The following is a 72,089-nucleotide window of genomic DNA, read 5'->3' on the forward strand; positions in this document are numbered from 1 at the left end:
CAATCAGTGATTTTCCTGCTTATGCTATGTTATATGGTTGGAGTATAAAAGGAAAGTTTGCTTGCCCTTGTTGTAACTATGGCACTAATTCTCGCTATCTTAAACATAGTCGGAAAATGTGTTATACGGATCATCGTGTTTTTCTACTGATGGATCATCCATGGAGATCAAACAAAAGATCATTCAATGGAAAAACTGAATTTAGGCCTCCTCCAGCTCCTTTAAAGGGAATTGATGTTCTTAATAGCTTATGTGATTTTGAAAATGTGTTTGGGAAGAAGAAAAAGAGATCAAATGATGACCCATGGAAAAAAAGGTCAATATTTTTTGAATTACCTTATTGGCAGTACAACTTGTTACGTCAAAACCTTGATGTAATGCACATAGAGAAAAACATAGTTGATAGCATACTTGGAACTCTTTTGGATATTTCAGGAAAATCAAAGGATCATGCAAAAGCACGCTATGATTTGAAAGATATGGGAATCAGGAAGAACCTTCATCCACAAGATACAGAAGATAGTAAGAGAACAAAGTTTACAAAGGCGTGCTTCTCAATGACAAATGGAGAGAAATCCATCTTATGTGGAGTTTTAAAGACAACTAAGATACCTGATGGTAGTGCCTCCAATATATCTAGGTGTGTGTACTTGGATGAAAGAAAGGTGTCTAATTATAAAACCCATGATGCTCATTTCATGTTACATTACTTGTTTCCAATACCAATTAAAAGCATTCTTCCTGATCATGTGGCTATTCCTTTGATTCGTCTAAGTTCCTTCTTCAATCGTTTGTGCCGAAAAGTAATCACATTGGAGGAACTGGATTGATTAGAAGTAGAGATCATAGAAACAATAAATCAGTTGGAGCAAATTTTTCCTCCTTTATTTTTTGATATCATGATTCATTTGCCTATTCATTTGGTGAATGAAGTGAGATTAGGCGGCTCAGTGCAAAATCGATGGATGTATTCCACTGAGAGAGAAATTGGTACATTCAAATCATACATTCGCAATAGACATTTTCCAGAAGGTTGCATAGCAGAGACACAAGTGGGAATAGATTGCATGAATTTATTCTCAAAATATCTGCATCGGGGTGTGCATACCAGATTTAATAGGAGAGCGCGAAACAATGATGAATGTGACCCAAGTGACGTAGAACCTGTGAGTTTGTTTTCTAACAAAGGAGTTCCTTTAGGAGCAAAGAAAATTGATCCAATCATTTTAGATGACAAGTCACTAAGTCAGGCACATGCATACTTATTGGGAAATTTTTACGATGTTCAAGAATATATTAGGAACCTTAATCCATTCCTTTTGTATAATTAATTTTTATCTTATTTAATTTATTATTTTAACAAATATAGTAAAAGTTTTGTAGAGAGCATGAGCAAGAGGTTAATAATCAGTCACAAAGATCTAAGTGGAGCAAAGCCAAGAATCATTGTCAAAACTTCTCTCAATGGTTTGAAACTCGTGCTTTGCGAGAGGATGTGCCTGATTTGATAAAACAATTGACTAGAGGACCGAATTTTGTTGCAAAAAGATATTCTGGGTATCTCATAAATGGATATAGATTCCATGTTAGGCAGCGTGATGCAAGGCGTAAAATACAAAATAGTGGTGTTACACTAATTGCCTCAACTACAACCTTTGCAAGCTCAAAGGATAAAAATCCGATTGCTGCAGATTTGACTTATTATGGTGGAATAGTTGATATTGTTAAAATAAACTATTACAGCCATTTTAAGGTTGTTTTATTTAAGTGTGATTGGTATGAGGTTGAAAAAGATGTTTATGGCCTTACTAATGTCTACTTTAACAAGAGATGCTCTCAGGAAGAGCCTTTTGTGCTTGCATCTCAAGTACACCACTGCTTCTATGTGCAAGATCCATATGATCAAGATAAACATTATGTTATGAAGACTGTTCCAAGAGACTTGTTTAACATGGGTGATGAAGTTGAATCTAATCTCCCACAAAGTTATGAAAATGAGCCATCTGAACATTTGAAGGGTCCATCGATACCAAAAGATAATGGTGATGTACTCTTAACAAAGACTGATTTACCAGAAACAACCATTGATGTGCTTGTGGAGGAATTTGTCAATCAACAACTTGAAGTCGAGTATTAAGAGGAGTTTGAAGATGAGTTCGAAGATGAGTCTGAAAATGAGTATGAAAATGAGTTTTCAGATGTGTTTGAAGACGAGTCTGAAACTGAGTATGACGATGAGTCTGATGATGAAGTCGAGTCTGAAGAAGAGTCTGAATAAGACACAGCATGAGTTTCATTATTGTTGTGAAGATCATATAGTGCTCACTCACTGTTTTTGTAATATAATAGTTTTTTTTGTAAAATACATTAATATATCTAATCTGTGGAATATAATATGTTGCCTTCTTATCTGATTATTATTTTATTGAGGAACCTATACTTCTAGCTTATATTTGCTTGATTTGGTTGTTTTTTATTTATATACTTTCTGGTTTGATTTTATTATCAGGCAGTTGGCATTAGAGGCATTCAACTTTGTAATTTGAAGTTGCTTCTAGTTTGGTCGTTGTTCTGAGTTTGTCGCTCCGATAGAGGTACAACTCTTTATCTTTTATTAATTTAAGTAATAAAAAGCTCTCCACTTTTTAAATGTTGATGCAGCCAACGGCCTCTTGTTTCATATGTTATCAATTTTTTCTGTTTGTTCATGTAGTTCTTCTAATTTGAATCCGTCCTGCTACTTCATTCACTTAAACAATCTTATTATTTTGTAGGTTTACTTACTATTGGGAAATAAATTGAAGAGATTTAAACAAAGAAAAAACAATGAATCAATCAACAATGCTAAAGAAAAAGCCTTTGAATCCAAACAAAGCTCAAAGTCCATTGAAGAATCTGGATATTGATATGCAATACCGATCAAGTGCTGAATTGGCCAACAAATTCAAGATTAAGAGAGAACAACTTGCAAATGAACGCAATGATAAAGCTAAGAAAGATCAGGCACCAATATCACATAAAAGAAATAATTTTGAGGATTTCATTCCACAACAAGGAAAGAGTAAATTGCTTGGGCACAAATCAGTCATTCAATCGTCTTCAAGGGAAGAGCTTAGAACCTCACGTATGATTGCAGGGAAAGGACAAACTAAACAGAGGTTATTTCTATTTGAAGAGTCCATTCAAGATAATGGAACTTAACTTCCTATGAATAATTCTAGTTTCCATACATCATTCAATAAAGATGTTACTGCTTCAGCACATGCGACTGGAACAACACTAGATAATGGAGAGGCACGACATGATATTCTTGATCTACCGAATTGCAAACAGGTAAAGAGGAAGTCGGTCATACCATCTAGTACTCTTGATCAGTTTCTAAAAGATCAAGGGATACACAAAGATGATGAAACAAAACGTGACAGCAACATAACAAGTGATGTCGAATTTATGCATACTTCTATTATTAATGAACATAACAAAGGATTGGATGATCGTGTGGAACAAGAAGAGGAAATTAACATTGATTGTAGTACAAAAGGTATGTTTTAAACCTTGTAAGATTTAGAACTCATTATAAAAGAAATATCTTGTTTCATGTATGTTACATCAATCTAGAAATGTCGAAGCCAAAAAAAGTTCGAGGACATACAACATGTAAGGATATTCATGCAAGAAATTTGGAAGAAAGAAAGGTGGTGACATTTGATAAAGGATAAGCGGTGGGACCAACTAATAAGATAGTGCTAAGAAACTTAATAGGAACAATTGCAAGGATTCATCAGCTTGATGTACGCATGTGTTGCCAAATGATACTAAAAAGCGCATGTGGGAATACGTCAATGTAAAAATTCTGGGGAAACAGCTGATGATGCATTTAGGGTAGTGTTTGGAAAGGAGCAGTCTGGTCGAGTTAGGTGCTATGGTAGATCAGTGACAACAAGTTCTTTGAAGAAAGATAAGGAAACTAACAATCTAAAAAAAAGCATGCCGATGAAATCACTTCTCTAAAGGAAGAATTGAGAGAAGAAATGCGACATTTATTTACTCAATTGCTGCAAAACAACCATGGATTAAATTTTCAAGATATACCAGGGTGTGTTGGATCTAACCTTGCTTCACCTATTGATGCAAGTAGTGCACAAGCTGTAAGAGGCACAAATCTTCCATTTTCTTCGGGGTCAGCTCAAGATTTGGTTCTTCAAAAGGTATTTTGTATTTCAAATTCTCTATTAATAGTGTCAATATTGTTTTTCTTCTAGTTTAGTTGGTGTTCTTGATAATGAAATTCAAAACTTATTTTTACTTGGCTAAGTTTAGTCCACCAATTTATAACTGTTAAGAATGTTTTTGTTTTTGGTTTAAGCATTCGAATCGTTAGTTGAATAACTGTTCTTTTAGTATTGTGCAATTGAGGAGTCTGTGGCTAACACATTAATGTGCTCTAGCCTGTGATTAAAATGTCTACATGCTAGACAATTGTAATATTTTTGTTATTAGTATAGAGTTTAATGGTTTGCAAACCTTTACCTTTGTAGGGTAGAGAAACCATCTAGAGCTTGACCATTAATAGAAGATCTTGTGGGTAGATTTATTACGTTTGATAGATCCTTAATGGTTACTTGTTCACTGTCTGTTAAATCTTTACCTTGTTCAAGATTTTGTTTATGTCTTTTTATAGCATTCCTTCTCTTCGTACTAAACATTTCTCTTGTCTGAATTTTTTGTTTGTGTCTTTTTTGTTCACTGTCTGATGATGAACCTTGCCCTAGAGATTATTTCTCTTGGAATATGGGTACTGGGATTACTTCTCTGAACTTCATGACGAACCTGCAGGACGGACCGTCATAGACTCGACGGACCGTCGTGAACTCCGTAACCCCACACTTAGACTTCCCCATCTTCCTTCAGTAGCTGCACTACGCTGCCACCTACGGACCGTCATAGACACGACGGTCCGTCGAGGGTCTCCGTTCCAAAACACTTTAATCTCTTGGAATATGGGTACTGGGATTACTTCTCTGAACTTCATGACGAACCTGCAAGATGGACCATCACAGTCACGACGGACCATCGTGGACTCCGTAACCCCACACTTAGTTAAACTCTTGGAATATGGATACTGGATTACTTCTCTGAACTTCATGACGAACCGGCAGGACGGACCGTCACAGTCACGATGGACCGTCGTGGTCTCCGTAACCCCACACTTAGTCAGACTTCCCCATCTTCCTTTAGCAGCTGCACTATGCTGCAGTTCTTTGAAAATATAATGTCATGTTGTTATGTATTGATTTTATTGGACACTTCTATACTATGTTATGAACCTTGTTTCCAGTGGTCATCACTGGTTTGTTTGAACTACTTATGTGTAATTTTTACATTGAAGTTTATAACAGAAGACTGCACAGATTAAACTTTTGAAGTTTAGTTTTTGAGAGCCAACAACAGAAGACTGCACAAATGTTGTAGTCCTTATAATGTGTAATTTTTACATTGAAATTGTATTTAGATTTGGATTGGTTGTCTTACAGTGAATTCTCTCTAATTTTGCACTTCCACAATTAATTCAGAAACTTATAATTTTATTTTAAATGTGCAGGAAAATGCAGGTAATTGAATTTTAATTTGGCCAGAAGTAAACTCGATCCATTGTGGCAAAAAATAAAGAAATTTTGGTATTGTTGTCATAGACGTTTGAATAATACTTTTGGGTTTTTGGAACTTGTTGATATTAGAGATCTTTAAGAAATCACTTTCTATGTTTTGGTTGTACATGAAATATTTCTCGAAGTTTATCTGAAATATTTAGCTTAAATTTAATGATAAATTAGTTCATTTCGTGTTTTAGGTCAATTGTATGTATGTAAATATATTATATATATTTGTGCTACATGTAGGCTTATAAATGTTGAAGTTACACTTTGTAAGTATTGCTTAAGATAGATGTAAAGTTACACTTTGTAAGTGTTGCTCTAGATGAGATATAAAATAAAGTAACAATTTTTAAGTGTTGCTATAGCTGACATATAAAGTAACACCTTATAAGTGTTGCAATAGATGAGATATAAAGTTACACTTTATAAATGTTGCAATAGATGACCAATAAAAGGCAACACTTTTAAGTGTGCCCAATAAACTTGAAAAGGCAACGCTTTTAAGTGTAGTCTAACAAAAAATAGGTGTTGCTAATGCACGTCTTCAAAGCGTGCCCTTATACCTATTTGGCTACGCTTTATAAGTGTTGCCAAAGATGGCAACATTTAAAAAGTGTTGCCTAATGTCAAAGGTTATGCTTCTTTTGCGCAGCCCCTAAAAAGTGTTGCTGAATGTCCAAAAGTGTAGCCTTTTCTCGAAGGCCACACTTTTTTCTAGTTTAGGCTACACTTACGTGGTGTTGCTGTAGGCCGAAAATGGTGTAGTGTGGTGTGGGTCCATTTCTAAATAATATATCGGGGATTTGCTAGTAGGGGGTTTTGTGATAGAATTGACGTGATTTCTAGGTTGACTCTTCTCCAACGTCTTTACTTTGTAAGAAATACAAAGAGAATTTGAGTTTCGGGGGTTTTCAAGGTTATCTAGGATTGGTGGGTATGATTTTGATGGAGAAGGAGACAAAAGGGAGGAATAGTATTTAGATGGTGGTGACTACTTATTTGAAGCTTATCGAAGAGTATGAAAATGGAGGTTGTTTGATTGGGGTTAAGGTGTTGTTTTGCCGATGGATTTGAATCTTGGTGGTGGTGATCGATGAGAGGGAAAAGAGGAAGAGAAACGTTTTAGGGTTTTGTAAATTTTTAACATTGTGCACCACAAACAAAATTTATTTTACAACTACAATCTTAGTGACTAAGCCAGATTTATATAGAAAATAAACTACTATTATACAATATAATGGGCTAAAACCATGGTCTTAAGACCATGACCCAAAATTATTGGTTCGTAAGGTACAATTGTATCAGTATAGATTAGTTTTTGGGAACATGTTTTGCATGTTTATCCTTGTTAATGAGTTGTATACTGTATCTTTATAAATTATGGAAAAAAATATACACAACAATTCTCTATCCATAGTTATTTTGTTATTTTTAAACTTCATCAAATGATTTTTTTAAACTTGTTATCATAATAACTTTTTTTCTTTAAAAGAATTTATTAAAAAGGCAAAGGTCAAACTTTGCGGAGGTTGGAAAAAAAAATATAAAGAGATTTAGATAAGTGATATTTTCAATAATTACTAGTTTTGATGAACGTGCGTAGCACATGAATATCAAATCAAATATTATAAAATTTAAATATTAGGTAAACAATTATAAAATGAATGAAAAATTATATATTCCTATGAATAGTGGATGTAAGGTCTCTTATGATTACCTCTTGAAGTTAGTTACTCTTAAAATCTGTCAGTTACATCTTTTAAATATGTGTTCTCCTCCATCTCTCAGAGTCACTTCTTAAATATTATTGTAGTTTTGGAATTCACACTTTTAATATATTATATAATATAAATATGTAATTTTACAGCGCTTCGCACTGTTATAAAAAAATTGCATTGACTTTGTAATTGATTTTTTTACTAATATCTACATATTAAAAAAATGGGAAAATAGGTTATTAAAAAATATTGAAAATATTTCAACATGAATTTGATTATTTTTCATTATCACATAACCTCTAATTAATTAATTATAAACGAAATAATAAATCATTGAATCTTTAATCAATATTAAAATGAAAATACTGAATAAAATAAGAATATATATATATATATATATATATATATATATATATATATATATATATATATATATATTACACATGCACACAAAGGCATTTACTAATATAAAAAAATATTTAAGTTGCATAGATTATACAATTATGATATATGTCTTAGGAGAAAAATCCAACAATTGTTAACATATTTAGAAAAAACGCTTCAATATGAGAGCAATTATAACTTTTGAACTTGCATAATGAATTGCTTCAATTGATAAGTGAGAAATTTCATATCTATATAAAATATAGACAATATGCAAGCTTATATATAGTATTTTTAAGTTACAAAATTTAATATAGAATATCAAAATATAAATTCTTTGAACTGAGTACAAGAATTGTTTTCTTTATATGAATATACATAGTATATGTGTATATAACCAGAGACAATAGATTTGCACAAACATAAAAACAAAATTCAAAACATGTAAGCAAAAATATCAATTAGTATCATAAACATAAATTAATGAGTGTAAAATAATATACCAAAATATATAAAAATACAATGAAATAGAAACGAAAATATCGAATAAACTAAATGTAATGTTCCTTTTAAAAAAAAACTATTCCCCTCCAATACCATAGGCTTAAAGAATTACATCCGCTCAGGATAGAACAATTCTATTCATTAACTTATTGATACAAGAACATTGTGTCACTAAGTCACTCAACAGGAGCATAGTACAAAAATATTTAATTTTGTGAAAGTAGAAGAAGAACAATGGACTTTTTTTGTTATTTTAATGTAAGAGGAATTCCATATATTTATAGAAAACAAAGGGTAATGTGAACAACTGTTTATTCTGACTTACCAGAAAGGTTACAACTATTTGGAAAAGTAGCAACTCTTCGGAAAGTTCACAACCCTTCATAAAAATCAACAACGTTTCATTCGATCGTAACTCCTCATTAAAGTCGCAACTTTTTATAGAGGTAAAAATCGTTCTTAGAATTCACAACTCCTCATTAAAGTCACAACTCTTCATTAAAGTCACAACTTTTCATAAAAGTCACAACTTTTCATAAAAGTCAAAACCCTCTATTAAAAGTCAAAACTTTCATAAAAGTCTAATCTTTTTATTAAAGAGGAAGGCTAGTTTTTGAAAAAATAAATTTAAAATAAAATTCTTGCTTGTGGTGGAGCCACGTTGGTGGGCCTAGGATTCTCTTTTATAGAAATATATGATATATGATATAAATAAACTAGGTAAATGATATATGTTTCATCCAAAAAAAAGGTTGTTTTGTTTTATACAAAAATTAAGAATTTGAACACAGTTTTCAGAAGTTCCCCAATTGAAAATACTATAATTCGAATTCACTTAAGGGGGCTTAACACTTTTGAAAGATTATCATCTGCTAGATAGGCTAGTATCCTACTTGTTTGTTTGTGCCAAGAAACTGAACATTATTTTGGACGTCTACTGCAACATAATTTTTTGTAATTTCTTTAGGAAGTTCCAAACAAATTGAATCATTTTCATTATTTTTTTATTTGTTTGAATGTAAAAAATGTTATTGCTATCTCAAAAACAATGTAGTAATGTGATAAAAATTAAGATATTATAAGTATATCTTTCACAACATAGGTATAAAGAAAATTAGGTTCATATTTTCCTATCGATCTGATTCCCATAGAAAGAAAAAATTGTAATCTTAAAGTTACCATTTTTGTGGAATCAGTTATTCCTTAGGATTTCCATCTAAATCCAATTTAGGCCAATTAAAAACCTGTACACCAATAAATTTTGAAAAGTTTTTGAAACCTGCTAACTTCACCTGTTCAAGGTGTTTACCACCATACCTTCTTTTATTTCGCCTCTTCCATAGCTCAAGATAACTACACAGGGCAGTATTTGAGATAAGGGCTTCAGAAGTGCATTTATAGGGTGTTTACACTACATTTGAAATGCCTATTGTTAGCTAACACCATGTGGAACACCCACCCAAGGAACAATACTCCCATACCTTAGAAAAAGATATTGCATGATTTCCACTGTTGGTCGATTACAACATCAAGACCTTGAGGGCTTTGTATATACAAGTGTTGTTAGAATCTCATCCAATGAAATGATGTTCGCAATGCCACAATCTCCCTGAGAAGAAACATATCTTGATTGGCAACCATAACACTCTAACACACGTCGTTATGTCACTTTGGAACACTGCTGATCGCGACCTCTTGCAAGCAACCATCAGTCACAAATGGGAATAATCATATGCTATCAAAGGTACTTCAAATTTCTTTGGAGATTCTCAATGCGACATGAGCTAAAATTTGCCTAGCTACTTACTTCTCTATTTAACTTAAAATAAAAAATGAGATAGTTGAATCAGTGATTCCTTTGGATTGTCAACTAAATAAGTTTGTACAAAACCGAAGTAGAAATATGTATAAGCAACAGACACACTCCATATATGTGTGGATAAAAGTTTGTAGACACGTAATTTTGACCGAATTTAAGTTTTATACCCTTTTTAGAGCTTAAATATTTTTTTAAATATAAAGTAGATATTTTATTTAATAAGTATATTTTAAAAGACGTTTATTTTAAAGGATTTGAAAACAACAAAATAGAGTTACCCTTTAAGATAAAGTTATTTTTATTTATTCAAAATTTAGCAAATAAATTATTGATTTTAATATTTCTTCATTATATTTATTTTATTTAGCTATTTTATATAAAAAAAATTTAATTCCAAAAAAAAACTAGTTATTATGATTATTATTATTATTATTATTATTATTATTATTATTATTATTTATTAACAATAAAAATTAATAATAATAACCTACCCATTATCCCACTAAACCCCTATCCACTACCACATTCCCACATACCATTTTACTACCCCCACCTCCCATGAAAAACTATCAAAAAACTAACTCACAACCCCCTATTATTATATCAAAATTACATAACAAAAAAAAGGGGCAGGGAACGAAAAAAAAAATCAGAAAAAGGGAGAAAGGAAAGAAAGGAAAAAAAATGAAAAGAAGAGGAACGAAAGAATAAGCAAACAACATAAATAAAAAACAAGGAAAAGAGGGGAAAAAGAAAATTAGCAAATAGGAAAAGAAAAAAAAAGAAAAGAAAAACAACAAAGAAGACATTTTTTTTTCTCTAAAGAACACCCGCACTAAAAAAATAGTGGAGTTCGTGGTTCCTAAATTCTTTCTCTTCGTGAAATAATTTCCACAAGAGGTAATACTTAATTTTATTTTGTATTAGTTTATGTCATGATAATGCAAAAGTGGGTTGCATTATATTAAAGTTGTTAAATTTCGCATGTGTTTAAACAATTAATATTTATTGATGTTATTGTATGAAGTATGTTCAAATGTTCATATCAACTTTATGTTTAGATAATTTGTATAGTTATATTTAGTGTGAAATTATTATAACAAATCATGATTTATTTTATATTTAAATAACCCATAGTTTATTTTATATTTAAGTAAAAGTATTGTCCAAATCATTTTAATTTTTAATATTTAGTTTATAATGACAACATGTGTAGCTATTATGTAAATATGTTAATTTTAGTTAGTGGAATTTCCGTTTAATGTTAGTGACGTAAAAAAAAATCGAATAAAAATTGAAGAAAAATATATATAATAATAATAATAATAATAAAAAGAAAAAAGGAAAAGTTAAAAAATAAAATGTGAGAAAGAATACAATTAAAAAGGGGGAAAAGAGAAAACAGAAAAAATAAATGATAAAAAAAGAACTACAAAAATGATATACAAAAAAAATATGCAATTGAAGAGGAAAGATTTTTTTTTTCTTTTTGAAACTTTCTTTGTCCAAACAGAAAAAAAATTAAGTTGAATAATTAAAAAAACAAATAAATCATTGAAAGTATAAAAATAAATAATAACAATAAAACAATAATAATAGCAAAAGATGAGAAGGTAAAAAGAAAAAAAAGAAACGTAAAAAATAGAATTAAATAATAATAATAATAACAAAAGAAAAAGTAAAAATAAAGAATATCTTATTTTATTTTGCTTTGTTTGATTTAATTTATATGCGTATATATATTTTTAATTAAAAGGCATATATTAATAAAATAAGGTAGTTTGTCATATATTTACACAAATTAATGAATGAGGGTAAATACATTTTTCTTAACAATAGGATATTCAAAAAATTAGTTTAAGTCATAAAAGTCTATAAAGTGACCGTGCTAGAACCACGGGACTCGAGGGATGTCTAATACCTTCCCCTCGGTCAATAAAATTTCTTACCCGAACTGGTTCGCAGACCAAATAAAGTGTCATTTCCTTTTGATTAATGATTAAACAAAAAGGTGACTTGGTACACTATAACTCAATTTCAAGTGGCGACTCTAAAAAAATTAAAATATTCCCCTAATTAATAACGTGACTTAAATTGAAAAAACCCTTACGCCGCTTCGCGAAAAAGGGGTGTGACTTCTTTGGCAACTCCGCTGGGGACTAGAATTCGAGCTTGTAAACATGGACTTCTACATGATTTTATTATGTATTTACGTATTTATCTATTTGTGGATATTGTGTTTAATGACATAATATGTTATTTGCTTTCTTATTTACCCTTTTGATAATATGTGACTTATAATATAACTATGTTTACTTGCGCATCCATGTGAGTCTTATGAGATACTTTATTCGAATATGTGATTACGCTCCCGAGCAATGAGATACCAGAGATGCGGCAACACTCCTTGGAAGAATTCTATAGTAACACATGTTTTAGGATGGGAAGGACTAATAGTGAGGCCAGAAAGCCCTGCTGTTGGTAAGTTGTCCCTTCTCGACTAGAGTAGTCCGCTCGTTTTACTGCCAGTCTAGACACCTTCCCTATTAGGTTGTTTGCCTAGTAAAACAAGCCTCAACTATGACTATCCATAAAAGAATTCGATTTATTTGTATCATGCATAATGTTGAATTAATGGGGAGCTCGACAAAGGGGTCGAGCCTGTCAAGGAGAAGTATCCCTAATTAAGACTATCATGTACATTTTTTGTTACTTGTTGCATTATTGGGAAGAGTATACATATGTTGATCGACTTTAGATGAATGAATTATAAGAAAAATTAATTATAACGAAAAATATAAAATTAAAGTTTTGATGTATTCCTTTCATTAAACACAATTTTCTCTATCAAAATTTATATTTCTTTTACAAATAGAAAAATCTATCATTGCCATCAAGTTTTTCTATATAAAACAAAAAAAGGGGTTGGAGATTTAATTAACAAAAACTAAAATACAATCGAATAAACTTATATTTTTTATTTTTTTTCTTTTTTGAAAATTTTGAGGGCTACTTATATATATTATTTTTTTTCTCTCATTCATCCTTTAATAACCATATTAAAAAAAATAAAAAATAATAAACATAAAAAAATAAAATAAAAAATTACTTTTTTGTGTGTGTATGATTTTTACGTTATTCTTATTAAAAAAGTATTTTATTAAGCCTAATTTGTCATTTCATAATATAGGAAAATATGAATCCATATGGGAAGGAAGATAAGAGACAAAGAGAGGATCAATCACCTCGATTCATGATATTGGATAAGGCCTCAACTCTCTTGAAAATATGGTATTAACATATGACAAACCATGGACGAGGAATGATGTTCAAACGCTAGGGATTTTTACAAAGCCTTTTGTATGTTGAGCCACGACGGGATTTGATAGAATTACTAGTGCATTTTTGGGACCCGTAAAGGAATGTATTCCGTTTTTATGATTGTGAACTCACCCCCACCTTTGAGGAGATAGGGGCATTCATTGGAAAGGGTAAACATCTTCACAAAGAAGATCCTATGATACCAAAACATATTAATGGCAGGAGGTTTCTAAAATTACTGCATATAAATGAGAATGATATAAATGGTTGTCTCGATGATGGAAGGGTTCCGTTAGAAATTTTGTACAAATGATATGGCAAAAGTGATGAATTTGAAGTGTATGGAAAGAAACTCCGTAATAATGGGTGTCTTTTGACCTGGGAAGCACACAGTTATGATTCCTTCATGGTGGATATTTTGGGGATCATGGAATTTCCAAAAAAGGGAGGAAAGATTAGCATGAACTTAGCTGCAGTCATTACAACTTTTGAGAAAAAAACCTAATGTCACCCTCATACCAATGATTCTGGCAGACATCTATCGTGCTTTAATTATTTGCAAGGATGGAAAAGACTACTTTGAGGGATGCAATATGTTATTACAACTATGGATGATTGAACACATTCTTCATCACCCTTATGCGGTGGACTTTAAAGAAGAATGAAATGATTATATTGGAGGCCACAAAGAAAAAATCAAAGATCATCGTTTTCCGAAGGGTATTGAAGCTTGGAAGCAACACCTCAATAATCTGACTGCTGACAAGATTGTGTGGAATTATCATTAATTTCCATCGACCGAGGTGATATAAATGTGTAATTTTTGATCATTCATTGTCCTAATGGGTCTTCGAGGTGTCCAACCTTACATGCCACTTAGAGTTATGCGACAACTTGGGCGACGCCAGTTTCTACCATCAAATGAAGATATGTGGGAATTCGTATATGAGTTTCATCTCGAGATACCTTTAAGGAAATCAAAGATATTTAAGATTTGGGGGGAAGCATACTCTGAAGTCCCCACGATATGGTGAAGGATTGCACAAGAGGCGAGGTGGACCAAGCATACTTAGACTGGGTTCATGATCCGCCCCTTCCTAAGGTTATGCCAGAAGGGTCATTAAAAGGACCTATAGATCAAGAAGCAGAAATTGAGGTTAAGATTAAGCAAGCTCGCCTCAAAGTCAAAAGAAGCTAGAAATCTACTCTAGATATCCTAAGTAATGACCTGAAAAATGCTGAAGAAGAGTTGGCCCAACGTGATGCGATATTTGAAGTTAGAGTTAGAAAACACCGCTCTACCATTCTAACCTTACAAGAAGACTTGGGCATTGCCACAGGCGCTATGGAGCAACAGGAAGAGGAGTATAAGAAAGAAAAGGCCAAGCTTATCTGCGCACAGTCTAGACTCCAAACTCAAGTAAAAGCCTCTACGGAACGGGAAAGAGAAATAACAAGGCGTGTCAGTGCTTATCAGGAAGACTGTGAGATTGAGAGAGGTCAAAGGATAGACGAGCGAGATGCACTCCACCTTCGAATTAAAGATCTCCAAGAACAAAGGGAAATGTTGACGCATGAAGTCAATACTGCTCACCACTGGCTACAGAATTGTTATGACAATATGAATGAAGCCAGAGAGCGAATACTACAACTCTGGGATAAACTCAACAATGTTTATGCTAGATATTTACACCAGAACGATGAGAGGTTGGGCCGATAGGCCCGTGCTTTTGCTCCATATCTATCAAAAGCATTGGCGAAGATTTATAAGGGTCTTGGAGATGATTGAGATTCGAGGATTCAGTTTCTTTTCGAGTCTATTTTCTTAGTAGTGATTATTTCATTTTATTTTATTATTATTTTTTGTTTTTCTCTTTCTTTTTCGTTTTTTGTATTTTATTTTATTTAGAGTCTATCTAAGTCCTAGGTACTTATGTTATTTTTTTTATAAAAATCATTGTATTAAAAATATTTGAAAATGAATGAAAAAGATTTGCTTTCGATTACCTTATGTGCATGCAAAAAAAACAAAAAAAATTATCTTTCTCGAACTACGCAAGATCTTATTCATGGGCCAAACATGATACGTAGGCAACCCAGGGGGTTCGATCCAAATTTATTTTTCTTCTTCTTTCTTCTCTCTCTGAAAAAAAAAATAAAAAAAAATAATGATAATGATAATAATAAAAAATAAATATGTAAATAAATAAATAATAATAATAAATAAATAAAAATCTAAGGAAGAGAAGAATGCCTAGGTAAGCCGGGATGAAACATAAGGTCCTCCTTATTAGAAGTATGTATGTGGATGCAATGTGCATAATTTTTTAACACTAATCAGTTTGTTACTCCATTCAGAGAGAGAGAGAGAGAGAGAGTTAGAGAGAGAAAGAGAGAGAAATAAAGAGAGACATACTAGCTTGAAGGTAGTTTGGTTTGTGGTTAAACTGGCATCACATCCTTACAACACATGATTGAAAGGGAAACAGAAAATGGCCCCCGAAGATGGAAATGAATCGGACAATGATGAGATCCAAAACTAGATGACTTCACAAGAAACAGGGACAACAGAAGAGATAAGGGCGTTAAGACAACAAATGACAGAGATGTACGAGGCTTGCATGAGTGGACAACCTCCATTGTCTTCAATCCGAGACTATTTTAATACAAATATGTCTCCCCCTATCCAGGTGTTCACAAGCGATCCGATATATCCCCCGGGATTTGGCCCATATGCTTACACATCTAATGTCGCTGAAACTTCTATGGTGCGCCATTTTAATACACCTATGATAAGTAATCCACTCTTTGTGTTAACTTACGCGACTAACAGCATCCCACACCCAACGATAGTGCCCAAATCCATTAGCGATCCTTCGCCCAAAGTTCGGTGTGATTAGAGTTACACTCTTGAAGAGGACATTTAAATTCCAAGCTCTCATCCCCACATTCATCAATATAGATCCCTGTCGAAATTGAGAAGATGGTCAAGAATGAGGAATATGAAGAAATGACTAAGAAAATGAAGAGTTTGGAACAGAGTATAAGAGATATGCAAGGACTAGGAGGCCACAAAGGCATCTCGTTCAGTGACTTGTGTATGTTTCCTCACGTTCATTTGCCTGTTGGTTTTAAAACTCCAAAGTTTGAGAAATACGATGGTCACGAGACCCCATAGATCATCTAAAGATATATTGAAACCAATTGAGGGGTGCAGAGGGCAAAGAAGAGTTACTTATGGCCTATTTTGGGGAAAGCTTAGTAGAGATTGCATATGAATGGTTCATAGATCCGGATATCACCAATTGGAACACATGGGATGATTTGGCTCGATGATTTGTACAACAATTCCAATATAATATTGACATTGTTCCAAATCGCTCCTCGTTAGCCAACACGAGAAAAAAGGCCACGGAAAATTTTCATGAATATGCCATCAGGTGGAGGGAATAAGCTGCTAGGGTTAAACCACCAATGAAGGAGTCAGAGATGATTGATGTTTTCCTCCAGGGGCAAGAACCTGATTACTTTCACTATCGGCTTTCTGCCGTCTGGAAGACATTCAATGAAGTTATTAAGGTAGGGGAAATGGTGGAAAATGGCATCAAGTCTTGAAATATTGTAAGTCATGCTGACTTAAAAGCCACAACACAAGTGCTTCAAAATGGTTCTGGAAATATAGGAGGGAAGAAGAGAAGGGAAGATGTGGTTACTATTGTATCAGTGCCTAGGACTCATGTCCAAGAGAATTCCCCACAACACTATTTTCCTTCCCAAGCTCCACAATATTCTGTTCCATACACTCCATATCATGTTTTTAATGCACAACCAATTGCACCCCCTTCTTATCCACAATGGCGTGCACCAACTCCAAAAAATCATCCACCATCCCCACAAATTCATCAAAATACTGCTAGAATTCCTTTCCATCCTAGACCACAATACAAGAAGGGAAATGGCGTTAAAAATAAGTTCACTCCTATTTGAGAGTTGTATGCTAGATTGTTCCAAAATTTAAGGACGTTGAATGTTTTGAGTCCTATTGAGAGAAAGATGTCGAATCCTTCCTTGTGAAATTTAGATTAATCTCAACATTACGCATACTGTTCTAATTCCCTAGGGTACAACATACAGAGATGTTGGTATTTGAAAAGGTCCATTTAGGATCTGATCAATTCTAATCGAATTATAGGTGAAAGTCCGAGTGGACCCAACATCAATCAAAATCCATTTCCGAGACATACTGAAACAAACATGCTAGAAAAGACGAAGGGTCATGAAGAGTTTGTGTCTCCGTATAAGCCAATCCTTAGGGTGGGAACTGCCATTGAGAAGTCGGTGAATGTTGTTGATTTAACAAAAATGATGCCTTTAGGGGCGGAAAGTATGCTAGAAAAGTTGAGTCCATCAAACACACCTATCTTAACTGTTAAAGGACTACTTGAAGATGTTTGGGCAAGTCCTAGTAAGGCAAAATCGTTTGTCGCAAAAGGGCCAAACAAGCCTATCTTGATCGTGCAAGGGGCCCATATTCCTCCTGTGATTATTAGGCCAGTATCCCTGCTCCCTATGACTAACCCCAAAGCTGTTACATGGAATTATGAGCCTACTTTCGTGACATCCAAGGGAAAAGAAATTGATGAAGAAATAGATGAAGTAGGAGGAATAAACCATTCAGGAAGATGTTATGTCCCGATGGAATTAAGGAAAACTAAAAATGACCATATACAAACAAAGAGTCCGGTCACTGAAGGAGAGGCAGACGAATTGCTAAGGAAGATGAAACTATCAGACTACTCCGTGGTGGAACAATTAAGAAAAACTCCAGCCCAAATCTCTTTGTTGTCTTTGCTAATACATTCTGATGAACATCATAAAGCTCTAATGAAAATTTTGAATGAATCACATGTTCCTAGTAAAGTAACAGTGAGTCAATTAGAGAAGATTGATGGGAGAATATTTGAGGTAAACCGCATTACCTTTTCCGATGATGAACTACCCAAAGAAGTTACAAGACATAACCAAGGCCTACATATCACTTTAAAGTGTGAGCCTTCATAGGTAACTCGAGTTCTAATTGATGGAGGATCTCGAGCTAATATTTGTCCTTTATCAACTCTACAGAAATTGAATGTTAGTGTTGAAAGGGTCCGACCCAACAATGTATGTGTTAGAGCTTTTGATGGGTCAAAAACAAATGTCATTGGTAAGATAGAGCTCCCACTAACCATAGGGCCTGTGGATTTCGCTGTGAATTTTCAAGTGTTGGATATCAACGCGTCCTACAATCTATTGTTGGGGAGGCCATGGGTGCATAGGGCTGGAGCAGTCCCCTCAACGTTGCATCAAATGATTAAGTTTGAATACGACCAACAAGAGGTGATTGTTCATGGTGAGGGGGATTTGTCAATCTACAAAGACTCTTCCTTCCCTTTTATCAAGGCGAATAATGAGAATGAGGCACTAGTTTATCAAGCTTTTGAGGTAGTGGTTATTGAGCATGTCCCCGAGGGGAGTGTCATTCCAAAACCAAATATGCCCATCGCGTCTGTAATGGTGGTGAATGAATTGCTGAAACATGGGTTTGAGCCCGGTAAAGGCTTAGGAATCTTCTTGCAAGGGAGAAATTATCCAGTGAGTCTACGAAAGAACATCAGTACTTTTGGTTTAGGCTACCAACCTAGAGTCGAGGAAAAAATGAAGGCAAAGAAGCAGAAGAGAGATGTATGTCACTTACCAAGCCTATACAACCAATCTACAAATCTATCATGAAAGCCCGCACAACAGAATCTTATCAATCATCTTTTCCAGAGCCAGTGATGAAAGTAAGCGAAGAAATGATCAACTATTTTCGAGATTTGTTTGTCGAGGTTGATATGGTGGAACTCGGAGAAGGCACTAGCGACAAAGATGTGCAATTCATTGGTCCTGATGTCAAGCTAAACAATTGGGAGGCTACCCCTCTCCCCGTTAAAGATGAGTCTTGCTAGTCCGTCTTGTATTTTCTTTTGTCATCCGATTCATTCAAAGATTATTATTCGGATTTTATCTTGTCGTTTTATTTCGAACTCTCTATCTCTCTTTTTAATAGGATGTATTTGCATCTTTATTTAAGTCTAATATATTTTTTCATTTTCTTTTATACAGTTCTTTCTATGCCGATTCTAGTGATATGACATGCTTGCAGAATTTTTCGCCAGATCTTAATATCCAATCTTATCTTCGACCTAATATTGAAATAATAAGTCAAAAAATCGAATGAAGACAAAGTATTTGAGGAAGTAAGGAGGGATTTCAATCATTTTGAGAATAAGTCAAATCCAAACATGAGTGAAACTGAGATGATAAATTTGGGGGATCATGAAATTATTAAGGAGACTAAGATAAGTGAACATGTTCGACATCCAAAGGACGATATAATCCAGGCCCTGTTTGATTACAATGATGTTTTTGTGTCATCTTATGATGACATGCCTGGATTACGCACTGACATGGTTGTTCAGAAGTTGCCAATTGATCCTAATTTTCCATCGATAAAGTAGAAGTTGAGAAAACTCAAAACAGACATGATTGTAATAATTAAAGAGGAGATCACAAAACAACTTGAGGCCAAAGTCATTCAAGTCCCTCAATATCCTTCTTGGTTAGCCAATATCGTACCCTTCCCGTAGAAAGATGGCAAAGTTCGAATGTGTGTTGATTATCCTGATTTTAATAAGGCAAGTCCAAAATATGATTTTTATTTTCCTAACATCCATATTTTATTGGATAATTGTGCTAAACATGAGGTTGCATCTTTTGTGGATTTTTATGCGGGTTACCATCAGATTATTATGGATGATGAAGATGCAGAGAAAACATCTTTTATCACCCCATGGGGTACATATTGTTATAGTGTTATGCCTTTTGGATTAGAAAATCCAGGGGAAACTTATATGAGAGCAATGACAATCATGTTTCACGATATGATGCATAGAGAAATCGAAGTTTATGTGGATGATGTTATCATTAAATCTAAAAAACAGTCAAATCATGTGAAAGACTTAAAGAGATTCTTCGAAAGGCTCTGCAGGTATAATCTCAAGCTTAATCCTGCAAAATATGTATTTGGAGTACCATCGGGGATGCTTTTGGGGTTTATAGTCACTCGAAGAGGTATCGATTTAGATCCTTCAAAAATAAACGCAATTCAAGAATTGCCACCTCCAAAGAACAAAACTGAGGTTATGAGCCTTCTAGGAAGGTTAAACTACACCAGCAGATTCATTGCTCAACTCACAAAAACTTGTGATCCTATCTTTAAGTTTTTGAAAAAGAATGCCATAGTTGAGTGGACCGAAGAATGTCGACAAGCTTTTGAAAGAATTAAGAACTACCTATTGAATCCCCCTGTGTTTGTCCTCCTTATCCGGGAAGACCTTTGATATTGTATATGTCAGTACTGGATAATTCTTTTGGTTGTGTACCAGTCAGCATGATGACACTGGAAGAAAGAGCGGGCCATTTATTACCTCAGCAAGAAGTTTACCGTTTACGAAGGGAAGTACACCCTTCTTGAAAGGATGTCTTGTGCCCTAACTTGGGAAGCACAGAAGTTGAAACATTATCTTTCATCGTACACTACTTATCTCATCTCTTGTATGGATCCGTTGAAATATATTTTTCAAAAGCCAATGCCCACAGGCAGGCTTGCGAAATGGCATATATTTCTCACAGAGTTTGACATTATCTATATAACGCGGACCGCAACGAAAGCTCAAGCATTGACAAATCATTTGGCAGAGAACCCTATTAATGAAGAATATGAACCACTTAAAACCTATTTTTCCAGATGAAAAGATATCTTGTATCTATGAAGTTATTCAAGATAACAATCACGTTTGGAAGTTATTCTTTGATGGTGCCTCTAACAGGAAAGGAGTGGGAATAGGAGCTGTTCTTATGTCTGAATTAGGGGATTATTACCCTATATCAGCCCAACTTAGATTCTATTGTACCAATAATATGTCTGAGTATGAAGCGTGCATTTTGGGTCTAAGGTTAGCTGTTGACATGTGTATCCATGAATTGTTAGTGTTAGGAGACTCAGACCTACTGGTTCATCAAATTCAAGGAGAATGGGAAACTCGAGACCCAAAGCTCATACCATATCAACATGCTTACAAGATTTTTGTCAACAATTCTTGTCGATAAAGTGTAGACACATTCCCAGAGTGCAGAATGAGATTGCATATGCATTGGCCACTTTATCTTAGATGCTCTAACACCCTAATGGAGCTCATATCGACCCTTTATACATACAAATTCGTGATCAACATACTTATTGCAACATGATTGAGGAGGAATTTGATGGTAAACCTTGGTTTCATGATATCAAAACATATCTTCAGTCTGGAGAATGTCCGTCGGATGTAACAGTAATAAAAAAGGACTATTCGACGACTAGCAAGGGGTTTTTTCTTAAGCGGAGGCATACTGTACAAGAAGACACCCGATTTAGGTCTCCTAAGGCGTGTAAATGCTCAAGAGGCTTCCACAATCATGATTGAAGTACACTCAGGAGTTTGTGGACCTCAGATTCATGGATATGATCTAGCCAAGAAGATACTTCGAGCTGGATATTATTGGCTCACCATGGAGCAGGATTCCATACGATTTGTTCGTAAATGTCATGAATATCAAATACATGGTGATTTGATAAATTGGCCCCCTTCTGAATTGCATGCAATGTATGCTTTATGGCCTTTTGTGGCATGGGGAATGGATGTGATTGGACCGATAGAACCAAAAGCATCAAACGGTCACAGGTTTATCTTGGTGGCTATTGATTATTTTACAAAGTGGGTTGAAGCAGTAACTTTCAAGTCAGTGACGAAGAAGGTCGTGGTGTATTTCATCAATTTGAACATCATCTGTCGGTTTGGTATTCCAAAGGTGATTATAAATAATACCGCCGCAAATCTCAACAGCCACTTAATGCAAGAGGTATGCTACAAATATAAGATTGAGCATCAAAATTCGACTCCGTATCGCCCAAAGGCAAACAGGGCTGTAGAAGCTGCTAACAAGAATATAAAAAAGATACTTCGTAAGATGGTGCAAAGTTCTCGACAATGGCATGAAAAGTTTCCTTTTGCTTTGTTGGGTTATCTCACTACAATTTGTACTCAGTGGGCGCTACCCTATATTCACTGGTATACGGGACTGAGGCAGTTATACTTGCAGAGATTGATATCCCATGTTTACGAATTGTTGTGGAGGCTGAAATTGATGATGATGAGTGGATCAAAACTCGGTTAGAGCAATTAAGTTTAATTGATGAGAAGCGTCTGACATTAGTATGCCATGGACAATTATATCAGAAAAGAATGGCACGGGTATACAACAAAAAGGTGCGTCCCAGACATTTTGAAGAGGGTCAATTAGTGTTGAGAAACATTTTGCCACATCATGCCGAAACCAAAGGCAAATTTTCTCCAAATTGGAGAAAACCATTCGTTGTTAAAAGGGTATTACCCAATGGTGCTCTTTATTTAACAGATATAGAAGGCAAAGTGACAGAAACGGTCGTCAATCCTGATGCTGTGAAAAGATATTAAATATGATTGAGTTTCGAATTAGAAACCCTTATGTTTGGGCTCGACATTTCAAGGGTTGTTTTAATGGGATCTCTTAGTTATGTTGTTTCCTTGACTTTTCAAAAAAAAATTACCTGAACTACGTTTGACCTGATTCTTATTTCGGCATGATACGTAGGCAGCCCTAATGTTGGGTTCGGTTCAACCAAATACAAATCCAAAAATTCATATTGTAGTATACTGGGGCAAAAGTCGTTTGTTTATTCATTTGGTGTCTCATCTCAAAGCTCAAAATGAACCCCATCATATAAAGTCAGTAAAAAAAAGTCTTTGCATCAACCCTTGATTGTCGAGAGTAAGTTGGTTAAGGGTAGGAAAAAATCCTGAATGGGCACCATAAAACAAATGTGAGTAAAAAGAAATAAAAATGAGAGTCTTATTGGTGAAAACCCTAAGTGGGCACTGTAAGGCGAAAAGGAGTTGAATATAAGAGAGTCTTATTGGTGAAAATTCTTACATGCACCATAAGGCAGACGTGAGCTTGAGCAATTACGATGATAGAGTTTTAGCGGCAAAGACCTTCATGAATATCACAAAGTGTATAAAGGTTCAAAATAATTTATGGGTTCATTATGTTTCGGATTCCACATCAAGATTTAATGATCAATAATGGTTGATGAATAGATTAAATAGCCATGTCTTGAAATCAATTCAAATTGCTTGGCATGATTAGTAAAATCGGTTCCTACACTCAGATATGTTTTTCTTTCTTCTCATTACTAAAAAAAAAGTATTCATCGAATCTTTTCTTTTATTCTCATATAGTTTGTAATTTTCTTATAATTTTTTGTCACTTTTTTTTTATGTATTTGAGTCGAGTCTTTGTCAAAAAACTAGGAAGGAATTTCAAGACTCGCTACCAACTCTCTAAACGGTACTAGGAAAAGCATCAGGCTACTGAGTTAATCTATATTCAAGAGTTGAATTCGAAAACTCTCTGATCCTATGAAGACTATACAATGAGTGTTGTGAGATAAATACATTGGATTTAGGTCCCAAAATAAGCAAATTTGGATGAAAGTACAATCAATCTATAAGAAGTATTGGCCGTTGGAAACAACTAAAGCATCATAAGTTTTTGAGACACCCTTGTCGAAAGATGGAACTACAAACCAACCACCACCTTTTCGAAGTCACGAATTTTCTTTGTTGAAGCAGGGACACAAGTTGTTTCAAGATTGAAGATTTTAGGAACCTAGATGTTCAACCTAGTCTACAGCGAGCGAATTGAAAACCCTCCAATAAAGACTTGTGGAATATTATATGAAAGTTAGATAATATATATCAAAATAGCAATTACCTGAATGTTGGAATATTTATTTTATTTATTATTATTATTTTGAGTATTATTATTATTTTTCTCCTTGAATGAACTTCCAAATAATGAAGATAGCATTCACAATGTTTCGTTGGTATTATTAGTTTGTTAAAAATTATATTAGCAGGACCCTCCTGGATAATGGGACTAGCATTACCCTCCTAGATAATGGGATTAGCAGGAACCTCCTGGATAATTGGACTAGTAGGACCCTCCTTGATAACGGGGTTTAGCAGGACCCTCCTGAATAATGGGATTAGCAAGACCCTCCTGGATAATGGGATTACCAGGACCTTCTTGGATAATGGGACTAGCAGGATCCTCCTGGATAATGGGACTAGCAGGACTCTCCTGGATAATGGGACTAGCAGGACCCTCCTGGATAATGGGACTAGCAGGACCCTCCTGGATAATGGGGCTAACAGGACACTCCTGGATACTGGGATTAGCAGGACCCTCCTGGATAATGGGACTAGCAGGACACTCCTGAATAATGGGATTAGATTACTCTCTCATAGGATAAACACTTTCTAGTCTAGAGTTTTAGTTTTATTTTCTCTTAAAATAAACACTTCCTAGTTGGAGTTTATGTTTAATATTTATATTTTTGCTAATAACTCACAAAATTTTTTCAGTGAAAACTTGGGCAAATTTTTTTTTTGTTGGTCGTTTTCAGGTTTCTTCAAGCGAGACATGGATTTGAAATTCAAGAATAAAGGTTAAATTTTTTTTAGAACAATCAATTACATGATGGTTAGAATTAGCTTCTTCAATGCATGTAGCAACCTGACTTCCTCACATCTTTTACTAGTCAACTTATGATCAAGAAAACACGCAACTATTTAAAAGCACTTTTCAAATTGTCATGTTGAAGAATGTCAAAAGTTCCGCCTAAGTGGCAAGTTCATTCTCCATTCCAACTCTAGGTTAAGATATTCATCCAAAAATCAAGAAGATATCTTAAAGTCAAAATACAAGTGAAGATTCAAGAAAAGCTGCATGATAGAAGTTTGTACATTTGTTTTTCTTTTCACTATTAGCTTTCAATTTTATATATTTTTAAAGAGTCGCGATCTAGAGCCTCGATGGAACCTCACTTAACTCAAACTCATCACCTCATCTCCTTGAACTACATGTGACCTGATTCCCCTATAACTTGGGATATGTAGGCTGTCCAAAACAAGGAATCGGTCGCATAAATTTTTGGTCTTTCAAATAAGAGTTCGGTCAAAACTTGTCACTTTGTCTACTTGTTTGTCTGAAAACTCTTTGTGTTTCCAATCAAACAGGGGCAAATTGTAGATACGTAATTTTGACCGAATTTATGTTTTATACCCTTTTAGAGCTTAATTTTTTTTAAAATATAAAGTAGATTTTTTATTTAATAAGTTTATTTTAAAGGAAGTTTATTTTAAAGGATTTAAAAACAACAAAATAGAGTTACCCTTTAAGTTACATTATTTTTTATTTATTCAAAATTTAGAAAATAAATTATTGATTTTAATATTTTCTTCATTATATTTTTTTATTTAGCTATTTTATATAAATTCTTTTAATGCCAAAATAACTAGTTATTATTATTATTATTATTATTTATTATCAATCAAAATTAATAATAATAACCTACCCATTATCCCACTTAACTACTATCCACAACCACATTCCCACATACCATTTTACTACCCCCACCTCCAATGAAAAACTATCAAAAAACTAACTCACTACCCCCTATTATTATATAAAAATTACATAAAAAAAAAGGGGGCACGGAACGGAAAAAAAAGAATCAGAAAAAAGGGAGAAAGGAGAGAAAGGAGGCAACAAAGGAAAAAAAAAGAAGAAAAGAAGAGGAACAAAAGAATCAACAAACAACATCAATAAAAAAAGGAAAAGAGGGGAAAAAGAAAAACAACAAAGGGGAAAAGAAAAAAAAACAACAAAGAAATTTTTTTTTCTGTGAAGAACACCCGCACTAAAAAAATAGTGGAGTTCAAGATTTCAAGTTCGTTGTTCCTAAACTCTTTCTCTTCGTGAAATAATTTCTACAAGAGGTAATACTTAATTTTATTTTGTATTAGTTTATGTCATGATAATTCGAAAGTGGATTGCAATATATTGAAGTTGTTAAATTTCGCATGTGTTTAAACCATTAATATTTATTGATGTTATTGTATTAAGTATGTTCAAATGTTCATATCAACTTTATTTTTAGATCATTTGTATTGTTATATTTAGTGTCAAATTATTATAACAAATCATGATTTATTTTATATTTGAATAACCAATAGTTTATTTTATATTTAAGTAAAAGTATTTTCCAAGTCATTTTAATTTTTAATATTTAGTTTATTATGATAACATGTGTTTCTATTATGTAAATATGTTAATTTTAGTTAGTGGAATTTTTGTTTAATGTTAGTGACATAAAAAAAATGAACAAAAATGGAAGAAAAATATATATAATAATAATAATAATAATAATAATAATAATAATAATAATAAAAAGAAAAAAGGAAAAGTTAAAAAATAAAATGTGAGAAAGAATATAATAAAAAAAGGGGAAAAGAGAAAATAGAAATAATAAATGATAGAAAAAGAAGTATAAAAATGATATACAAAAAAACATGCAATTGAAGAGGAAAGAATTTTTTTTTGAAAGTTTCTTTGTCCAAACAGAAACAAAATTAAGTTGAATAATAAAAAAAACAAATAAAACCTTGAAAGTATAAAAATAAATAATAACAATAAAATAATAAGAATAGAAAAAGATGAGAAGGTAAAAAGAAAAAAAACGTAAAAAATAGAACAAAAAAAATAATAATAACAAAAGAAAAAGTAAAAATGAAGAATATCTTATTTTATTCTGCTTTGGTTGATTTAATTTATATGCGTATATATATTTTTAATTAAAGGGCATTGAATAATAAAATAAGGTAGATTTTTAATATATTTAAATATATTTTTAATTAAAGTGATCGCGGTAGAACCACGGGACTCGAGGGATGCCTAATACCTTCCCCTCAGTCAATATAACTCCTTACCCAAACTGGTTCGCAGACCAAATAAAGAGTCATTTTCTTTTGATTAGGGATTAAACAAAATGGTGACTTGGAACACCGTAACTCAATTCCAAGTGGCTACTCTGAAAAAATCAAAATAATCCCCTAATTAATAACGTCACCTAAATTGGAAAAAACCTTACGCCGCTGCGCGAAAAAGGGGTGTGACAAAGTTCCCATTTTTGGGGTGTGAGCTGGAAAATATGTGTTGACATTATCATTGAGTCTTGCTTGTTGATAAGATTAGATATATTTTAAAGAGTTAGCATATACCTATCCTTCTTGATATTTCACACTATGGTGTCAAAAATTAAACTTGTTTTGTTTTAATAATTGAAAAAGCCTAAATTATCACTATTTACAATGAAATTCAAAGTAGTTATAACTTTCACTACCACTCCCTTGGAACGAATACTACCCTTGGTTGAGCTACTTTACTAGCTTCGATTCGTACACAATAAAACTGTAGGTTAGTGTCGTTGCTCATGAAATATAAAAGATACACATATTGAAGCATCAAAATGGCAACGTTGTTGGGTAGTGATGTCACGTGAAAATGTAGTTACTTATAGTTTATTGCTCTTTGTAGTGTAGTTCTCACTAATTTAGCATTTAGTTTTGTTTTATTAATTGCTAAAAATTCCCAGGAAGCATGAGTGTTAACGATAGTAATTGAAGTCAGGTAGGCCATCATGACAGCATTGGCAATCTAAACGATGCCTAGGATCCAAACATCAACGACCCACATCTCATGGAATGTGTTGGGGCCATTCTTTTACCTACAACGGAGGGAAACACAGTATTCCTCATAACTAGTACTATGTTGTAATTTTTTTAACTTAAGGTACTTTTTAGTGGATTTTCTCACGAGGAGCCACATGAGAACCAACTAAAATTTGTCGATTTTGTGGACCATTCTCGTTCAAAATATCTCTCAAGAATCAGTTCGACTAAGACTATTCCCTTTCTCACTGATGCGCGAAGCTTGCAAGTGGTTAGCTCAATTTCCATGCAACTCAATCACTTCATGGGAGGAACTGGCTACAACTTTCAATATAGATTCTTTCCCCTTCGAAGATGATGACCATTCGAGATAACATCCATGGCTTTAAGCGTTCGAATGGAGAACCACTATATGAACTTGGATCTAATTTAAAAGGGTTGTACTTCATTGCCCAACGCACGGACTTCCTCAAGACGTCCTCATCTAATACTTTTATCCAAGCCAAGTCTTATTTAACAAAAGGGTTGCTGACCAACTCTCATAGAGAGAACTAATGCACCAGCCGTATGCAGTGGCAGTCCAACTTCTGGATGTCATGACAAACATCAACAAGGTATATTACACCCGTGAGGACCCAGATTCTCCAGTAACATTTAAATTATTGAAAGAGCAGATCAAAAAAGACAATAAAGGGGACTAAAACATAGCCAAGACAAGGACAAAACTCTAGATTTTTCCCAAGAATGTCATGGAATAAAGCACCCCTAGCGTCAAAACTATGGGAGTTGGGAGTACAAATCCTGATGACATAAATTATGAAACTTTATACAGTGAAGAGATAAACGTCTTAGCAAACCAAGGTTGTGGTTATGTTCGGATTTTTGTTAATGCTGATATGGTTTGTATTACATGGGTGTATTATCCCACTTCATGGAATTATTATCCCACTAATGGGAAGGTAGTTAACTATCCATTATCCCAATAATGGGAATGTAGTTAATTACCCATTATTACGCTAATGGGATAATGGTTAACTACCCATTATCCAACTACATGGATCCACTATCCTACTACGCTAGTGGTTGGTAACTTCCCATAAACTCTTAACCATTCTTGATGGAAGAACAATTATAAATATATCATTTGGTTCAAAGATACTTAAGCACATTACTTCTAAAAACTACTTACCATCTAAGAGTGAGGTTTAGAGTGTTTAGAAGTTTTTTGAAGAAAAGAAGAATTGCAGAATCAGACTATATTTCTAACAATGGTTGGAAGTATGTTGATTACTCTATATTTCCGCTACGTTATTTCTCTAAAATGTCTAACATTTGGTATCAAATCCATTGAATTTCCTCTTCTTTGTTATTTGTCGGAATTCTTTAAAATCACTCAAAATAGTTCTTAAAAATTAAGATCTAGTTTGGAAATTTTTTGAAGCAGTTTTTAATAATAAAAACGAAAGAGATTGTTGTTTTGTTGCATAATGTTCAAAAAGATATCTTGTATATGTTGAGTTAATATTTCGTGATACATATAATTTTATTTGATTTAGATTTAGCCGCAACAATGTTAATAAAATGATATTATATATTATATTTTTGATCACTTAAAGAAATAAATGTCTAAATGATCTAGAGTTTATTTGATTAAAGTTTAGTCACAACAACTTTAATTGAATAAAATTTAAAGTAAAGGATTACATAAAGAAATTTTTAGACAATACAATTGTAATTAATTATGCATGATATGATAACTTAATTCATTAATTAAATTGCATAATTAATTAAGATGAAATATTAAATACATTTAATAATTACCCATAGTAATTATGAATGAGTGTTTAATAGTTTTGTGATACAGATAGAATATCATGCTATTAAATTGAAAATTTTATCATAAATATGAATCTAATTGAATAAAAAATTTATCCCAAAGGCAATCTTTATTTTAGCAGATTAAACTTTATATTATTTGCCTCATTTTATGTTAAGTATGTATGAATATTTTTTGTAGTTATGCAACTGCAAATTCTCTGATATTTGTGATATTCCCGAACTGAATGGTGATAACTATAAGATTTGGAAATAGAAAATTCTCCTTCACTTAGGATGTATGGATATTGATTATTATATCAGGAAAGACGAGCCACCTATTAATGAAATCAACACACAGAGTAAGATTTTTCTTTATGAACAATGGACACACTTTAAGCGTTTGAGTGTTATGTTCATTAAGACCAAAATCTCTACTAGTATTCATGGTTCTCTGGAACAGTATAACAATGTCAAGGTATTACTGAAGGCTATTGATGAACAATTTGAGACTTCAGAAACGGCACTTGAAAGCAGTTTAATTATGAAATTCTCATCAATGAGGCTCACTAGTGTGAGAAATGTGCGTGAGCACATTATGAAAATGCGAGAGTTAGGGGCTCAACTAAAAATTCTTGAAGTTGAAATATCTAAAACTTTTCCTATGCACTATATCTTTAATACTTACCTGAAAATATGGTCCCTTTAAGATCTCTTATAACACAAATAAAGATAAATGGTCTATTAATGAACTCGTGGCCATGTGTGTTGAAGATGAAGGTCGACTACTGATGAGAATAAGAGAAAGTGCATTCATGACTACTCAAGGAAATAAGTCCAATCAAGCAAACAATAGGTCAAAAGGAAAGGCACCACTTGAAACATACATAAAAAGGGAAGCCAAGTGTTGCTTCTGTAAAAAGAAGGGGCACATAAGGCAAGATTATGTCAAGTTTCAACAATGGCTTGTTAAGAACGGTACTTCTATCTCTCTTTTTTATTATGAAGCTAATATGATTGATTTTAATCATAACACGTGGTTGATTTATTTTTCTTCTACAATCCATGTTATGAATTCCTTGCAGGATTTAGAAACCTATGGAAGTTAGTGGAAGCTGAGCAAAACATCTATTCTCGAAATAAGATGCAGTCACATGTGGATGCTATTGGGACATGCAATTTAGTTCTTAGTAGTTGTTTTATTTTAGAGTTGGAAAAGACTCTTTATGTTCCTATTTTTTATGATATAACTAGAGTGCAAGTTTGAGTTTACGAAAGGGGAAAAGTTAATGTAAAACTTTTAGGTAAGACTTTTAGACATAGTGCATGTGACCATCTGTCTTCTACTCATTTGGCAATATTAAATAATCTCGATTAATGGGTCAAAGAAACGTCGAGTGTCTATTGTGTTTTAATATTTGACATGATTTTAGTCTTGTGCGAAAGTTGAATCGGCAGTGTTTTTTCGAGATCTTCCACTAGCTTAGTGAATCGTCGATAAAACTTATCAATCCAGCCAATTTTCAGACTCAACCTATTAGGTGCATAAATTCAAACAAAGGGAAATAAAGAGTTACGGAGAACTTGTTGGCGTTCCACTAAAAGGACATGTTCGATGTCGCTTTGCATCTTTCCAAGCACTTTTCCTTTCTGAACTTGTGAAATTTACACACTTATTTTATAAAGATATCAAACAAAAGCAAGTAAATGGTTTTGGGTTTTCTCCCAAAATCACCTTAGTTAACGTTGCGGCATGACATAAGTCAGTCTTCAGGTTTCACTATTGAGGCCATAGTGTAACTAGGCAAACCCTCTTCCTCTCTCAGGTTAAGATGATATGATATATGGCCCATATAGGTCTCTAAAATTGCTTGATTGAGACAGAATGGGAGGTGACATTCTAGCATAGGGTTGATACATATTCTTTTATACCTTATAGAATTTTGTCTAATCTTTAACTTTGTTGAGGATACGTCATAGCATATCCTCATATCATCCATCTTCAGAATCCTTTGGATTTTGTCACTCATGAGAGGCACATACCAATACTTCTCCCCATCTTTCCAAAATAAATTTCGATATCTCCATCCTCGGTCTCTATCCTTCCATCATTCCTCTTTAGCCCAACCTTGGTTACCACCCAACCTTGGGCAGTTTGATCAGTAATCTGTCAGGCATTTTAGAGCAATGACGCAGCGGAAATATTGAGTGATCGACATACCTACAGTCATTGTTAGTGATATAATTGGAGTCTGCAATTCTTTTTTTCTTTAAAGATCTTCTAAGAATTCAAAACCTCACTCTTAGATGGTATGGAGTTTTTAAGAGGTAATGTGCTTAGGAACCTTTGCACCAAATGACATATTTATGACCGTTCTTCCAACAAGAATGGTTAAGAGTTTATGGGATGTTACCAACCACTAGAGTAGTAGGATAGTTGATCCATGTAGTTGGATAATGGGTAGTTAACCATTATCCTATGAGTGGGATATTAGGTAATTAACTACTTTCCCATTAGTGGGATAATGGATAGTTAACTACCTTGTAATTAGTGGGATAATAAGTAGTTAAATAACTTGAACTTAGTGGGACAATGGGTACATGAATTAGGATAATGGATCCATGTAAAACAGACCATATCAACATAACAAAAATGCTAACATTCTCCCACTTGGTCCATATATTCTAATCCCATTAATGAAATAAAATACATGAATCAAGGTAATGGTTTCTGTTGCAGTGAGTAGTATCTTCCATGTATCACAATGCACAATATCCCTAAACTCTAGCCCATATAAATAATGAATAAACTCAATATTTTTTTCAACATCCATACTTTCGCGACATTTCTTAAATAAAACTCAATGTGCACACAGTTAAAGATAAATATGATATAAAATAGAATTTTGTGAACATTCATTATTACAACAAAATTTTATTTACTGGGATAATGTCCCATTGTGACTACATGATCTTTAAATTTTTGTGGTGGGATGCATTTAGTTAAAGGATCAGCTAGCATTACATCAGTGAAGTTATACTAAGGAATGTAGCGACAAATAAAGAATTCCCAAAGATCTAAATATGCCCTCATGGGCACGAGGGTTCATTAATGTCATACATAAATTCAGGGCAGGTCATTAGGTAGACAACACGATTGTAGCTAATATCGCTGCTGAGGCCAGGGCAACTTAAAATAGTGGTGAAATTCACTGTAATAGTATTGCAGGCGCAGTTGTTTTATACCAAGAAGACAGTTAAATTGCTCATACTCCGATAGATGAAAAATCTACATAAACATGCTCTCATTTTCACTTGTTCCTTTTTATTTATCTAGCCCAAAATTTTTGATATTTTCATTTGAGGACAAATAGTTTTAATTGTGGTAGGGTGAGGTTCACCTGGTTTTTGTTTTTTTGTTGTGAATATTCATGTGTTTTGATATATTTTTGAGTTTTCTGTTTAAATTCCATTTTCTAAAATTGCTTTCATAAATGTTTGAGATTATGCCTCTCTTTTGGGTCCTAATTTCATAATAATTGTGACACTTACAAAAAATTTCACTTTTGAAAATATCACCAGCTCTTGTGCGAAAAGTGGCTGTTCTTGTACAAATTTGAGTCTAAGTTTTAATCAATATCGATAACTTAAAAACTACTCTTAATCGAACAAAAATGAATGTCCTTCTACAACAAGAATGAATGAATTTACATAGGAAATATGTAAACTCTTTGGATCTCGTTGTGATTAGCAAATTATTCAATTGATTCTTTGGCTAGGACAATTGCAGACTATCGAAAGTGTATTGTCTTGTTTGATTTTGTTGTCAGTGCCTTGCGTGTTGAGCTCACCTTGAAGCTTGCATGAATAAACTTAGAATTCACCCGGATAGTCTAATTGATAAGAAAGGTACCCGCTTGACATGACCATAGGCAATTCTTAAGAGTATGACCCAACCTTGAGATATATCTCTTTTGTGGACTACCCATAAGTGTGTGGAACACTTTTGAACACCCTTTGAGCCTTACCTCTTCCTTGAAAAAACCTTGATGAAACCTAAACATTGCATTATCCACTACCTATAAACCTTTTTGAGATGTAATATAAGTAAATAGTCAACTTAGATCAAAATCCTGAGTTGGGGATGTGGTGAGAAGGGACATATGAAGTCAAGAAGTGAAAAAGAATTATCGCAAAGCCATGGTATTCTAGACAAATGAAAGTCCTCCATACAAAAAGAAAGATTAGAATAGAAGGAAAGAGAAAATAAAAAAAAATGTAAAAGAAAAGAAAAGTAGTGAAATAAAGTCTCTAAATGTAAAGAAATCATGTTTTAAAGAAATCAATGAAGGGAAATAAATGATTACCTAGAAGCACTTAACTAAGGATTAGAAAGGATGATAGGGGATAGCTTAAAGAAATCACATCTCATTACAGAAAAGTGACTATGCCGAAATGACAATACCTTTACACTCATCCCCATCATAAGCCTTAGAATAACCTTCTAGATCTTGAGTGAGCCGAAAAGAAGGTCAATTACAAAATATGGGCAAACATATGGCTGAAAACATGCATTGTCTCTCTCTTTGTGAATGTGAGCATTCCATGAGATTCCTGATCCTAATTTTATAAATCTACGTGTGTGAAAATTAAATCATTCTTTGTGTGAGGGTATGTTGATTCTTTTGTTGAGCCTTAACATGTATTAGTAGCAAGTATTGTGAGCTTAAGGATCTTTGGTCATGGTGTGTCACAACTTGAATCTTTGAGTATACAAATAACCTATGCATGAGTAATTTGAGTGTTGTTCTATACATTAATGATTGAGTCTTGTGTAGAACTATTTGAGACATCCTATTTGGATGGGTAAACTTAGGTTTTACCTGAGGAAAAGCAAAAGTTCATGTCAGGGGTGTTGATGAGTCTACAAATTTGACTCATCTAGGGCCTTATTTATAATACAAATAGCGTCCTCAATCGTGTAATTTATCTATAATTCTTATAAAAACTTCAAAGTTTAAGGTATTTGAGGATTTGGTAGGAGCATGAACACTTAGGCATAAAACAGAAGTAAAGTGCGCATCACCAAACACACTTGGCGATGCACCGTATAGTAGAATTCTGCATTCTGTTATAACAAATAAGATTTAGAGAAGGTTGATCAAAAGATGATTTAAAAATGTAGTCGGTGCTTCGCTCATTTATAACAGAATGAAAGGTTATTCCACCCAACATTACATCACGCATAGATATAAAGGCAAGGGACAAATGATGACAAATTAGAGAAAGGGCGGATCACCAAATCAGTCGGCGATTCACTACTAAAGACGTTGAATGGATCTACCAACACTATATCTGAAGTCTATAAATACTACTACTCTTTTATTATTTATGTAGAGATTTTTTAGAGAGAGAAATTTTAGAATGTGAAAAATTAGACACTTAATATATTTTTTTAAGAAACTTTATTCTTATGTTTTTTCTCATTTTTGGAGAGGGTTTTGAGGAAGCTTCAATAAAGTAGTTCTTCTTTTCATTTTTGATATGGGTCTACTTCATTTACCATCCTTTGGAATTTTTATGATTTAGTCTCTTATATGTCACGACCCAAATCGGGCCGCGACTGGCACCCACACTTACTCTCCCATGTGAGCGAACCAACCAATCTAAACCTTAACATTTCAATATAATATCAACAGAAAGTAATGCAGAAGTCTTAAACTCATTAATAAAAATCAATTCAATAACTTCTAAAAACTCAACAACTATTATTATCCCCAAAATCTGGAGGTCATTATCACAAGAACATCTACTTGAAATTACTAAATCTAAGAGTATCTAAGAAGCTAAAATACATAAACAGCTAGTCCATGCTGGAACTTCAAGGCATCAAGACATGAAGAGGAGGATCCAGTCCAAGCTAGAAGCATTAGCTCACCGTGATATCCAGAGTAATGAAAACTGGCTAGAGTTGCGGTTGAGTTGAAGACGACGGTACGTTTGCTGCACACCACAATTTACAAAGAAAACAAATACAAGTAGGGGTCAGTACAAACACAAGTACTGAGTAGGTATCATCGGCCAACTCAAAATAGAAAACAGTATATATCAGGTAACATCATAAAATCAACTAATATCCTTAGCATGCAGCATTTACAATTACCATAACCCTTGATTACAACACCAAGCACATCAATGAGGACTCACACCTCCTAATCATACTCATTTGGGAATTAGGTTCATTAGATTGGGTATATTAAAATCTTTCAAGATTCATTATCTTTATTCCTCTCGTGTCGGTACGTGACACTCCGCTCCTCATATACTATCCTGGTGTCGGAACGTGACACTCCGATCCTCATTCTATCCTGGTACCGGAACGTGCCACCCGATCCATATACTATCGTGGTGTCGGAACGTGACACTCCAATCCTCATATACTATCCTGGTACCGGAACGTGGCACCCGATCCATATTCTATCCTGGTGTCGAAACGTGACACTCTGATCCTCATATACTATCCTGGTACCGGAATGTGGCACGCCATCCATATTATATCCTGGTGTCAGAACGTGACACTTCGATCCTCATATACTATCCTAGTACCGGAACGTGTCACCCGATCCCCTAATCTCACTACTTTCGTTCATCAAGCCTTGTTTTATACTAAGGCATCATCATTAACAAAGTAGATTAGGGTTTCTTTTTCAATATTTAGGATTCAATAGCTTCATCATGCTTATTTTATCACAATTATATAATCACAACATGCAAAAACATAATTAATCATATAGAAGGGTTTAGAACACTATCCAATACATATCCTTCGCTATTAAAAGTTTACTACGAATAGTATAAAAACCATAACTTACCTCCACCGACGATTTGTGATCAAGCAAGCAATTTTCTCAAGGCTTTGTTTTCTCTTCGTTTCCCTCTTGTCTCGATCGATCCTCTCTCTCCCTTCTTGTTCTTTCTATTTTTCTTATTCAAACCCTCTTTCTTTTACCCTAATTAGCATATAATTAAGTATAAAAGATGGTGAATTAACTCATTAATTAATTCAAGGTTATCTCTTTTAACCCTCAAATGGTTAAATTATTACCATTAACCCACTAATTTTATAAGTATAGCAGGAATAGTCCAAAACGTCCCTTAAAACATTTAAAGAAATTCGACCCCGCCTGGGATTACGTAGCCTGTGACGGGCCGTCGTGCCTACGACGGTCCGTCCTGCTGCTCCGTCACAGAGTTCAGAGACTCCATTCCATTTAAGGGTCTTTGACGGTCTGTTGTACCCACGACGGTCCATCCTGCCATTCCGTTACGAAGTTTAGAGAGTCAAATTCAGTACCCAATTTTTAGAATTCTAAGTATTTTGGAACGAGACACCCTCGACGGTCCGTCGTGGGTTCCGTTGTCTCAGCCAGTTTTTCCAGAAATAAAATCTGCTGCTCAAAACGACTAAACAAGTCGCAATAGATACCAATTTACCCACTTTTCGTCCCCGAACGATCGTAAAAAGAAAAACAAGGGCGAAGAGGAGTACCTAAATCTGTAAACAGGTGTGGGTATTTTTCTTGCATATCTACTTCCTTCTCCCAAGTGGCTTCTTCGACTGGTCGATTCTTCCATTGAACTTTGATGAATGCAATCTCCCTTGACCTCAACTTGCAAACTTCTCTATCTAAAATAGCCACAGGCTCCTCCTTATAAGACAAATTTTCATCAAGCAGCACTGAATCCCAACTAATGATGTAGTTTCCATCCCCATGGTATCTTTTTAACATAGATACATGAAATACCGGATATACTCCGGACAGCCCTGGGGGCAAGGCTAATTCATAAGCCACATTCCCTACTCGCTTAAGTACTTCAAAGGGACCAATATACCTTGCGCTTAATTTTCCCCTTTTGCCAAAACGCATCACCCCTTTCATGGGTGAAACCTTCAGCAAGACTTGTTCACCCTCCATGAACTCCAAGTCTCTAACCTTTCGATCTGCATATTCCTTTTGCCTACATTGCGCCGCTAACAACTTTTCTTGAATAGATTTCACTTTATCTAATGATTCTCTAGAAGGTCAGTACCCCAAGGTCTAACCTCAAATGCATCAAACCACCCAATGGGAGACCTACATCTTCTCCCATATAGTGCCTCAAATGGGGCCATATACATGCTTGAGTGATAGCTATTGTTGTAGGAGAACTCTGCAAAGGGTAAGAAGCTATCCCAATGATCACCAAATTCTATCACACATGCACGAAGCATATACTCCAACACTTGAATCGTTCGCTCAGACTGACCATCGGTCTGAGGATGGAACGCATTACTAAGGTCCAACCTAGTACCCAATTCCGCATGCAATGTTTTCCAAAACATAGAAGTAAACTGCGTACCTCTATATGCATGATGGAGAGTGGAACCCCATGCAACCGAACAATTTCTGAGATATCGATTTTGGCTAAATTCTCTGCATTGTAAGTCACCTTGACCGGAATGAAATGAGCAGACTTAGTTAACCTACCAACAACCACCCAAATAGAGTCATACTTACCCATTGTCTTTGGAAGACCAACCACGAAGTCCATTGAAATTCTCTCCCACTTCCCTTCAGGAATGGGCATTCTTTGAAGCGTCCCTCCAGGACTCTGGTGTTCATACAGTACTTGCTGACAATTTGGATATTTGGCAACAAAATCAACAATGTCGCGCTTCATTCTACTCCACCAAAAGTGTTGCTTTAGGTCACGGTACATCTTGGTTGCACCCTGGAACTATGAGCCTCTATAAGAATAGTGTGGATCAAATCATCAACACGGGGCACACATACCCTTCCCTTAATTCTCAAAACACCTTCCTCATCCATTATTGCTTCTTTAGCCTCTTCTCGCAACACTTTATCTCGGATCCGGATTAATTTCTCATCATTAAACTGTTCTCCCTTAATCTTGTCAAGAAAAGAAGATCTTGCCTCCACACAAGCCAACAATCCTCCCTTCTCATTTACTTCTAACCTCATAAAGTCGGTAGCTAGAGTCTCAACCTCTCTAGCCAATGGACGTCTAGAAACTTGCAAGTGAGCTAGACTTCCCATGCTCCCTGCCTTTCTACTTAAGGCATCTGCCACAACATTAGCCTTTCCCGGATGATACAAGATAGTGATATCGTAGTCCTTCAGTAGTTCCATCCATCTCCTCTGTCTCAAATTCAAATCTTTTTGAGTAAAGACATACTGTAGGCTACGATGATCCGTGTATACTTCACACTTAACTCCATATAGATAGTGTCTCCATTGCTTTAATGGAAACACTACCGCATCAAACTCCAAATCATGGGTCGGATAATAACGTTCCCGCACCTTTAATTGCCTCGAAGCATAAGCAATTACATTCTTCTTTTGCATTAGTACTGCACCCAAACCCGAATAGGATGTATTACAGTAGACAATGCCATTCTTACCTTCCACTGGCAAGGTAAGGATTGGTGCAGTAGTCAACAAGGTCTTGAGCTTCTGAAAGGATTCTTCACATTCATCCGACTATACAAATGGAACATTCTGCTTAGTCAAGTTTGTCAATTGGGAAGCAATGGAAGAGAATCCCTTGACAAATCGACGGTAATAGCTAGCTAGACCAACAAAGCTCCTTATTTCTGACACATTAGTAGGTCTTATCCAATTCTTCACTGTCTTAATCTTAGAAGGATCCACCATCACCCCATCCTTAGAAACCACATGCCCCAAGAAGCACACTTCATCTAGCCAAAACTCACACTTGGAGAATTTGGCATAAAGCTTTTTCTCCCTCAACATTTCCAATACAATTCTCAAGTGCTCCTCATGTTCCTTCTTGCTCTTTGAGTATACCAATATATCATCAATAAATACGATCACAAAGAGATCCAGATATGGCTTAAAAATCCCATTCATCAAGCTCATGAAAGTAGCAGGGGCATTCATGAGCCCAAAAGACATTACTAAGAACTCATAATGCCCATACCTGGTTCAAAAAGCAGTCTTGGGCACATCTGCTGCCCGTATTTTCAACAGATGATAACTAGATCTCAAGTCGATTTTTGAGAAGGTACAAGCACCTTGTAACTGATCGAACAAATCATCAATGCGAGGAAGAGGATACTTGTTCTTAAACATTACCTTATTTAGTTGTTTGTAGTCTATGCACATTTGGAAGCTTCCATCCTTCTTCTTCACAAACAAAACAGGAGCACCCCAAGGAGATGCACTTGGTCTAATGAAGCCTTTGCTCAACAACTCTTGAAGTTGGGCCTTTAACTCTCTTAACTCCGCGGGAGCCATTCTATAAGGAGGTATAGAAATGGGGCGAGTACTCAGTTCAAGATCAATGCAGAAGTCGATATCCCTATCTGGTGTCATACCAGGAAAATCCGCAGGGAACACATCCAGAAACTCACGGACTACCGAAACCGACTCAATTGAAGGTACTTTGGTAGTGTCATCCCTGAGGTGTGCCAAGAAAGCTAAACACCCTTTACTAACCATTCTCTTAGAACGAAGAAAGGAGATGATGTGAACAGGATTGGAAGTGTAGTCACCCTCCCATACTAACGGATCTTTCCCAGGCTTGGCTAATGTAACAGTTTTAGCATTAAAATCCAAGATTGCAAAATTTGGGGAAAGCCAAGTCATACCCAGAATTACATCAAAGTCAACCATTTCTAAGATAACCAAGTCTACATAAGTATTGCTCTCCATAAAAGTCACAGGACAAGACCTATACACCTTCTCAACTATCACAGACTCACCCACCGGAGTAGAAACACGAATAAGCATGTCAAGCAATTCACAATTTAATTTAAGACCAGTAGCAAATGAGGACGATACATATGAAAATATGGATCCACGGTCAAATAATACAAAAGCCATGAAATCACAAACCAAAACATTACCTGTGATGACAGCATCTGAAGTCTCCGCTTCTGACTGCCCAGGGATAGCGTAACAATGGGCCTTATCACCTGTCTTCCCGTTGCCTCTACCAGGCTGCGCTGCAGTAGTTCCCATTTGTCTGTCACCCCAACTGTTTTGGTGAACACCATTACCTTGGCCACCACGCCCTCCAGAATGAGGGCCTCTTCCATGACCACCTCTACCTCTGACTATTTGAGGTCTGTAACTCTGTTTTGGATAATACCTCTTAACATGTCCAGTCTCCCCACATCCATAACACTCTCTGGATCAAGCATAGGTCTCTACGAAAATGACGAAGTCTGGGGATAACCTCCAGACTCAAAGAAGTGTTGACCAGTCTGTGGTGGACCCCCAACTACAGTCTGTAGAGAAAACTGAATTGGTCGGACTGAGTAACCTCCTGAACCCTGTCCTCTAGAGTAAGAACCATTAAACTCACCTCTCTTTCGAAACATTTTTGATGTTGATACCATGGTGAAGTCATCTGGCTTCACTACTTCCACCTCTATCATGAAGTCTACCACTTCTTCAAAGGATTTTGCCGTAGCCGCTACCTATAAGGCCGAAATCCGCAATTCTGACCTCAACCCCTTCACAAAATGACGAACTTGTGGACTGAAACACAGTTGGGTGGCATACCTGGAGAGTGCACGAAACTTAGCCTCATAGGCAGAAACTGACATCCTGCCTTTCTCTAGGCACAAAACTCATCTCTTTTCCTATCCCTCAAAGTCCGGGGGATATACTTCTCCTTAAACAAGCTAGAGAATTATGCCCAAGTCATAGGTGGTGCCTCTTTTGGTTGACACTCAACATGTGACCGCCACCACATTTTTGCATTCCCTTGAAACTGATAAGTCACAAACTCCACACCAAACCGTTCTACTATACTCATCTTGTGTAGTAGCTCATGACAGTCAACCAGAAAATCATAAGCATCCTCAGATTCAGCACCCTTGAAGACTGGAGGTTTAAATTTCAAGAACTTACTGAAAAGTTCATGCTGATCATTTGTCATTACAGGCCCTGTAGTCAGACGAGGAAATGTGCCTATTTCCAATAAGGCATCCATGCGGGGAGCCACAATAGCCGCATGTTGTACCTCCGGAACCTGAGGTGCTGGTGCAGAAAACACTGGAGGTGTCTGGCCCTGATCAGATAACCCGCTAAGGTAAGCAAGAACCTGATTGATCATCTCTGGGGTAGGTTGGGGTGGCAATCCCTCATTCTGTACTTGTTCATTTTCCCCATCCTCCCCTTCTCTTACTACTTCCTCTATCGGTGGAGGAGTCACCGCCCTAGTATCAGGAGGGCTAGGTGCTTGTCTTCTTCCTCTAGAGGACGTCCTCCCACGACCTCTTCCACGGCCTCCTGCCGCTACTCTTCCTCTAGCTACAGCCCCAGTGGCTGGCTTAGACGCACCCTGTCCCACTGGTGCTGGTGTTGGCGCGGTTGTTGCTCTAGTTCTAACCATCTGCGAAATAGAGTGAAAATGGTCAGATACCAATTTGTATCACCTAGATACCAATTGGACCCAAGTAATACCATGAAAGAAAGACAGAATGGAATTTTCCTAAAGTCTTATAGCCTCTCAAAGAAAAGTAAAGGCGCCCCCCTACGGTTCCTTAAGACTCTACTAGACTCGGTCTTGTGTGATGAGACCAACGAAACTAATGCTCTGATACCAAGTTTGTCACGACCCAAATCGGGCCGCGACTGGCACCCACACTTACTCTCCTATGTGAGCGAACCAACCAATCTAAACCTTAACATTTCAATATAATATCAACAGAAAGTAATGCGAAAGACTTAAACTCATTAATAAAAACCAATGCAATAACTTTAAAAAACTCAACAACTATTATTATCCCAAAAATCTGGAAGTCATCATCACAAGAACATCTACTTCAAATTACTAAATCTAAGAGTATCTAAGAAGCTAAATACATAAACAGCTAGTCCATGCCGGAACATCAAGGCATCAAGACATGAAGAAGAGGATCCAGTCCAAGGTAGAAGCATTAGCTCACCCTGATATCCGGAGTAATGAAGACTAGCTAGAGTTGCAGTTGAGTTGAAGACGACAGTACGTTTGCTGCACTCCACAATTTACAAAGAAAACAAATACAAGTAGGGGTCAGTACAAACACAAGTACTGAGTAGGTATCATCAGCTAACTCAAAATAGAAAACAGTATATATCAGGTAACATCATAAAATCTACTAATATCCTTAGCATGCAGCATTTACAATTACCATAACCCTTGATTACAACACCAAGCACATCAATGAGGACTCACACCTCCTCATCATACTCATTTGGAAATTAGGTTCATTAGATTGAGTATATTAACATCTTTCAAGATTCATTATCTTTATTCCTCTCGTGTCGGTATGTGACACTCCACTCCTCATATACTATCCTGGTGTCGAAACGTGACACTCCGATCCTCATTCTATCCTGGTACCAGAACGTTGCACCCGATCTATATACTATCGTAGTGTCGGAACGTGACACTCCGATCCTCATATACTGTCCTGGTACCGGAACGTGGCACCCGATCCATATTCTATCCTGGTGTCGGAACATGACACTCCGATTCTCATATACTATCCTGGTACCGGAATGTGGCACCCGATCCATATTCTATCCTTGTGTCGGAATGTAACACTCCGATCCTCATATACTTTCCTTGTACCGGAACATGGCACCCGATCCCCTAATCTCACTACTTTTGTTCATCAAGCCTTCTTTTATACTAAGACATCATCATTAACAAAGTAGATTAGGGTTTCTTTTTCAAGATTTCGGATTCAATATCTTCATCATGCTTATTTTATCATAATTATATAATCACAACATGCAAACACATAATTAAGCATATAGAAGGGTTTACAACACTACCCAATACATATCATTCGCTATTAAGAGTTTACTACGAATAGTATAAAAACCATAACATACCTCCACCGAAGATTTGTGATCAAGCAAGCAATTTTCTCAAGGCTTTGTTTTTTCTTCGTTTCCCTCTTGTCTCGATCGATCCTCTCTCTCCCTTCTTGTTCTTTCTATTTTTCTTATTCAAACCCTCTTTATTTTACCCTAATTAGCATATAATTAAGTATAAAAGATGGTGAATTAACCCATTAATTAATTCAAGGTTATCTCTTTTAACCCTCAAGTAGTTAAATTATTACCATTAACCCACTAAATTTATAAGTATAGCAGGAATAATCCAAAACGTCCCTTAAAACATTTAAAGAAATTCGATCCCGCCTGGGATTATGCAGCCTGTGACGGACCGTCGTGCCTGTGACGATCCATCCTGCAGCTCCGTCACAGAGTTCAGAGACTCCATTCCATTTAAGGGTCTTTGACGGTCCGTCATACCCACGACGGTCCGTCCTGCCATTCCGTTACGAAGTTTAGAGAGTCGAATTCAGTACCCAATTTTTAGAATTCTAAGTATTTTGGCACGAGACACCCTCGACGATCCGTCGTGGGTTCCGTCGTCTCAGCCAGTTTTTCCAGAAATAAAATCTGCTGCTCAAAATGACTGAATAGATCCTTACGTTATACCAATTTGATTTCTTTATCATTTTCAGTATATTTGATTATTGCTTGTTGTTTGGCTAAAAACCCAATTTTTGCGTGTGATTTAGAAAGTATATGTTGATATTACTGTTAGTTCTTGATTGTTGATAGGATTGGATCCATTTTAATGGTGATATTTCACATACTGCTTGTGATTAAATTTAATGAGTTTGTAGTTGCAAACAAAAAAACGACACATATTCTTTATGCTTGCTCAAGAGGTAAACCAAGATCACTAGACTGATGGCGTAAAGAGTGGGTCAGCATAAGGTTCATCCCGAGAGGGTGAGCCCTAGTCCCATATCTAAGAACCCTCAATCGAAAGTTTAGGTTGTGGTTAAGGTGTAGGATCGTTAGTTTAGACGAGTGGGTATCCGAGAGGAGCCCATTTGATATGGGGTAAGTTGGCTTATAAGGAACTTACTTTAACCTAAAGCTTAGCCTAGTCACCATTATCTTGTGCATTTCTTATCAAAAGAATGTTCTCAGTAGTTAGTGTCAGCATATATTGCGGTCATACCCCAAGAACTCTCTCCCATACTTATTTTCACTTTTATTTTTGCTACTTCACTACTCGTGACAAAACCTCTTCCTGATATTTGACACATTGGTGTCATAAATTGAATTTAAGTTTTATTTTAATACAAAAAATGTATTAAGCTATCACTATTTAGAATGGAATTTTAAGTAGCTCGTACTTTCATTTCCATTCCCTTTGGACACGACCCCAATCGTTGGTTTAGTTACTTTACTAGCTTCGATCCATAGTCACTAAAACTGTAGCTTAGTTTAATTGATCAAGAAATATAAAAGATACACATATTGAAGCTTCAAAGATACACCTACACCGGGGGAAATATACTTAAGGACACTGTCTTTAAACATGCCTCATGCTATGAGAAATTCCTAGAAGAGTTATTGTTGAAGTACATGGTTTGGTGAGTTCAGTATAGTGTTTTTCAAGAAGGTATTTTTCATATGACTTACAACAATGTTAAAGATAGTTCAGACTTCATTCTTACAGAAAATCAATTACAATAATTTAAGCATATTTTAAAAATATTTTACTGTAACAATAGATAAAGGTGTGTGTTCTGATTTTTAGATTGCTCATCACGGTGATTTACTTAATCTTCAGATAATTGACGAATCATTAAATGATAATTATTCAAATTGGTCCTTCTTTAAAGTAGTGTATTACTGTTAAATAATTTGAGGCAGATACTCTTGTCAGTTCAAAAAGAAAGAGAAAGAGATTATCCTAACATGTAGATTGGAACATATTTTTTGAGTTTTACAATATTGAGACTTTTTGATAAACAATTGGTGTTGGATTACTAGACATACTTTTCGAAGAGATAATTAGAAAGGACTAGAAAGTAATGTACAAAACTTGAGACTTGGTAGAATCTTATTTCATTGAATATATTTATTAGGTTCTTTTATTTAATTGGATGACTTTGCTTAACTTTTTGATTATCAATAATAATTTATAACATTCTGTGAGGAAAATTATAAAAGCTTATGAAGGTCTGTAATGATTCTATGTGTATACATGTGTAATGATTATTATTTGTGTGAGGTGAAATCAATCAACATGCTCATTATGCAAAGAATATTCGGAGAAATGATAATCCCGTTACGTAAATATAAATGTGACTAAGTGGATGATGCAAATTTTTATGGTCATTTCTCAAGTGAGTTTTATGGATAATATGTTGAGGTGAACGACTAGCTATTAGATAATTTTGGTGCTACTAAGAAATTTTGTGCTAGCTAACGTTATTTTGTGTTCTAGAGCAAAATTTGAGAAATGAAGAATTATTTTATATATCTTAGTGATTCTTGAATTAATTAAGTTCCAAGAATGACGAAGCTCTTCTTATTATACTCGTATTTGAATATATTGACGTGATTTGAAATGGTTAGATTTTAATATTTGTGCTAGATTTATGCTAATGAGTTTATGAGAAAAAAATTGATTAAAGATTTTATTTGAGTTTGATATTGTGTTTACAAATGTTTATAGGATAATGAGTATTTTATTGATTGAGATAATTCTTGATGATTAGACTTTAATTTAATCTCGTTATGTTGGTGTATAGATTTTTATGTTATATATTAATTTTAAAACATTATGGATATTCAGAAAATTAATCCTCTATTATGAAATATTTAAACGTGTAGTGGTATCTTGTTAAGGTTTTATTACATGATCCTATGAAAAAAAAATAAGATATAAATTTTTAATTGTATGTTAATCAATTTTGTGTACACATATTTGTCGTAATCAATTGTGATTCTATTCAATGCAATGTTTGAGATGGAAAAATAAAATTGATAATGTTTTCTGTCCAAAAATGATAATTACTTTTGTGTTATTGTTATTTGAAATAATATTGCTTCTTGAGGTATCATTTTTAAAAGAACTAACGGATGGCACATGAGAAGTACTACAAGATAAATTGAATAGTTTGTGGTACTAGAGTACAATATATGGTTTGAATTAAATTTTAAAATTCATGAGTGGTTGTGTTTTCCCTTGGTGGAGGTGTCATAACATGAAAATTAGTCTAGTTAGTATTTCAATTCCAACAAAATAAACATATTTTATGTTTATATATTGTGATTGCCCTGCTTAAATAGGTATAGTGAAAATTAATACTTTCGTTGGCAATTTGAGACATAATGTGATAAAACAGCTATTATGAGATTAAATTAATTACGTAATTAAATGTAACCTTTCACGACTAAAAAGAACTAGAAATATTAAATAAATTATGTATATAATATAACCTCTCACGACTAAAAAGAACTAGAAAGAAGTTACAAATCAGGAAATACTTATTTATGAAAGTATTATGAAATCTGAAAATTTAGGTAAGTTAAAAAATGAAGTTTGGTAAACATAACTCTTAGATCACGATGAGTTATGTGTAGTTCTAAATATGGTTGGAATGATCATGGTACTATTTTTCCAATTCGCCGAGTTTGTGTGATTCTGATTTCGTAGGAGTGAGCTATGCCCTGTGGAAATTGGGCAGTTGGATTAAAGAAATGTCCAATTCCATGATTATAAAGAGTATTTTAGTCTTTTCACTATCATATTAATTTAAAACATTTTAGGAGTTTAATATGGGTAAAATCAGAAATTAATCGGTTTTCGAAGCTGGGATTTTTCATGCTAGGGCTAAGGAGAAAGGAGAAGAGAAAAGAAGAAGAAAATGAGAAAGATTCACCAAGATCATCGAATTAATTTTTGGATTTCGTGAGGGATGTTACCTAAGAAGGTATGTTATTCTATCTAAACGTTGGGTTCGTTCACCCACATACCAAGCATGTTTGATTCAGCGTTATTTCATCCTAAAAAGATTGGATTTATGAATGTCCTTGAATGTGCTTCGTAAATTGCTTTCGTTATTGAACATGAGTTGAGATTTATGAATTCTTTTATAATTTAAGTGTAATTTTTGAATTCATTGGGTTAAATCCTTCTGTATATATGATGTGGGTACATGAAATCAAAGTGAATTTTAGAAAAGAAATCGAACTAGAATGATTTGAGATCACAGAACAAGTTGAGAAATTCGTTAGGCATCACCTTGGAAGGGCTATGGGCATCACGCCCCATCTGTGCCACAGATCATGGGGCAGCGTTCCAACAGGGCACCAGAATGTTGCCTTTGAATTTGAGGTCTAGCGCAGCGTGCCTTAGAGGCAACCGAATTGACATTTTTTACCCAGTATTCCTAATCTAGTCCGTTGAAGCCTATGAATAGTGTTCAACACATCCTAATGATTCGAACTACTCTAAATAACTTCTAAACATATATCCAAAAATGAGAATTTGAATCTTGATTCTTCAAATTCAATGATATTTAAGAGCAAAGTATAGAATGTTCTTCGAGTCGTTTTAAGTTTTTTTTTGCAAATATTTTTAACATTGTTTTAGACTTAAATATAAAGTTTAGTGAAGGGTAAAATATAAGAAGAAGAAGTTCATTTAATGTTTCGCAAGTCTTTTAGAAACGTTTTAACTTCATTTTAAGACTTAAGTTTAAGTTCTGTTTAGAGTAAAGTGAAGTATTTTATTTAAAGAGGTATATGGGGACAAAGTATTCCCAAAGAAGTATAAAAAATTATTTTCTTATTTAAACATGAAAGGAATGTGAGATTTTTAAAGGAGACATTGAGCTCGATTTTCAGTAAAGAGAAACTATGATTTCCAAGAGAGCTTTTTAGGCTAAGTTTTAGCAATTATCTCAAAACACAGAAGAAGATGTTTTAAAAAAACATATGAGCTAAGTATGTTTTGGGAGTAGTATTGAGCACTGATAAGGGGATGCGAGTTCATATTAACTCAAGCCCCCGTAAACCATGTATCAATCATGGGTAGAGAAAGGATCATACTCTTTATATTATTCCTTAGTGCTCTTTAGTATAATATAGTTCATTTAGTTAGTGAGATCAGGTTCTACACCGATGGCAAGGTATAAAATGATCCTTGACAACGTAAGATAAAACTTTATACCATTACTTAGTCTAATAGTGATAGTTTTTGGTTAAAGAATCTCCCATAGAAATTATTATATTTTCATATACATCACATATTGTATTGTATATACATTAAAGTTATGTTGTTGTAACACCCTAACAATCCAAGACGTGTCGTAAGTACTAACATAGGTGTCATAATGTCTAAGTACTGTTTCTAAGTAATTTTTAATGAATATAGGCCAGTTAGGAGGTGTAAGAACCAAAACGTCCAAGAATGTCCATGACGTTCGGGAAGTTGGTTCAAAGGGGGTTAGTGTGCCATAGGCTATTTGACTAACTTTTAGGAGTTGAAACTATACAAAAATTTGTGGGAAGGTAGCTAATAGGTATTTTAGTTGTTTCATGGCTGAAACTTCTAGGTATTACTCCCCAACGAACAACCAAGGGCCCTTGAGGAGGACCCTTGTAGGTTGATGCAACACTGCCTGGCAGTGTTCATCGACAGGACAAGAGACGGCCAGTGTGTGGATCTATAGCGAGTCGATGCCACCGTCATCCCACACTTAGGCAGGTTGAGAAGGTCCCTTCACATACACATCCTCTAAACTCATCGACGGACGGTAGAGGTGCATGCTACGGTCCGTGTGTGGATCAATGGGGCGTCGATGCCAATGTCTTCAAAAACATAGCCAATGCATGGAAGCCCCTTGCCGACACAGTCTCTGAAATCATCAACATAGTGCAGGATGAGAGGGGCGAGGGACCATCGACTCACAAATGGCCTTTCGATCGGGGTTTCGTTTGTGAGGGTCGAGTTTTCTACCTAATTTAAGTTAGTCTCATTTAATTATTTAGGGGGTTTGGTTTTTTAATTAAGGTTTAAGGGAGTATAATTAAGTTGATTCAAAACCCAATATAAATACTTCCAACCCTCATTAATCTAAAGACAACTCTCAAATAAACTATCTTCATTCTCTCTTATTTCTCTCTCTACTTGAACTCACCATTGAAGACTAGCAAGTATTAGGGTTTGGGGGATTTAAAGGGACGTATTCACCATCAAATCATTGCCAAACATTAAGGTATGGGTTCTATTCACCTTCTAGACTATTTCCTGATAGGGTTCCTTCATAATAGATTTCAAAAGTTGAGTTTCTTATGGGTTTCATCCAATTACGAAATTGAAGTTATGAATTGAGTTTTTAATCATTTCTTTAGTTATATTGAGTATATTAACATGTAACTAAACTTTTTATTGTAATTGTTGATGGTTTGGTCTAAATTAAAGACTATGATCCTCAATCCCTAACCCTAGGTAGTGAGCTTCACCTATATTGTTTTATGATCATTCAATTGAGTTGGTTGTTGATTAAGTTACTATCCTATGGTGTTAATACGATTAAATTAATATTAATTATAGGACTATCATGGAAGTTCTTGAGATGTGGTTTAGGTTATGAATTGTAATGAGAAATTAGCCTATGTATGTTGTCTCAAATTGTGATCTACAGTTCAATTGGGTTATAGAGATGCAATTGGGGTTGTTATTCTATTGGTTATCATTATGTTATCATGTTACTCCCCAGGTTGGTTTGAGTTATGGGTTTATGGTAAGACCTTGATGATAGACTATGATGAAGACTTGGTAAGTCTTAGAATCTCTATCTTTACTTCAAGTCGTGATAAATTGTTGTTAAGTCATGATATTACATTGGAGTATGCCTTATAGTAGAATTAAAGGGTGGTATGATGTTGAGTTGAAATGTCTTGACTATGTTGTGAGGTTGATTAAGGTTTATGTGATATAAGGATGGTGAAAACTATCAATGTGCCTTGATATGCTATGAAATGCTAATGTGTTAACCTCATTTATAGGAATTGTGATGAAATGAATTATACTCATACAACTCTTATTGAGCTATTGATGATGATTATTATACAAGGGAAGACCCTATGGCCTAAATTAAGCTATGATTGATAATTAAAGGCTTAAAGACATTTCAAAAAGTGACTCTAGCTTAGCACCAAGTGTAATAGATTAAAGACTATATTGCATGGCGTGTAAAGAGGGTCCTAACTATATCTCCTAGTCCTTGAATTATGTTTCCCCCATAGGAATACTTGCTAGTGGATCCACGTAGTTGTTATTTTTCATGTTTTGGTACTTCCTTGGCATGTAGTCTGCCTTCTTTTGGTGTAGGGTTCAATAACATCGGATTCCACACTAGCTCATGTTGTCTATGTCTGTTAGTGAAATATGTTTCAAAAAGGTAAAACAAATTAAAGGACTTGAACTCTAAGTTGGATAACCTAAGGGGTCTATCTTTGTCTAGGTACGGGTATGGGACTCTACCAAAACATTGCACTAGTTAACCTTGAGGGGAGGCTTAGGATGAAGTTCTTATATATGTTTATGTTATGATAATATATTATTTGTGCATGATGACATGGCATATTGTTGAAACTATATGTTGATCAGTTAATTTATGAATATGTCTTTGGTTGTAATGTTAATATATGATGAAATGTAAACCTAAATACCATGATATTTAAAGTTGAACATTGATCATATGTTCTTGTTGGGCTTAATTGAGTAAAGGTTATGGGGCTTTACTTGGTCATTGCCCTTGTTGAATTGATAAGGACTTCTGAGAAATTGTCTTGCTTATTATGATATGTTTGACTCTTATTCATGCTTGTGATATTATTCCTTGATGGTAGGGTTTTAGTAAACCATATTTTCAAGTATATTGGGATAAGTATTACTTGTAGAGATATTAATCATGTTTAGTTGGTTGATATGGCTTACTTGACTTTGCATTATATCCCTAAAGGGGCAATTTGACATGATTTGATAAAAAGTCCTTTTTAGCCTATTTTGCTCGTATATGTGCATAAGATCTCATACATAATAAATGTGGAGTACTAACCCTATTTTCTTCCCTTTCCCTAAACATTTTAGGTTCCATTCATTGAAGAGTTTGGAAGGCGACATTGATGAAGTCTTGGATTCCTCCTTTCATCTAAGTAGGGAAGGTCCTCATCTTTCGAGGGCAATACCATCATCTAGCTTATGGACTTACTATGAACTTAATAACTAATTCATTTCTTTCCTTTTCAATTGAGTATTATACTTTTGTATGACCTATATGTGGTCTTGTTAGATTGATGTAAGGGCTATGCCTATATTGTGATATTCGTTTAGATGGTATGAGATAAGTCAATCGATGAGACTGTTTCTATATTTTACGTATATGTATGTGCAATAAAATTAGAACGCTATGTAACCTTCCTATACAAAGGGTCTATGTATACCCAAAATATATTCATTGTGTGTACGTAGAGGTTTATGTAAACCTCAGAGTAGTAATAATGAATGTTTTAAATTTTTCCACATTTTTGAACCTATGAGTGTAATGGCATGATACTAAGAGGCTAGTCTTAGTCTTTGAAAAGGAAGACAACACCTGTTTCATCTAGGGGCAAAAACACGGATGTGACAAACTTGGTATCAGAGCATGAGGTTTAATATCGTTGAGTTATATCTCTCTCTCTACCACGTTTATGTAGGTTTGTATTCATTATTGCGAAGCGCACCATGCTTATGAGTAGAAACCTATATGATGATTAGGAATCACTCACTTTCTTGGAAATCTAATATCGTGACAATAGAGTATACTTATGGTGTGCTTTTTCATCTAATCCTATTGTTGTACTAATAGGCAGCATGAACACTAGAAGGAATGTGCCTCGAAGACTTGAAGAGGAAGTTTCTAATGCGGGAGCTCCTCCCCATGATGACCAAGTTTCTCCACTTTGACAAAAATTCTAATGTTGATCAAGCCCCGGCCAACCCTTAACCAATGAATCAGGTTGAGATGAGGGCTATTCTTGATCATGTTACCCAAGCCATTACTACTCAAGCACAAGCCGTGACGGTTCAAGCCCAAGCTATGATAACCCAAGCCAATAAGGAAGTTTCTCGCCGTCCTCATCTACAAGTCACAACTATACTTCCCTTGTAAAGGACTTTACTCGAGTGAACCCTCCTTCTTTCTATGGGTCTATGGTTGATGAAGACCCCCAAGAATTCATCGATGAGGTCTACAAGATACTATATGCTATAGGGGTATCTTAAAGTGAGAAGGCCGAGTAGGCCACATACCGACTCAAGGATGTGGCTCAAACTTTGTATGTTCAATGGAGGGATAATAGGAATTTGAGTGGTGGTCCGGTGACTTGGGAGATCTTTTAGGAGGATTTTCTAGATCAGTTCTTCCCCAGGAGACGATGGAGGAACAAGTGGCAGAATTCATCAATCTTCTCAAAAGAGGAAGGAGTGTCCATTAGTACTCTTTGGAATTCATTAAGTTGTCCAAATATGCTTCTTCTTTGGTCTGCGATCCTAGAGAAAAAATGAGTAGTTTTGTGACGGGGGATGTCAGAGGACTTACAAGAGGAGTGCCAATCGGCCATTCTACACGATAACATGATTATTTCCCGTCTTATGGTGTAGGAAAGAAGGGTTGAGGAGTCAATGGCTAAGCGAAAAAGTAGAAATGCTAAGAGGGGAAGGTCATATGATAGAGGTTCTTCAAATAATAGGCTTGAAATACAAGATAGCCTTGATTAAAAAAGCGGGTTTCTGATCAAGTCTATTCCAAATTCCCAATATCTAGTGGTGATAGGGTTTTTAACCCTAAATTCAAAAAGGAAAAAGGTACTAATTCACCAAATTAGAAGCCAACTTGTGGAAAGTGTGGAAAAAAACATTATGGTAATTGACTTAAGGGGACGGATAATTTCTTTAGTTGTGGAAAGAGTGGTCACAAGATGAGAGCTTCCACAAACTTGAAGAGTCAAGACAAGGGTAGTGGTAAAGCTCAAGAAAGTGGTTCTAGTGATGCTCCAAAAAATAACCACTTATATGCTCTCCTCTCTAGGGGTGAGCAAGAGAGTTCTCCCGATGTGGTTACCGGTATGTTGAAAGTTTTCTCTATTGATGTATATGCCTTATTTGATCCTGGCGCTACTTTATCATTTGTTGCACCTCTAGTATCTAGAAAGTTTGATATGTTATGCAATATTTTGCATGAACCATTTATAATGTCTACTCTTATAGCTGAGTTGGTTGTTGCAAAAAGGGTGTATATAAATTTTCCAATAATGTTACCCAATAGAGTTTCTTATGTTGATCTAGAAGAACTCGATATGTCTGATTTTGATATTATATTGGGTATGGATTGGTTGCTTGCATGTTTTGCATCCACTGGTTGTTGGACAAGAGTAGTGAGGTTTAACTTTCAAAATGAACATGTTGTTGAGTGGATAGGGGGAATCTATTTCTAGAGGTTGTATTACTTCTTGTCTAAAAGCATGAAAATTATCTCAAAAGGTTGCCTATATCATATAGTAAGAGTTAAAAATATAGACTCCAAATTTCCTCCCATCGAGTCGGTACCCATATTGAGTGAGTTTTGGGAGGTCTTCCCTAATGACCTTCGTGGTATTTCTCCTGAACGGGAAATTTACTTTAGCATTGATTTTCTAACGGATAAAAATACCATATCAATTCCTCCTTACGGATGGCTCCGGCCGAGTTGAAGGAGTTGAAGGCTCAACTCAAGGATTTACTAGATAAGTGTTTTATAAGGCCTAATATTTCTCTGTGGGTACGCCGGTTTTGTTTGTGTATAAGAAATATGGGTCCTTGAGAATTTGTATCGACTACAACTAACTCAAAGACAATTAAGAATAAGTACCCTTTCTCTCGGATTGACAACGTGTTTGATCAACTCCAAAGGGCGAGTTACTTTTCAAAAATTGACCTGAGATAAGGGTATCACCAACATAGGGTAAGAGGTGAGAATGTACCAAAGATAACCTTTCGAACAAGGTATGGGCACTTTGTGTTCTTGGTTATGTCTTTCAGTTTTACCAATGCTCCTTCAGTGTTTATGAACCTAATGAATAGAGTGTTTTAGAAAATACTACGCTCATTTGTCATTGTCTTCAGTGATGATATCTTGGTAAATTCCAAGAATGAAGCTGATCATATGGGTCATTTGATGGTAGTATTGCAAACCCGTAAAGAACATCAATTGTATGCCAAATATAGTAAGTGTGAGTTTTGGTTGAGGTCGGTGACGTTTCTTGGGCACATCATCTCTCGTGAGGTAGTTTAGGTAGATCCAAGAAAAATGGAAGCGGTGAAAAAATGTCTTAGACCATTGAATCTAACTGACATTAGGAGTTTCATGGGTTTAGCGGTTTACTATCGTAGTTTCGTGGATTGTTTTGCATCCATTGCGTATCCTTTGATTACTTTAACCCAAAAGAATAAGAAGTTTGATTGTTCGGAGACATGTGAGAAAAGTTTCCAATTGTTAAAAGATAGGCTCAGTTCCGCTCCGGTGTTGACTTTACCGGAGGGTAAAAAGGGTTTTGTAGTGTATTGTGATGCGTCATGACTGGGTTTGGGGTGTGTACTTATGCAACATGGGAAAGTGAGAGACTATGCCTCTAGGCAACTTACGGTAAATGAGAGAAACTATCCCACTCATGACCTTGAGTTAGAGGCCGTGGTATTTTTTTGAAAATTTGGAGGCATTACTTGTATGGGGTTCATGTTGATGTTTTTACCAATCATAAGAGTTTCAAATATGTGTTTACCCAAAAGGAGTTGAGCCTCCGACAAAGAAGGTTGCTATAGTTGTTGAAATATTATGATATGAGTGTCCTTTATCACCCCGACAAGGCAAATGTAGTTGCGGATGCCCTAAGTTGTATGACTGTGGGTAAGGTATCCCATCTTGACGAACCCAAGAATGACGTAGCAAGGGAAGTACATAGGTTGGCTAGGTCGGGGGGTGAGGTTAGAGAGTTCTCCAGATGAGGGTGCTATAGTTCATTATAACTCCGAGTCATCTTTAATGGTTGAGCTAAAGTCGAAACAACAGCTTGATCTAGCCTTAATTGAATTGAAAGAATCGGTTCTTGGCAAGTTGAATGAATCACTCTCCTTAGGGGGGATGGTGTGTTAAGGTACCAAGGGAGATTGTGTTCCTGATGTAGATGGTTTGAGTGATTGGATCCTTTAAGAAGCAGATGGGTCCCACTACTCAATTCATCTGGGGTCGATAAAAATGTACCATGACCTAAGGGATATATATTAGTGGGAAGGTCTAAAAATGGACATAGTTGAGTTTGTCGCTAAGTGTTTGAGTTTCCAACAAGTAAAGGCTGAACACCAAAAGCCAGCTGGTTTACTACAAGATATCCAAATTCGTACTTCGAAGTGGGAAAACATCAATATGGACTTTGTAGTAGGATTACTTAGGACTCAAAATACATATGATTCCATATGGGTGGTAGTGTATCGATTGAGTAAGTCAGCTCGCTTTATTCCCGTCAAGTCATCATATTCGGTGGAGGATTATGGAAGAATCTTCCTAGATGAGATTATGTGCCACCATGGCATTTCGTTGTCCATCATATTGGATCAGGGTGCACAATTCACTTTTAGATTTTGGTGGTTGTTCCAAAAAGAGTTGGCTACTTAGGTGAAGTTGAGCATTGCTTTTCATGCTTAAATTGATGGTCAAGCGGAATGTATGATACAAACCTATGATGATATTTTTAGGGCATGCATTAATGATTTTAGAGGGAATTGGGATAAATATTTACCTTTGGTGGAGTTTGCTTGTAATAGTAGTTGTCATTCCTCCATTTCCATGACTTCATATGAATCCTTGTATGGTTGTACCTGTAGGTCTCCTATTGGATTGTTTTAAGTGGGTGATCCATCGCTTCTTCGTCACGAGTTGATTTATAAGAATTTGGAAAAGGTTAATATCATAAGGAAACGGTTGCAAAGGGCCTATAGTCGGCAAAAGTCTTATGCCGATCATATTGGAAGAGATTTGGGGTTTGAAGAAGGTGATAAGGTGTATTTGAAAATTTCATCAATGAAAGGGGTAATCAGATTTGGCAAGAAAGGGAAGTTGAGTCCACTTTATGTGGGTCCCTATGAAATCTTGCAAAGGGTATGTAAGTCTGCCTATGAATTGAAACTTCCTAGTGTATTAGCTTCGGTTCATCCGATTTTCCATGTTTCTATTTTTATAAAGTGTATTGGTGATCCCGAGTCCATTCTTCCTATTGAGTTTCTTGGGTTCAAGGATAACCTCTCTTATGAGGAAGTTCCGGTTCAAATTCTTTATTGGCAAGTCAAGAAGTTGAGGAATAAAGAAGTGGTTTCCGTAAAGGTGTTATGGAAAAATCATCTTGTTGAGGGTGCAACATGGGAGGCCGAGGGCAACATGAAGTCCAGTTACCCTCATCTTTTTTAGAATTAAGGTTAATAATTATTTTAATAATATATACATGACTAAAATTTAAGGTTTCTTGATTTTTGGGTGATATTTTACACATTGTGCATTTTTGAAAGAAAAACTCGCAACGAAGTTACTGTTGTATTTCTTTTAAAAACGTGAAAATATTCTTTTTGCTTGTTTTGCATTATCTTGTGCATTTTGGTATGGTGAGTCTTTATAAAATATGCCGTGTATTGTTAAGTTAAACTCTGTGCAAATTGGCTCATGTAATGTATGGTGTTGTGACAAGGAAATGCCTCATGATGAAGTGTTTTCATCTTTGTGTGTGGAAATATGAGTTTTCATATTTGCCTTGTTTAAATGATATGATTTATGTTGATTTCATACTGTTGATTGGCTGGGATGCTAGTCTTGAATCTATTCCTTCCTTCAAAAGAGTTTTGGTGTCATTCGAGTACGAATGTTCCTAAGGGGGGCTAATGTAACACCCTGAAAATCTAAGACATGTCGTAAGGCCTAACATAGGTAACATAAGTTCTAAGTACTATTTCTAAGTCCATTTTTAATTAATATAGGTCATTTAGAAGGCTTACAAACCAAAATGTCCCAGAATGTCTATGACGTACGGGAAGTTGGTTCAAAAGAGGTTAGTGTGCCATAGCCTATTTAACAAATTTTTAGGAGTCCGATATGTACAAAAAATGGTGGAAAGGTAGATAATAGGTATTTGAGTTGTTTCATTTTTGAAATATCCGAGTATGACTCCCCAAGGACCAACCAAGGGCTCTTTAGGAGTACCCTTGTAGGTTGATGCAACACTTCTTGGCAGTGTGCATCCACGGGATAGAAGACGCCCATTTGTGGATGGACGGGGTGTCAATTCCATCGTCATTCCACAAATAGGCTAATTGAGAAAATCCCATCACCTGCACATCCTCTGACCTCATAGATGAGGTACATACGTGCAAGCTGCGGTCCGTGTGTGAATCGACGGGGCATCGATGCCACCATCGTCCCACAGTTAGCCAATGCATGGAAGCCCCTCACTGGCACAAATTTTGAACTCATCGACGGAGTGCTGGACGAGAGGGGTGAGGGACCGTGGACAGACAGACGTCCCGTCGATCGATGTTTTGTTTGTAAGGGTCGATTTTTCTGTGCTAGTTAAGTTGGTCTCATTTAATTAGTTAGGGGGTTAGTTTGTTTAATTAGGGGTTAAGGGAGTCTAATTAAGTTTATTTAAGACCCAATATAAATACTACCAGCCCTCATTAATCTAAAGACAACTCTCAAATAAACTCTCTTCATTCTCTATTATTTCTCTCTCTACTTGAATTCACCATTGAATACTAGAAGGGATTACGGTTTGAGAGCTGGATAAGGATGAATTCACCATAAAATTCTTAACAAAACGTTAAGGTATGTGTTCTATTCACCTTTGAGACTCTTTCCTCAAAGAGTTCGATCAAAATAGATTTCAAAAGTTGCGTTTTCTGAGGTTTAATCCAATTAGGAAATTGAATATATGAATTGAGTTGTTAATAATTTCTTTTAGTTATATTGAGTAGATTGACATGTAATTCAACTTTCTTATGGTAATTGTTGACTGTTTAGTCTAAGTTAAAGACTATGACCCTCCATCCCTAACCCTAGGTAGTGATCTTGACCTATGTTGTATTGTAATCAATCAATTGAGTTGGTTGTTGATTAGATTATTATCCTGTAATGTTATTATGATTAAATTAATATGAATTATAGTCTTATCATTCTAGTTATGGAGATGTGGTTTAGGTTAGGAATTTTAATGACAAATTAGCTTATGTATCTTATCTCAAGTTGTGATCTAGAGTTGAACTGTGTTATAGAGATGCAGTTGTCGTTGTTATTCTATTGGTTATAATTTTGTGATGATATTACTCTCCAAGTTGGTTTGAGTTATGGGTTTATCGTAAGACCTTGATGATAGACTATGACGAAGACTTGGTAAGTCTTAGAATCTCTATCTTTACTTCCAATTTTGTTGTTAAGTCATAATATTACATTGGAGTATGCCTTATACTAGGATTATAGGGTGGTATGATGTTTAATTAATATGTCTTGACTATGTTGTGAGGTTGATTAAGGTGTATGTGATATAAGGATGGTGAAAACTATCAATGTGCCTTGATATGCTATGAAATGCTAATGTGTTAACCTCACTTACATGAATTGTGATGAAATGACTTATTCTCATACAATTCTTATTGAGCTATTGATGATTATTATTATACAAGGGAATACCCTATATCTTAAATTAATCTATGATTAATAATTAAAGGCTTAAAGATATTTCAAAAAGGGACTCTAGCTTAGCACCGAGTGAACTAGATTGAGGAGTATCCCTTCCCACATAGGAAAGGTAGGAACACAATTTTACTCTTGAGATTGGAGAGTATAATGCATGGCGCATAAAGAGGGTTCCAACTATATCTCCTAGTTCATGAATTATGTTGCCTCTTTGGGAATACTATCTAGTGGATCCACGTAGTTTTTATGTTTCATGTTTTGGTACTACCTTGGCAAGTAGTCCGCCCTCTTTCAGTGTAGGATTTTATTAAAATGCATTCCACTCTTGCTCATATAGTCTATGTCGGTTAGGGCAAGATGTTTCCAAAAGGTAAAACGAATTAAAAGACTTGAACTCTTACTTGGATAACCTAAGGGTCTAGATTGGTCTAGGTAGGGGTATGGGACTCTAACTAAATAATGCACTAGTTAGCCTTGATGAGAGTCCTACGAGGACGATATTATATATGTTTATGTTATAATTAAAGATGATCTATTCTATATGTTAATTAGTTCATTTATATATATGCCGTCGGTTGTAATGTTAATATATGATGTAATGTAAACCTCTCTTGATATGTAAGCTTGGACATTTGTCATATTTTCTTGTTGGGGATACTTGATTGATTAAAGTTATAGGACTTTGCTTGGGCATTGCACTTGTTGACTTTATAAGGACTTGTGAAAAGTTTTCTTGCTTATTATGATATGCTTGATTCTTATTCATTCTTGTGATATTATTCCTTGATGTTAGGGTAGTAGTAAATCATAGTTTCATGTATGTTCGAATAAATATTACTTGTTGATATAGTAAACATGTTTGGTTGGTTGATATGACTTACTTTACATTGCATTAGGCCTCTAAAGGGATAATTTTGATTGATTTGATAAAAAGTCCTTTTTAGCATGTTTTGCTTGTGTATGTGCATAAGATCTCATACTTAGTACATGTGGATTACTAACCCCATTTTCTTCTCCTTTGCCAATTATTTTTAGTTGCGGTTGTTGAAGAGTTTGGAAGGCGATATTGTTAAAGGCTTGGATTCTTCCTTTCATCCATGTGAGGTAGGTCCTTAACTTTCGAGGTCAATGCCATCATTTAGCTTACGGGCTTGTTATGAGATTAATGACTCTTTCATTTCTTTACTTTTCAATTGAGTACTATACTTTTGTATGACCTATATGTGGTCTCTTTGTATTGACGTAAGGGCTATGCCCATATTGTGATATTCGTTTAGATGGTACGCGATAAGACAATCGTTGAGACTATTTCAATATTTTACATATATGTATATGCAATAAAAGTAGAAGGCTATGTAACCTTCCTATATGAAGGGTCTATGTATACTCGATATATATATATATATATATATATATATATATATATATATATATATATATATATATATATATAATATGTGCGTAGAGGTCAATGTAAATCTCAAAGTAGTGATAATGAATGTTTTAAATTTTTTTGCATTTATCAACCTATTAATGTAATGACATGAGACTAAGAGGCTAGTCTTAGTCCCTAAAAAGGACGACGATGCCGGTAACATCTAGGGGGTAAACCCGGATGTGACAGTTGTATTCTTTTTTATACATAGAATTGATATCATATATTTAAACAAAATTTTTCTTTATATTGCATCTACTTCAAATTGTTTTATAATTAAATCACTTTGGTTAGTTTTTATGAGATGAAATGAGTCAGGTAAGTGTTTCTTTCAGGATCACTATCATGCCTATGTTTTTTACCATTCAAACTCACATACTGGTACATTCAATTTACTGATGCCAGTTGTCCTGCATCATCATATGATGCTGAAGTAGATAACCAAGATCATTATCCAGTGCCTCGTTAATCCATCTTGAGCACTCAGAGATTTTTGGATAGCCTCCTTGCTTTTTGGAGGAATCCTTTTATTTTGCTTTTACTATTTGAGTATTAGGATAGCTAGGATCTTGTCCCAACATTCCTTTTTGTACTAGATGATTTTTTGATAGAAAATTTATTATTTTATTAGTCTTTACAATATTATTCTTGTTAAAGACTTCAATTGCAATTTTGGCCAAGAGAATGCTTGATCATTTAACATTCTAGGTTTTATTATTAAGTTAATTGATCTTAAGGGCATGGTTTTAGCCCATTATATTATATAAAAGCTGTTTATGTTCCATATAAGTCTTGCTTAGTCATTAAGATAGCGGTGGTAAAATAATTTTCATTTGTGCTGCAAAGTGTTAAAAATTTACGAAACCCTAAAAGATTTCTCTTCCATTTTTCCCTCTTAGCCACCACCACCACAAAGATTCTAATCGACCGGAAAAAAAACCCCTAAACCCGAACAAAAACACTTCCATTCATTTTTGAAAAGCTTCTACTAAGAAGCCACCACCATCTAAAGACTATTCCTCCCTTTTGTCTCCTTCACCATTAAAACCACACCTTGGCAACAACCGAAACTCCAATTCTCTTTGTATTTATTACAAAGTAAAAGAGTCAACCTGAAACCACCTTAGTTCTATTACAAAACCCGAATGCTAGCAAAACCCCCAATAAATTAATTAGAAATAGTCCAACACCACCACAGTCTTCTTCACCTATCCCCCTTTTCATGTCATTTACTTATTTTGTACGCAGTCTGACAAGATCAAACTGTAGATCAGCTTTGTTGTACAACAACGCCAAAACATCACTTTCAGAAACTAGACCATATCCGGCTCACTGCCTTGGTTTTTTCTTTTTTGGTAACTCTTGTATCCCTATTTTACTTTGTTTATAATTTTTGCTGATACGTTTGCATATCAACCTACTGTTTCTTCATTAAACGCCCTAAAGGCTGGGTACCTTGATTTTACTTGTTCTATATGAAATGTTATTTCATTCTTATTGTTTTCTCGTATGACTGATTACTGTAATAAGTAGGTTGATTTCGCACATTTTCTTTTTCCATTAATTATTTTGTCATTTACCACTGACTTAATAATTTTTCTTGGTATTTTGAACTACCTCGTTTTATTTAACTATTTACTTAAGTTTTCTACCAAATATGTAGCGCTGCTATTATTTGTTTTTTTGTTTTTACTTTGTCTAGTTTTACAATTTTATTATTATTATACTGTTATATTATATCCTCAAAAAATGTGTATATTGTTTTAGTTATCTTAATTTACTCATGGCCCACAATTATTGATTTATATAATACAATAGTAAAAGATGTCTTGCTTTTTTTGTCCTTGTTAATGAGTTATATGTTGTGTCTTTATAATTTATATAAAAAAATGTGCCCAACAATTCTCTATTCATTTTAATTTTATTATTTTAAACTTCACCAAATGATTTTTTTCAACTTACTTGTGATCAAATATTTTTTTCAATTTTTTTTTTCTTATTAGAAATGCAAATGTCAAACTTTGAGGAGGTTTTAAAAAAATATAGAAAGAGATTTAGATAAGTGATGTTCTTAAAAGCACTAGTTTTGATGAACATGCTCGCACATGAATGTCAAATAAAATATTACAAAATTTAAAATATTAAGTAAACAATTATAAAATGAATGAAAAATTATATTTTTTATGGATAGTGGATATAAGGTTTCCTATGGTTACTTCTTGAAGTTAGTTACTCTTAAAATATTTCAGTTACACCTCTTAAATATGATTTCTAATCTATCTCTCATAGTCATTACTCAAATATTATTATATTTTTGGAGTTCATAGTATTAATATAATATAATATAAATAAACTAGGTAAATTACCCATGCTTCTTGCGGTGTTGAATTAGCTTATTGTAATAGCATTCAATTATATGTGTTTCATCCAATAAAAAGTGTGTTTTGTTTTATACAAAAACTAAGAAACTGAACAGAATATTTAGATGTTTCCCAATTGAAATACATGAATTCGAATTAACATTACAGGGCTTAACACTTTGGAACGATAATCATCTATAGGATAGGCTAATATCCTACTTGTTCGTTTTTGCTAAGAAACTGAACGTGATCAAATGTTAATGTTTTTTACGAAGCCTGGAAAAATTGTGTGCCTACAATTATCTTAATGTTTATTAAGAAAAATAATCAAATAGGCTTAGTACATGAAATCTTGAAGGTTAAACTACATAAGATCTTCGAATGATGCCTGCTCCATATTGTGTTATAGGTTGGCATGCAATATTTCCTTCATTTTGAAACCTGCCATGAGCAGTGAGGAATATTTAGTTTCCAAATGAATGTTTAACCTGTTGAAGGAGATATTACCACCATACCATCTCTTCTTTCACCTCTTCCATAGCTCCCAGATAACTACACAAGGCAATGCTTGATATAAGCGCTTCAGATGTACATTTACATGGTGTTTTCCTTTGAAATACCTACTCTAAGCTAATACCATGTGTAATACCTTCACCCAAGAAAAAGTAATCCCATACCTTATTGCCGTATTGACTCTTTAGAAAAAGATACTGAATGTTTTTCAATATTGGTCAATTACAACACAAAGACCTTGAGGGCATTGTATATCAAAGTCTTGCTAGAATGTCATCAAACGAAAGGAAGTTCTTAATGCCACACTCTCCATTAGATGAAAAATATCTTGATTGGAACTATAACACTCTAACACACGTCATTATGGCTCTTTGGAACACTGTCGATTGCACCTTTTCCAAACAACCATCGTTGACAAATGGTAATAATCATACGCTTTCATAGGCACTTCAAATTTCTTTGGAGATTCTTGATGCGACATACGTTGAAATCCTTCTATCTACTTACTGCTCTTCTTAACATAAAATAAAAAATGAGATCGTTGAAGTTGAATTAGAAAGATCCATAAGCAATTGACACACTCCAGATAAAAACATTAAAGTTAATTTAACAAATGAAGATCAAAGAATATAACCCGTAACCCTTCCGCACGTGTTGAGAGAAGAAAGAGAATACTGATTTGAACTGAATACTAAGTTTCTCCGTCAGTCTAATGTGAAACTACAAAATCAGACAAGAATAGAAGTGAGAGTCATTCAACTTCATTCATGATAAAAGTTTTAAAATTTTCAGTATAGAAAATACATAATTCACAACTTATGCTAAAATAGAAATATAATTTAAACATTGTTTGTGAGCTCTGGCGTGAAGATGCTATTAAAGAATTTCTCAAAAAGGGCTTATAAGTAACAAGTATCTTATCAAAGCAAAAATACTAAAATAGAAATTTCTTGATGATATAACGCATCAATAAATAAAGTATAATAAGTAATCAAAGGGGATTCTTCAAAGCTTACAATAGTTCAATCAATTGGGAGAAGAAATATGAGTCTTCTTTTTTTCTTTTGATGACATAGCAGGATCTTTCAGCTACAGCTAGAATACAAGATACACATCCATCTCAAAAAGGGATTATAAGCAGCTGCTTACGAAAAGAGTACTAAATAAAAGAATTATACCTGAAATTTTTGTGAGATTGAAACATTAAGTCCTTGAATCTGTTGTTGTCTGTATTGTTTCTGGAGAATAACCTATTTTATTGGTATAAATTTCCTGGAGAGAATGGTTGAGAATTTCATCTCCTTTGAGTCTCCGACATTCAAATTTAAAAAAAGAAATATGAATAATGGACTTCAAGTCGATCAATATACATTAAAAATAAATTATATTCGCTCACTCAATTTATATTCAAACTGAGTGAGTCATTAAAATTGCAAACATGTTTCATAAAACATAATGTTATAAGGGGTGAGATCAAAATTAAGTTGTACTAGTTATTGATATACCGTGGTTTCAAGGTATTTTTAATACTTTTTCCTTATGTTTAGTGTGTCCAAAAGACTTTTTGTACTAATTTTTATGTAAGTTTCTCTTTATTTGCAGGAAATCGGTCTAAAAGATGAATGCGGAGCTTTTTAGGCAAGAAATACAGAAAAGTACCACCTACGGAGCTTCTGATTGTTTGTCATGCCCGTGACGGTCTGTACGTGGCATCAGAGTGCAGCTGCTGAAGGAAGATGGGGAATTCTTACCAAGTGTGGGGTTACAGAGTGATTGACGGACTATCGTAGCCATGAAGGTCCGTCTTGCTGGTTCATCATGAAGATCAGAGAAGTAGTCCAGTACCCAAATTCCAAGAGTTCAAGTGTTTTGGAATGTAGACGCTCGACGGACCGTTGTGCCTGCGACGATCCATCATACCTACCATCGAGTATAATAAAAAGAGCAGAAGAAGAAATTGCATAAGTATGGGACGACGGAGTTTATGATGGTCCGTCATGACCATGACAATCCGTCGCGATGTACGTTGATCCAGCCGCGTTTTGACAAATTTCAAGTAAATAGAGTCCTTATATAATTAGGTTTTTATTTTTTATAAATAGTTCAAAAAACCTCGTTTTTGGGGTTAGACACTTGATTATTTTTAGACTCTTTGTAAGACTCTTGATTTCTGAGCTTCTTTTGTGGATTAGACTTGAGGATTATTGTTACACTTTTGGAGAATCTTTGTTCTTCAATTAAATTCAATAATTGATTGTTGGTGATTTTTATTGATTAATCAAGTCAACTTTCGAATTTTACTCTTTCTCATTGAAGTAAGTTCATGAATTCTTATATGATATATTTGAATAATGTGATTATGACTATGGTTAACTAAACTCCATAACTAGGGTAGTTGGAACCATAGACGAATAATAAGGCAAAACCTAACTAAAATAACAATTCTAGAATAGTGTCTTGAATGTATTGATGATTCTTTCGCTTAGAAGTCTTTTTAATGGATGGCCAACATTAAAACTCGCCTTAATGCTACTTGCCGGACTAAGGAGGTAGATAATAGGAAAAGAATTGTCAACATAGATTTAGTGTATACTATCTAATAGGACAATATTGATTTGTACGAGGTAATAACTTAGTCAAATATAATATACGATGCTTAATATGAGGTAAAGATAAAGGTTAGAATATCAACACACGTAACCGGACAAAGGTGCAGAGTGACATTTTCTAGATGTCGGACCAAGGATTTAGAAATACATAACTTATCACTTTGCATGCAAGATTCTTAGAAAGAATTGTTATAGTTAGAAATATCAAGTTATGAACCTGTTAGGAACACGTAACCCTAGTTACTATTATTAATTGATTAAACTCCAACATTTGAAGATCTTAGTTGTCTCCTTTAATTTCGCTAGTTATTTTCATTCATTTAGAAATAGAAAACCCCCCTTTTTATCATTTTTGCTTTCCAAGGAAGTAATTGACTAAACAATAGTAATAATAAATTTAAGTTAAGTCTAAACTATTTTCCTCGTGGGAACGATCCCAACATCATTAGTTGGGTTATTTACTTGACACGACCGCTTTACTTCTTATTTGAGAAGTAAGTTTGAGCCTATCAAATTTTGCGCCGCTGCCTAGGAAAGTAGATTTTAGATTATGTTAAACTTATTACTATAGTTTATTTGATATTTTCTTAATTTTTTTACTTTGTTTTATTGTTTTTGATTCTTGCAGAACCATCTTCCTTATATTCCAAATACACGGAAAGGAAGAGAACCCTTATTTCCCTACGATCATGAATTAGAGTGTACACTATGCAACATGAATCAAAACTTGGAATTAATGCTGATGATCCAAACCTAAACATCCCAACTCTGGTTGATGTTCATGGTCAGTTGTTACCCGATGCTCCTGGTGAAAACCAACAGAGGGGACAAAATCTTGCTCCACGGCTCCAAGAATACTATAGATGCTATGACAATATAGCATACTCCGATGGTCAACTTGTCTTGCCCCCTCTACAACCAGGCCACACTTTTGTGGTGACTAGTAGCTTGATGCAAATGTTCACTGCTAGAGATTTGTTTTCAGGGATAATTTTTGAGGATCCACATGCCCATATAGCTAAGGTAAGGGCTGTGTGTAAAAGATTTGTAGGGAGGCCTGACTTGGACTTGGATGTAATAGGGCTAACAATGTTTCCTCTCTCAATGACGGGAGAGGCTGCTATTTGGTCCACTGAGCTCCCGTATAACTCAATTTTCACTTGGAACCAACTAAGAGATGTTTTCTTAGCATGCTACTACCTGGTCTCCAAGAAATTAAATCACAAAGATAGAGTGAAAAGCTTTGTTGCACTAGCAGGAGAGTCAGCTAGTAGTTGTTGGGATAGATTCACCTCATTTTTGAGAAGTATCCCCAATCACCGTATACATGATGAGCCAGTGAAGGAATACTTTTATCGGGGACTGGATGATAATAATAAAGCGGTGTTGGACACTATAGCAGGTGGATCATTTGGGGAGAGTCCTTATGCTGAGATTAATGAAATGTTAGAGAAAATCTCCCGGAACAATAAAGCTTGGAGTACTAGGAAGTCAGATACCGAGAGAAATACCTTCAAAGTGCAGTCCACAAACAACCCTGCCACAGATGAGATTCGTGAAGAAATGGCTCAGACGAGAACTGATCTTTGGTTGGTATTAAAAAATATCATTAGTGGTGAAAAAAAAAGATAAACGCAAGTTAACTACTTGTCTAAAACACCACCACAAAATGATGCATGCTATTATGCGCAAGATTCCTATGCGGTAAATGAGCAGACAAGGGGTTTCCGACCGAGTGCCCAAGGCTCTAATTAGGAGAATTTGCGCCAAGGTCAAGGGAAACAAGGTCGAATCTATGGTAATTATAACCGTGAGGATCATTATGTCCGAGATGGAAACTACAACCGCGAGAACAACTTCAACAGGGGTAACTATTGTAACAGAAATGATAGGAATGGGCCCTATGTCTCTCCTCAAAATCGTGAAGCTACTCCTAGGGAAGGTGAAGATAGTATGGCGTGAGTTTTGGATATGTTTCACAAAATGATGAGGAGGTTCGATACTAATGATGAGCACATTAAAGAGTTAAGGAGTGATTTAGCGGGTATTGGGCTGAAAGTCGATACACATGCAATATCGATTAAGCAGATCGAGTTGCAAATGGCTCAATTATTTGCGACTGTGAACACGCGGCAACAAGGCAATCTTCTTAGCAACACTGTCCAAAATCCAAAAAATGATGCACATTGTATGACAATCACTACTTGGGGTGGTAAGCAAACCATTGACCCACCTATGCTGTCTAATGAGGAAAAGGTGAGAAAAGATAATGATAAGGTGGTAGAGGGTAGTGGTGAAGTAGAAGACAACATTGGAAAAGATGCAGAAGTCCCTATTAAGGTAATTCCCATGCCTAGACCCCCCCTTTCCTCAGAGATTAGTGAAAAAGAACGAGGATGGTAAATATCACCGTTTTATAACAATGCTGAAAGAGCTTTATATCAATGTCCCTCTGGTAGAAACTCTAGAACAAATGTTCGGTTATGCCAAGTTTATGAAAGATCTGGTTACAATGAAAAGATAGGTCACTTTCAAGGATGATGATAGAATGCAGCATTGGAGTGCTATTGCTACAAGATCTCTCGTACAAAAGAAAGAAGATTCGGGTGCGTTCACTATTCCTTGTACAGTTGAGTCATTACATTTTGCAAAAGCATTATGTGATCTAGGGTCAAGCACAAATCTCCTTCCCCTCTCTATTTAGAAGAAGTTGGGTTTGGTTGACCCAAAACCCAGTGCAATGCGGCTACTGATGGATAATCGAATAGTGAAAAGGCCTATAGGGATACTCCACGATGTGTTGGTAAAAGTGGAGTAGTTCATATTTCTGGCAGATTTTAGTATTCTTGATTGTGAAGTCGATTTTGAAGTGCCTATTATTCTTGAGTGGCCATTCCTTGCTACGGGTAGAGCCTTAGTTGATATGGAAAAGGGGCAGATAAAATTTTGATTATATAATGAATAAGCGACCTTCAATATTTGTAGGTCCATAAGGTAGAGCGGTGACCTCCAATCGGTATCTGCTATATCCTACGAAGAAAAGATGAAGAAGTATAATGACCTAAAAACTGAAAAACGAGAGTTTATGGTTGGGGATTTGGTTCTTTTAGATAGTTCAAGGTTGCATTGGCTTCCGGGCAAGCTCAAGTCCTAATGGACTGACCCTTACTTGATTACCCAAGTATTCCCTCATGGAGCAGTTTCGTTAAAAACAAAGGAGGGAGTACGATTTAAGGTGAATGGAGAACGAATAAAACTTTATTTTGGGCATACTACATCAGTGAATGAAGTGATAGAGGCATACCATCTTGATGAAGGCTTAGTAATCAAGTGTCCATAGTCATGGCGCGACGTTAAATCAGGCGCTTGTTGGAAGGCAACCCAATACTTATAGCTTTTTTTTAATAATGGTAGCATTTTCTACTAATGGGTATTAAATTTGCAGGCACATCACAGGGAAATGCTGCAGAAAATCACTCTGCAACAGTCACCAACGGACACATGCGACGAACCATCGTTCCAACAAAGGGTATCTCACTTTTTCTAAGTGTCCTCCAATGGACATCTACGATGGACCGTCATACTCTCGATGGTCCATCCTGCATAACCGTTGTGACGGTCAGAGACCCCTCTCCTAAGGGTCTCCATACTTTTTCCAAGTATCCTTTGACGGACACCTACGACGGATCATCATACCCTCGACGGTTCGTCCTGCATAACCGTCATGACGGTCAGAGACTCCTCTCCAAAGGGTTTCCATTTTTTTTCTTAAGTGTCCCACGATGGACATTGATGATGGACCGTCATAATCACAACTGTCCGTGCTGATCGTTGGATCTTTGCGCCCCAGGTTTGCTTCAATTTGAATTTTTTTATGCATTGGGGACAAATGCATGTCTTTTTGTTGGGGGTGGGGTAAATGTAATGTGAGTGCTAAGGTGAAGTCTGAGTAGCCCAATTCACTATTCTCTTTTGGGGTTTTCTTGCGTGTGTTCTTTTTCCCTAAGAGATTGATTATTTTTTTTGTTGAACTGACATGTCTATATCTTGTGTACATAATTTAACTCTGAAGCATGATTCCTAGAATGATATCCTGATTAAATGAAAATGATGCGTGACTATGCATAGTAATTGATAAATGTGTGGCTCTAAGCATGACATAGAGGTAGACCGCTGCATGACCCTTAGTCGAAAAGTCAAACTATGTGTCTGATAATCTGGTAGAGTAATGAGATCTCAAGTGAGTGTGAGGAAGCTTTGAATAGTCCACTATTTGTACTGAGCTAGAACTTGCCTGGTTAGTCCTACTAAAAGCAAGTTGTAATAGACAATTAGGAAAGAATCATAGACCCTTATTCAATATAGAACATTTCTAGCCTAAATAAAAGAACCAAATGAAACTAATTCTTCTTTGATCCAAATGATTTGAGCTTAAACTAGACCTTTCTTTTACACCCCAACTAATCTTTTCTGAGAATAATGTGTTGGCCCTGGTCCCTCCTTAGACATGTGCACCTCAGTTTATGCCAAAAGCATGAGTTGAGGGTGGCTAATGTAGTAAACAACCCTTTTTATGGCCCTGACCAAACATTGGATATTGTGTACTTTGACTCATGGCTAAACCATGAGTTGAGGGTGGCTATTATGAGGAATACAAAGAGAGAGAAAGAACAAAAGTAAAGTGACTCTAGAATTAGTTGAAAGAAAAATAAATAATAATAATAAAAAGAATAAAAATACGAGAAACACAAGCAAGAAAAGAAGAGAGTAACTTACACAAATGAAGAAAGAACAAAAGATAGCAAGGTGAAATAATATGAGAAACTGGGCGAGATAAAATGATAAAAAGTGGTATGGTAAGACGCTATGTCAAGAAGGACAAAAATTCACCAAAGTATACCTAAATATACCCTACCTGACTCAGAGCCTATGTTACGAGCTTAGAAAGCCCTATCGTGATCCTAAGAGTTGTATACCGAACTCAAAACAATGAAAATAAGGACAAGCTTATGGCAATATGTATGAATGAGTGTAAATTTATTCTGAGAGTGAGTGTTGAAAAGTAATCCTTATACTCAAACTGAAATTATAATATGAAAAATGAGGATTTTGTTTTGAAGTGAGGACACTAGTTGCAATATCGGAAATATTAGAACCTCGGTGAGAAATTGAAGAGGATAGGTGTTAGTGAATGGTGAGTCTGTGTCATGATATGATTTCACATAATTCAAGCCTAATAGTTATAGCATGCATAAATATGATGATATTGATCGGGATTGATAGCCAAATGATTGTGATGGATAAAACATGTATACTATTGTACAAAGATTTTGTATTTAGTCATAGTGCATCGCTTGAGGACAAACAACGAATTTAAGTTGAGGGTGTTGATATACCGTGGTTTTGCGGTATTTTAAATACTTTTTCCTTATGTTTAATGTGTCCAAAAGCCTTTTTGTAGTAATTTTTATGTAAGTTTCTCTTTATTTTCAGGAAGTCGGTCTAAAAAATGTATGCAAAGGTTTTTGAGCAAGAAATATAGAAAAATACC

The 72,089-nt window shown here is 35.0% G+C and overlaps 1 protein-coding gene and 1 pseudogene across 1 annotated transcript in view; both read left to right on the plus strand.

The window, feature by feature from the left end:
• LOC138349288 (uncharacterized) overlaps nt 1-2,137 on the plus strand; it is a 2,159-nt gene extending 22 nt beyond the window's left edge. Inside the window, exons 1-2 of the mRNA XM_069299608.1 lie at nt 1-640; nt 1,384-2,137. The exon at nt 1-640 is cut by the window's left edge and continues 22 nt beyond it. Coding sequence (XP_069155709.1) covers nt 1-640; nt 1,384-2,137 — 1,394 coding nt within the window. The remainder of the gene's footprint in view (nt 641-1,383) is intronic.
• Nucleotides 2,138-8,459: 6,322 nt separating this feature from the next.
• On the plus strand, nt 8,460-26,431 carry LOC104647905 (uncharacterized; annotated as a pseudogene).
• Nucleotides 26,432-72,089: the final 45,658 nt, after the last annotated feature.

The sequence above is a fragment of the Solanum lycopersicum genome, chromosome 6 (genome assembly GCF_036512215.1).
Source record: "Solanum lycopersicum chromosome 6, SLM_r2.1".
NCBI lineage: Eukaryota > Viridiplantae > Streptophyta > Magnoliopsida > Solanales > Solanaceae > Solanum > Solanum lycopersicum.